Source organism: Populus trichocarpa, chromosome 2 (assembly GCF_000002775.5).
Source record: "Populus trichocarpa isolate Nisqually-1 chromosome 2, P.trichocarpa_v4.1, whole genome shotgun sequence".
In the NCBI taxonomy this organism is placed as follows: domain Eukaryota; kingdom Viridiplantae; phylum Streptophyta; class Magnoliopsida; order Malpighiales; family Salicaceae; genus Populus; species Populus trichocarpa.
This window is the reverse complement of record NC_037286.2, coordinates 14,336,735-14,408,823: the sequence shown is the minus strand read 5'-3', so window position 1 is coordinate 14,408,823 and position 72,089 is coordinate 14,336,735. Positions and strand designations below refer to the sequence as shown.

The 72,089-nt window shown below is 32.8% G+C and overlaps 3 protein-coding genes and 2 long non-coding RNA genes across 7 annotated transcripts; 2 read left to right on the top strand and 3 right to left on the bottom strand.

Annotated features, from left to right (window-relative positions):
- Positions 1 to 21,666: 21,666 nt before the first annotated feature.
- LOC112326468 (uncharacterized) lies at positions 21,667 to 23,150 on the bottom strand. Its single transcript, XR_002980037.2, has 3 exons — positions 22,997 to 23,150; positions 22,324 to 22,873; positions 21,667 to 22,140 (listed from the first exon to the last, which is right to left on the bottom strand). It is a non-coding gene; the product is annotated as an uncharacterized LOC112326468 (long non-coding RNA).
- Positions 23,151 to 27,772: 4,622 nt separating this feature from the next.
- LOC18096402 (endoribonuclease Dicer homolog 1) lies at positions 27,773 to 39,456 on the top strand. 2 transcript variants are annotated; one of them, XM_006386606.3, is made up of 20 exons: positions 27,773 to 29,805; positions 29,911 to 30,021; positions 31,321 to 31,531; positions 31,658 to 32,052; positions 32,297 to 32,528; positions 33,100 to 33,272; positions 33,355 to 33,477; positions 33,569 to 33,729; positions 33,813 to 34,046; positions 34,139 to 34,289; positions 34,370 to 34,552; positions 35,360 to 35,521; positions 35,597 to 35,692; positions 35,810 to 36,441; positions 36,721 to 36,821; positions 36,930 to 37,129; positions 37,205 to 38,122; positions 38,228 to 38,392; positions 38,527 to 38,900; positions 38,990 to 39,456. In XM_006386606.3, the coding sequence occupies exons 1-20, from the start codon at positions 28,696 to 28,698 to the stop codon at positions 39,165 to 39,167; spliced, it is 5,910 nt and encodes a 1,969-aa protein (XP_006386668.2). In that variant the 5' UTR covers positions 27,773 to 28,695; the 3' UTR covers positions 39,168 to 39,456. The 2 variants fall into 2 exon arrangements, with proteins under 2 accessions (XP_006386668.2, XP_024451581.2); XM_024595813.2 differs by having other exon boundaries at positions 35,360 to 35,692.
- A 6,378-nt stretch (positions 39,457 to 45,834) lies between these two features.
- LOC18096401 (soluble inorganic pyrophosphatase 1) lies at positions 45,835 to 48,847 on the bottom strand. Of its 2 annotated transcripts, none has more exons than XM_006386605.3 (9): positions 48,590 to 48,847; positions 47,595 to 47,727; positions 47,461 to 47,489; positions 47,133 to 47,198; positions 46,873 to 46,980; positions 46,685 to 46,750; positions 46,446 to 46,566; positions 46,264 to 46,345; positions 45,835 to 46,152 (listed from the first exon to the last, which is right to left on the bottom strand). In XM_006386605.3, the coding sequence occupies exons 2-9, from the start codon at positions 47,725 to 47,727 to the stop codon at positions 46,110 to 46,112; spliced, it is 648 nt and encodes a 215-aa protein (XP_006386667.2). In that variant the 5' UTR covers positions 48,590 to 48,847; the 3' UTR covers positions 45,835 to 46,109. The 2 variants fall into 2 exon arrangements, with proteins under 2 accessions (XP_006386667.2, XP_024450451.2); XM_024594683.2 differs by lacking the exon at positions 48,590 to 48,847 and adding an exon at positions 48,245 to 48,307.
- A 7,636-nt stretch (positions 48,848 to 56,483) lies between these two features.
- On the bottom strand, positions 56,484 to 59,648 carry LOC7487748 (probably inactive receptor-like protein kinase At2g46850). Its single transcript, XM_002301414.4, has 3 exons — positions 58,536 to 59,648; positions 58,029 to 58,112; positions 56,484 to 57,745 (listed from the first exon to the last, which is right to left on the bottom strand). Exons 1-3 carry the CDS (start codon positions 59,302 to 59,304, stop codon positions 56,673 to 56,675), a joined length of 1,926 nt encoding a protein of 641 aa, XP_002301450.1. The 5' UTR covers positions 59,305 to 59,648; the 3' UTR covers positions 56,484 to 56,672.
- Positions 59,649 to 67,911: 8,263 nt separating this feature from the next.
- LOC112326684 (uncharacterized) lies at positions 67,912 to 68,792 on the top strand. The gene is made up of 2 exons (XR_002980611.2): positions 67,912 to 68,102; positions 68,420 to 68,792. It is a non-coding gene; the product is annotated as an uncharacterized LOC112326684 (long non-coding RNA).
- Positions 68,793 to 72,089: the final 3,297 nt, after the last annotated feature.

The following is a 72,089-nucleotide window of genomic DNA, read 5'->3' as shown; positions in this document are numbered from 1 at the left end:
CTTTAAACCAATTATCCACCGAGTGCTCATGATGAAGAAAACGTTCTCATTTCTAAAGTATTTCCAAAACATTAATTTGACACGTTTAAAGGTGCACAAAACACTCCTTTAAAAGTAAATGCTCATTTACGTCCCTCACAATCGTCTCCTAAAATTGGCCACTAGAATAAATAAAATATAAGAGGACACTGTGTCACCAAAAAAAAAACTAAAGGGGTGGTGAATTTCACTATTCCCCTAGAAACATTGCACTATGAATCGAGAACAGTGAATTCATCATCTCTTCCTTGAAAAAAGAAAAAGAAAGAACAAGAGTGTAGGCTAATGATGGAGAGAAATTGTTTTTGTAATGAGACTATTTTCATATTTTAAAATTGATCGGGAATAAAACGAGTTTTTTAATTTTTTTTACATGGTAAAATTGCATTGATATCTTTAAAAGAAAAAAGTTGTTTGGCTGCAATAGAGAATATTTTTATCTTTTCATTTGATTGTGAGCAATAAATTTATCATGTTACCCTTGGAATTAGAAAAAAATGGCATTGACAATAGAGGCTTTTTTTTCCTTTTCATTTTTACAAGAACAGTTAAAAGATCAACTTGCCCTTGGATCTATTTTCTTAAGCCTAGGGTTATAGGGTATTTTAGTCCTTGTGGAACTAGTTTTTTAGTTGTCATTGTCTTGGGCGAGGTGAAGTTTAATCTTTTAAAAATTGAAAATAAAAAAAAATCATTGATGCGGGCTAAACACGTGTTTGCCGCCCCCGCTGTCTTCGGTTGATTTCGGTGGCTGAAAAGGCCATTCTAGAGTGTCGTCACCTTCATCTTGGAGTCTTCTTCATGGATATAAGGCATGTGCACCGAGAAAATTTTATTTTTTTAATTGTTATTTTTTTAATACTCTAAGATAATTCTTAGTGTTGTATTTTTTTTATTCCACCCTCCGTAAATCTTTTTTCTTATTAGATTTCATTCTTATTGTTTTGATTGTTGTTCTTTTTTTTTTTTTGCTTTGCAAAATTTTCAACATTGGTTTTTTTTTTACTCAATTGCATTCTTCAACATTTAATTCGTTAGAATTTGAGTTTCTTGGTTAAGCCCGTGTCTAAGATTTCACAGGTTGCAAATTTTGAAAAAACAGCTTCATAAGGTTTTTCAAGGATTGCTTTGGTTCTTATATCATTTTTTATGAGACTGTTTTTTTGATTTGATCCTTCAATCTTTATTTAATTGGAAATTGAGCTCTATTTTTTTTCATTCTTTCTATAACCTTAGTTTTATCATTCTTTTTTTCTTTAATTAGGTTACCTTTGGTCTTTTTATTTGTTGCTTTTTTATTACATTTATTTTTAAAAAATAAATTTTATTCTTAAATTAAATAGAATTGATTGATTAAATATAGGTTGATGCTCACTTTATTTTGTTTTGTTCAGTTTGCTTTTCCAGGGCATTGCTCTAGCAATCCATGCGGCTTCTTCTATTGTAGTCATCCAAATTTTTGCAGTTAGATTTGAACCATCTCAACAAATACTTTTTTATAATAGATGATGTCTATAATGAAGTGACTATAGATAGTAAAAAAACACTTGAGTTTGTAATTTGAGCATGCATCGATAATGTGATGATTTGGATAAGAAGATAAATCTCAAATTAATAATTGTTTTTATGTGATTAACATAAAAATTAATTATTGATTCATTTTTTATAACATAAAGAAGTTTATTATTATAATGTGTTACATTTAATTTGTCACGTTGTATATGTTATGGTTAATATTTAATGATTTTGGGTATAATGTCAACCATGTAAATTTTGAAAAGAAAAAAAAAAAGGCCAAACGGAATATCCCATCACTAAAAACATTGGTTAGCAATGAAAAATGAAGAATGAGGGATGAAAACTCTAATGCTAACCAAATTAACAATGACCTTTTAGTGACATTAGTTAGCGACGATGCTCCAGCGATGACCTTTTTGGTTTACAATCACTAATTTTCTTGGATGATGCTCTTGGAATTTTTTTAATATAAAAATCAATTATTTTAATGGTTGTAATCTTCCCAAACTAAAAGAAACTAAAAAAAAATTAGGTATTAAATTTATTTTTTTTAATTCAAGACACTGAACATTTAATATTAAAAAGAATAAGAGATTAAAATGAATATGTTAAGGAAAGGTTCAACTTGCTTCCTATATTATCCGAGATTTTCATTTCAGTTCTCTATCTTTCAATTTAACTCTCGCTCCTAAAAAAATATATAATTGTGGACTAATTTGGGCTAAAAAAATCAAATCACACAAAATAAAAATTTAATAATTAAAATAAAAATTACAAAAAAATACACCGCTTCACGCTGCAGTGTATTGCAAGAAAGTACACACTAATTCCAAAAACCTTGCCTTGTAGTACAAAGTAATGATTTACTTGAAATCATTGGAGAGAAACTTAATTTCATCAAAGCAAAAATTAGATCCTAAAATACTCCTATCACTAAAAAAACAATTAAGAACATGATGTTGCTTTTATAGGTTAGAAGTTGTTTAGCCAGGTGCTGAAAGTGTGATTTATACGCTAGGGCACTGACTGGACGGCCCCGACCGCCGGCTACCTGATAATTAAACTTTACGTTTGCGATCAAAGCATGATCCACATGTACTTTGAAAAATGGCTAAGGCAGAGCATACTGGATGATGACAGTTCTGAGGGTTTTTTTTTTTAATCTTGTGATCAATAATGCTTGTCGTTTCGTTCACATTCAGAACTATTTGCCTGGCAAAGTCCGCATGTAACCCAATGGAATTCTATGTCAAGTGCCCTCTCTTTGACTATAAGACTTCAAATTCCTTTTGGATTCTCGGAGCTTGAAAAGGAATTTGGAAAATACAACTTTAATGATGCATGTACATGTCACCTCCCGCACTGCTATTCCTTCGTCGGCACTAAAAATATAATATTTTTTCTTCCTCCCAGTACGGGTAGAGGAAGTAGATTGAGATCGTTCGTTTTATTTTGATTCAATTGATTTTTGTTTTTTTAACGATTTTGGAGTGTTTTGGTTTGGTAAGTGGTTTATGGAGGTTTTGAAAGCATTTATTAGGTATTTTGTTTCTAAAATGAGTTGTAAAAATAGATTTTTAGGCAACTTTTCTTTTTTAATTTTCCGACCATTACAATGATGGTGAGATTTTAACAACACAGTCTATTCGGTGATAAGACATTTGTCGTCCACTTAAAAGATACTAGGTGCGTTGACTTTTTTTTTAATTTTGTTATTCAATATTTAATTGATTTTGAATTAGTCTTTATAATTTGTTTTGATTTGTTTTCTATAAGATTATTGTAATTTTCAAAAAACATCTTGATATTTAGTTAGTGCTTAATTTTATGACCTTCTATTTTTTTATCATATAATAAAATAAAAAAGTCTTAAAAAATGTTATTAATCCAGTGGAGTCTATGATCCAGATCACGTGTTTAACAAGTTAACTTGGGTTAATTGGAATTTGGGCTTCATAATTTGTTTCGACCTTATTTTTATAGGTTACTGTGGTCTCAAATAAATATTCCAACATTTGTTTGGTACTCAATTTTGCAAATGTCTACTTTTTGTCATACAATTAAGTAAAAAAATAGTTTAAAACATAAATTTATTAAATCCAATGGAGTTCATAACTCGTGTTGTGGATTTTAGTGGGTGAAGCCTTGAAGCCATGGTCAATCCAATATGTCATCATTGCAATATTAAAATAAAATATATCACCTTAAAATTTATTCTTTAAGTGAAATTACTTTTTTTTTATCATTTAAATTGTCTTCAGACTCGTCAAGTTAACTAAAATTTATTAAGCAACTCATATAAGATTTAATTTAAAATTTAAGTTAAATAAAAAATTAAATTAAAAGATTTTTTATTTATTTAGCCGAGTTTAATTATAATACCTAAAACTTCCCCTTGACATGAAATTTTTTTGTTACATTCAAACAAATCTTGGTTTAATGATAATACCTGGTATGCCATTCTATATATATATATGTGCAAAAGCTATTTCTAGAAGGACGTATGTGTGGGAACTAGGAAGCCAGAGTTGTTGTATTGGCCTCATCTGCCAATTAGTGAGGGCGTCGATAGGACAACTTAGGATCTTAGGCCACGCTGTAATTGGATTCTTAAAGGAGTTTAAATTATTTATTCGTTATTCGTTATGTGTAGATTAATTTTTTATAATATAAAAAATATTCAATCATTATTAATATATTTTCTCATAAAAAAATAAATTATAAACTTAAAACACATTATTACCATGTTTTCTAATAAAAAAAATAATCATGAATATAAGATTTGATATATATTAGATAATATCTTTTTTAAATATTGATATTGTGATATATTTTTTAAAATGTTAAGAAAATAACATATTGGGTCGATCCGGGTTAACCTATTAAATCTGTGATCCGGGTTATAAGACCATGATAACCCTTTATAAAGCAAATCAAAATAAATTATGAAAGTCAATTCCTAATCAACCAAATGTTGAAGAATGAAATTAAAAATATAATATTTGATTCAACTCGTGTTAACCTGTAACCCATATCATGAGATCGGGATATTTCCATAGAAAAAAAAATACAAAACCCAATTTTCAACCAACCAAATATTGAAGGATAAAATTAAAAAAAATAAAAAAGAGATAAAAAAACAACCTAAGTCAACACAGGCTAATCCGTTAAACCTGTGACCTGGGTTATAAGACCAAGATAACTTCATAAAAGGTAAATTAAAAAATTGTGAAGCTACATTTCCAACAGATCCAATGTTGAAGGTTAAAATCGAGAGAAAAAAAACTAAATCCATGAGATCATGATAATTTCATAAAAAACAAGTTAAAAATAATTAATTAAGAAGCCTAATTCCTAAACAACCTAATATTAAAGGATGAAAAAACTAAATAAAAAAAAGAAGAAGATTGAGTTGTTAGAGGGTGAAATAAAACAATCAATTAAAAAAGAACCTAGAAAAATGAACCGGGTCAACCTGTTAAACTTTTAACTCAGATCATGTAATCATGTTAAAGTAAAAAAAATATTATGAAGCCCAATTAAAAAAAAATATTCAATTAAAAAATCTTTAAAAAAATGACTCAAGTTAACTCTGATAACTTATTAAACCCACAATCTAGTTCATGAGACCGGGATAAATTCAAAAAAAAATTGTGAAGCTCAATTTCCAACAAATCTAATGTTGAAGATTAAAATCAAGAGAAAAAAATTAAGTCAAAAAACAATTACGATGCACAATTCTCAAAACCATCTAATATTGAAGGATTGAAAAAAAAAAAAAAAAGGGTTGCTGAGAGTAAAATTGAAAAAAAAAATATTATTCCAATTAATAGTACTTTGTGAGTGTGACTATAGTTATTTAGCCACTCTTGAGTGTTTTGTTAATGATTAATTAATATTTAGTAGCAAAAACAAGATTTCCAAATTATAGCTTGGCCCCCAAATTATATTTGTGCTCACAATTAAGTCCTTTAGTGGTAGGAACTGACACATCACACACATGAAAAAGTTTGACCCAAAAAGAAAACGCAAAGGGCGACTAATTATAGATATCCTCACAAATGGATACTTTTATAATAATAATAATAATAATAATAATAATAATAATAATAATATTAATAAAAACAATGAGATTCTAAGACTTTCTTGCTAATTTCATCATATCATTTTGTTTAATTAGTACTTGATATGAAAATGATAAAACTCAAGTGTCTCTCTCATGAACTTCTAGCAAGAAATTATAAAAAGTTTTTTCAATTTACTGTATATTTCAATTTTTTATTTTCATGAAATAAAGGATTTATTGTATATTTCGATTTTTCTTTCAAATCAAAATCAATTATATTCAGGAAATATATTTTGATTAAATAAGTGTTATTATACATTCAGGTAATATCTTTTAGAGTTCACCATAAATTCTATATAATTAAAAAAAGGTTAATATATACATGCTTGCATATATGAATATTTTATTTATTTATTTGTTCTTACAATCTTATTCCCTATAATAGTAATTAAGTACTGATGGATTTGATTAAAGAAATAATTAGGGCTGAGCTTTATACTTCTTTATCCCTTCGAAAACAGGACTTGTCTTTCTCTTGCTTTTGTACGCATACGAATTCGGATCTTCCCACGAAAACATGTTGGTATAGCGGACATCGGCCCATTGGTTCTTGAAAATAAACGTGGGCCAAGCTCCGGTACCATCATGAAAATTATAGGGCTGCTAAAATTGGAAAAATGACGCCATAAGAATCGATGAAAATAACTTTTAATTTTTTTTCAAGTTTATTAGAAGAATAAAAATTAAATTTAATAGATAAAAAAATTAAAGGGGAATGAAATTAAAAAAAAATAATTTTATAAATTATTTCAAATAAAATAAATAGCAATCAAAAGAGTGGAGATCAAATCTAACAAATAAAAAAAGTTGAAAAGGGATGAAAATGAAAAACAAATCCAATTTTATAAATAATTTCAAATAAAATAAATAACAATAAAAAGAATAGGGACCAAATCTGATAGATAAAAAATTAATTAAAAAAATATAAGATATAAAAATAACAATCAAAAGAATGAGGACCAAATTGATATAAAAAATCAGGTTAAATCAAGTTCTAAGGGATGAAATTGAAGAAAAAAAATTCAAAACAAAATATATATCAATAAAAAGATTGAAGACCAAATTTGATATAATCAACAAATAACAAGATATTTTTGGATTTCTCGCAACTTCTGTAAAATATTTTCCGCCCAAAATAAAAGGAAAACATTTTTCTGGAAATCAAGTTAAATTTTTCTTTGACTCGAAAGTGTTTTCCATTGGCTAACTTTCCTAATGATAAATAAACATAAGAAAGTTTGGAAAGTGGTTTCCTAAAAATCAATTTCCATGAAATAAACGGGCCCTCGTTTGCATGTCTATGTATAAATCTGAATGATAAGTGGATTTTGATTTTAAAAAAATAAGGCGTTGGATTTTGAGTAAAAAAAAAATAGCGTCTTATTATTTGGTCGAAATTGCACTTATTTATTGAGTTTTGAAAAAATACAGTTTGTATCATATGTAGAAAAAAATTCAAATATTAAAAAATGATCAAAGTACACTCATATATATTATAAACAACATTAATTGATTGAAATCGATTTCTCATCTCTCTTTCTCTTTGACAATAACAAACAATCCATATTCTAAGCCTTATTATCATCATCATTATTGTTATGACGTGCACGATGTTGAATGACAGAGTTACCTCTTGGAATTGAAGAGGTTTTGGATTAATCACAAAGTTATGATTCGAGGGAGTTACCACCTAGTAGCATGATCACTGGGAATCTTATAATCTGCGAGAATTTGGATAAAGGAACTAGTTGTGCAAGGAGAAGATGTATTTGTTAGCCTTATGGCTACAATATTGATTTAATTATATGTTTTGATGATAAAATAAACATTTGATATAATAAAAATATTGTTTTGATATAGTTCTGATATATGCATATCACATTATTAATATCATAAATAAGGATATGTTAATATGTTATATATATATATATATATATATATATATATATATATATATATATATATATATATATATGTTGTACACACCCTTACAATGTTATAGACATCTTTAAAACATTCAAGAAATCATTAAACAAGCACGGAAAGAATTCGCAAAGGTTAAGAACGAATTTTTTTAGAAATTACAATATTGACATCGCTAATTAAGAATTTGTAATAGAATTTTGCCAAATAACACTAGACTTGTATAAGACACCTTACAATACCCACACAACCTAAATAAACAAAAAACAAAAACAAAAAAGTAAGAAAATATCAAAACACAAAAATGGGATAAAATCTGGACAATAGATAAAACAGTATCATCGTTTTGGAAATGATAAAGCAGTTGCCAAAACGGTCTGATTGTTTCTCAAACTGGTCTAGTCATTTCTCAAAATGGCTAGTTCGTTTCTGGAAAATTTCCAGAAACTTTTGGGGTTCTTCAAAAATGGTATGACTGAATCTAAAAGAGTCTGACTGATTCTCAAAACAGTTTAGCCAATTATAAAGGTCTAATCAATTTTGCCAATAGGCAGAAAACTGCATCTAATGTCTAATTTCTTTTTTAAGCCTATAAATAGCCTTTTACTTGCCCAAAACAAGAGTGGAACTCCTAAGGCAAACATCTACGTGTACTCCCTCAAAAAAAAAATTCAATAACACCCTTATTTCACTTGTAATCATCCAAAAACAAGGTTAGGTGTGAATTGGCAAAATCCTCCTAAAGAGTTGTTATTCCAATCAACTCTACTAAAAGAGTATATTGGGAAAAGTGTAAGTGACACTCTAAACACTTGGAAAAGTCTCCTAAAAATAAAATTATGAGAGGTTTAATACTTGTCTTTCAACAAGTATTGGTGAAAGGTTTTCTAGTCTTTAACCTATAAAATGATTAGGGATAATGGTTTGATCCTAAACCCGCAAAAGGATTGGGTTTGATCTTGAACCTATAAAAAGATCGTGTAACGGTTTGGTCTTACTTGCTAAAAAGACCGGTGTGATAGTGAAACTCTTGAACGAAACTAGTGATTCATTCTCTCTCTTATGTGTTTATGAGAGTTGATGAACTTAGAGCTTAGATATGTAACTAGTGATTCATGTGTCTTTACATATTCAAGAATTACATGGATTTACATGGTGTGAGTAGTAAGGATGCATAAAGACTGTGTTGTTTATTTCAAGGAATAATCATGCAAAATAATTATCTCCAATATGGTGACCATACTATCAGCTTGTAAAACAAGATGTTTAGTTAGGTGATTGCACTATTGTCTTGTAAAGCAAGACCTTCAAATAGGTAAACACTATCAACTTGTTAAGCAAGATGTTTAAATGGGCGACTGCACTAGCATACGTGTTCCTTATCTCCATTTTATATGTTTGATGATGGTGAGGGGACATGTTAGCATTAAATGCATAGCATCCAACATTTAAGAGTTAATAGGTAAAGCAAACCTAAATGACCAAGTCCAAGTAAATCTAGTTGGGTTCGAGCCCACCTAAAAGGAGACCAACTTTGGTTTTTCTTAAACATTATATCATACCTCATAAAATACACATAAAGATCGTGAACATGAATTGACTCATAGTTGAATTCTAAAAATTTATTACAGAAAATTAGGTTCTCCAAAGGGCTTAGCCTGAACCCAAACCACTTGAATGATGAGCTTGGGCAAGCTAAAATCTAAGCTACAAATTATTGTGGGTTTGGGTTACAGGACCTAGTCGACTCTTGAGTCCTTATAGGCTCAAGTTGATGAGTCTTTAAGTGTCCCTAGTGGTGCCAACACCAGTAATAGGTGGGTTAGAGGCTCATTTTCAAATTCATCACTCTAGATTTGGTTATTTAAGTTGTGCACATCACATACACGCATATATTATTACCGACCTTTAAAAAATAAAAATAAAAACTTCAGTAAGAATTCAACTTTAAATCTCTCACTGGTTCTTAATCAAGTTTGGACCATAACTTATGACATAGAAGAAAAGTTTTAGGGCGATGTGGAGAAGGTCATAACTTGCTGGTCTACATGAATTCTTAAGAACAACAACCAAGTCGGGAGTTGTTATTTCTTGAGAATATGACCTAAATTAAATAAAAAATCGGCTCAAACTGAACCGGTTTTGTTTGATCAAAGTCAATTTCTCGGCATTAAAATCAGGAAACCTAATACCTAATAAATGGGCTTGTTTTTTGTTTTTTTAAATAGGCTTATATCAAATTGGATTTTAACAATTTCTTGTTGAGTTTAGTGTTTTTGTAGGCTTTTAATCAAACATATTTTATTAGACTTTTTAACAAAACCAACCCAACTCCATTACTAAACTAGAAATTAAATTTAATAGGAACCTAATTAAACATTTGCATTCTTCCCGGCCTAGCTAGTTGCCTTAAGTATGCATGATCAAATTTACTTTACTATGACTTTATTAAGTCTTCTATTTTTTTCTCCATAGATGTACATAAAAATAAATTTTTGGTCCAATAAAAAAGACCATACCATGAAAACTAGGGAAATATAGGCATCTCAAATTAATAGAGGTGTTCACGTTTCTTAATAAGCAGATACATTAGCAACAAATTAGCAAATCTAATATGAACAAATCTAGATTAAATGAAATTGAAGAAAAACATTTAGCATAGTTTGAAGAAAAGAAATCAAGCAACAGTAGCATCTATAAAATCTAGCAACACAAAAAGATAAAAAAAAAAACCTAAAAATTAGCAACAAGTTAGATTTCAATTAGTAAAAGATTTAGCAATGCAAAATTACAGTAAGTATTAAGTATTGAAAGTATGTTAATCTCAAAATTCCTAAAAATTACAACCACCTAAATAAATCTAGCATTAATATTTATTAGCATTAGATTAGTCACTGAAATCCTTCATCAAAATCCAAAAAATTATATTAATAGTAAATTTAATCAAAGAAAAAAGAATAATCAAACAATCTAGCATTAATATTTATTAACATTAGATTAGTCACATAAATCCTTCATCAAAACCCGAAAAATTATATTAACATTAAATTTAATCAAAGAAAAAAGAATAATAAAAAATCTAGCATTTATATCTATTAACATTAGATTAGTTCATTGTTATGGATCCTAAAAACCTAAAATCTTATATTAATAGTAAGTTTAATCAAAGAAAAAAATGAAGAGTTTGATAAGTTCAGTCTTGTAAAAGAATTAAAAACATTAGATTAATTCTCTTACTGCTTCTATCAAAAAGAAAAAGAAGAAAGCTTGCAATCGATGGTAATCTAATAGATGCATCAAAGGGAAAGGGGAGAACAAAAGAGTGATGCTAAAGTGTTTCAAGTTTTAATAGGTAATCTTTCAAGTTTCAGCAAGGAAGAACGAGAGAGAGATGGCAAGGGGAGGGGTGGTTGCTGTCAAAGGGAAAAATGAAAAATTATTTTGGGGTTAGGTTAAGTTTTTGTTTATACCCTTTTTTTTCGGTTCAAATCTCGCTCACGTGGTTTCAGCTTTCTAAAATCAAAATCAATGGTGATTTTTTCTAGTTTTTAAATTGGTTTCTTTGATTACTTTTTACAGTTTTCTTAGTTGAATGGTTTTTTTAAACATTCCTAGTTATAACACATATAAAAAAATAATTTGCAGTGTATCTATTTTGGGACTAAAGAATTGAGAATTGTGTGACCTTTTTGTACTCTCCACATACCCCTTTCTCATTTCCTTTCTTAGGTCTTACCAAAATCCTTGCAACAACCCATACAAGCAAGACCATGTGCTATCATAATAGGGCTCCATTTCCTTATTCTTCTTTCGGCAAGTTAAATATTGATTGATGAATACGATGCTTATTTTCCACTTTTTTCATGGCATGGATATTTAAGAATTGCTTTATTAGGGTCCCAGGGGATCGAGCACTTTAATAGGGATAATTACAAAAAAAAAATCATATAGTTTGATCTAGATTTAACTCTCTCTATACTTTTATAAATTACACTTTGCTTTATGAGGTTTACATATTCAATAATAGTTTCCATTCTCCATAAAAAAAATTCAAAAAAAAAAAGATCGGAGTATTTACAAGTTTGCTATTATATTTAAATTGATGACTAAAAAGCCCTTGAGCCCAAAAAAAACAAAAATGCCCTCGATTTCAAAATTACAAAAATTCCTCCAGCTGTCAAAATTACAAAAATGCCTTCAGTTGCCATTAGAACATGTTTTTAACAAGAAATCATCATCATCTTCTCATCCAAATTCAAGCAAAAACACTTCTTTTTATTCAACCAAACACATCCAAAATTCGACTAAACATAACAAGAAATCATCATCAACTTCTCATCCAAATTCAAGCAAAAACACTCTTTTTTATTCAACTAAACACATCCAAAATTCAACTAAACATACATGCAAAATCCAAGTAAAAAGACATTCAAAATTTAAACATGCCATCACATCTATAACTAAACACATGTATTCACTTCTTAACAAAATAATCCACAATATCCAAGTTCTTGTTGCTTCAAGAAGTTCAAGCAAACACATATGATTTCACATCTCTACCATTGATCCACAACATTAAATGCATGGTAGTTTGGGTAGATTGTTGAAAAGAGAAAATGTCAACACCACTCTGTAATCTTAAAAACTATTGTTTAGTAATTGCACAATTTATAAATTAATTGGACTTGCTTGAACATTTTAAAGACCAACTTGTGTTTGTGAGGAGGATAGACCAACACTATTTTTGGGATCTTTAGAACCTCTTCCATCTCTGGCAACAACTATTCCACCTCTAGCAGCAGCTCGCCTCCCTTTTTTAGCAGCAACTCTTACACCTCTATTTTGTTCACTATTATCTCTCTGACATGTCTTGGAATTGTTGCCATACTAACAAATGGTGCACCTAATTCTGGCTACCCTTTTTTTTTTCTAACATTAGAAGGTTGGTCTTCTCTTGGTTCTTTTCGTCTATTTTTTCTCGGTCTCCTCATTATTTTTTTTAAGATTTAAAGGTAGAATAATGACATTATCACCTTTTTTAGGATTTAAATATGCTTGTGGTAATGGGTGAATGGCCTTTAAGAAAGTTTTTCTAAAAGTTTAAACACTATAATATTAATGACATTGTAATCACTTTATTATGTTTTGAAATAAATATTCTATTGATGTATAAGACTTGGAAACCCAAAAAAAATAATTCATGAACATGAAAATATATAAATGCAATACATTACAAGATTTCACAGTTTTACTGATGGACATATTCTGACGGTGTGTGATTAGCAGTTCGTCGGTGATTTATTTACCGACGTCCTTACCGACGGATTACGTCCTTCGGCTTTCCTTTCGTCGGTGATTCCCCATTTCGTCGCTATATCGGTCGGCAAAACAAAAAAACCATTTGCCGATGGTTTTACAGACGGAATTTGCGTGCAAAAAAAAAAAGATTCCCGCTTGAAATATACCGACGGATTTTTATTCCGTCGATGATATCGTGATTTACCGATGGCTACTTACCGTTGGTAAATCTGTCGGTGAGTGTATGAAATACCGACCAAATATATCCGTCTGTAAATTCGTCGGTAAATGTGGCATCTACTGTCAAATGCCGGCGGATTAAGTCCGTCGGTAAGGCTGTTGGTCAGTGTTTAAAATACTGATCGAATATATCCGTCTGTAAATGCGTCGGTGAATGCTACTGTCAGATGCCGACGGATTAATTTCGTCGGTAAAACCCTTGGTAATAGTTTTTTCTAAATTTGTTTTTAAAAATTATTTAGAATATATAATATAAAACTATATAAATTAATGGTAATAAAAACCAATTATGCAAATAAAATTTATATTAAACATAAAAAAAAATCAAAGTTAAATAATATTCATTACAAACTAAATATGTTTCAAAAAAAATATTAAATGAAGTTTTAAAGGTAAATAATGTTTATTACAAATTACTATAAAGGTGGAGCTAGAGGAGGAGGAGGCTGGTGGTTATACAGCTAAAAAGGATTAGGCGCACATGTTCCACTATGTGTTGCCATGTTCATGATCATTTCGCGAAGCTGTTCATAAGCCGCTTTTTGTTGTTCATAAGCCGCTTTTTATTGTGCTTGAGACGCTTTGATTTACGCTTTGATTTGCTCAGACTTCACTCTTTGTTGTGCATGAGACGCTTTGAGTTGTGCGTACTCCACTGATAGGTGGTCGTATTTGTCGGTGAGCTGAGCCGTGTGTTGCTGCAAGGCCACGAACTCCTTAGATTAGGAGCTCGATATTGATTGGGAGCTCCCAACGGTTGAAACACTACGGGTCGACCACAAGTTGTCGGTTGTAGTGTTGGAGAGCCCGTAAACCCGATTTTTATCGGGTCCACCTGACGATCCAACCTCCATCCACAAATCTGGATCGAATTCCGGATGGGTCAAAATATCGTCCCCGTATCTCTCCCTCAACCAATTATTATAGGTCTCCTGAAAACAAAAAAAAGTAATCATCATATTTAATTCAATAAAACATAATAACTTACAAAATAAAATGGTTGAACAAACATACCACGAAATGTTGAGCATGGTTATCAATGAACTGTTGCGCCCCCTTTTGGCGGTCTTGACTCCGCACGTGCGTCTCCACAAACAGCTCCATCGGGCTCGGCTCACGTCCAAGAGACGCAGCCTATAATGAAAAAAGATATATTAACAACAACTTAATTTAACGATATATTTCATTTAAATTAATCTTACCATCCGTTTAGCATGTGCAGCAAACGGAACGGAGCCGCCAGTGTGCGTTGTCACCGAGCCATGAATTGGTCCGATTCTGGTTGCCAGCACCGGACTGTGAGCGTCGTGTGAACCGCTCAGACAGTCACGTGCTCAAGATAGTGCGGCCATATATCTTCCGGGATGTATATCGGTTTGAAATCCCTCCAAACCGCAACATCGTTCCAGCCTTAGGAAACCCCTATCCCTCGCGGTTTTTTTTGCCCTTTTTTGTGCTTCATAACAAAAATCACGCAACCTACTTCACGCAACCAAAAATTACATTTCGAAACATAAATTTTTGTCTAAAAAAAATCTTGTATTGTTTTCGATCTTACCTAGTTGCCGCGTGATTTTCCCACACCCTCCTCACAACAGTGTTATGCTCACTGTCCCAGCAGAATTTGTGCTGTGTATAAATAAACAAGTTTAAATAAAAATGATAATTTATTTACAATTATATTAATAATTTATTAGAAATAAGCTGAAAATTATAAATTAACACCAACCTGAAATCTATCAAACCATGCATAGATTTGAGGCATCCATTCAGGATGCTTGGATATCTGACTCCATTGAAACAATGGAATCTCCATCGACGATTTAAACGCCGATGATATTACTCGGGCGGCTTCAATGTTTGTGAACCTTCATAAATTACTTTGTAATTATGTTGTAAATTATGTTGTAAAATAAATGAAATAAATTAAATAGTGATTACTTCATAAATTATGTTGTAATTTGTTTTTTTTTAAATAAAACCTTAACAAACTTACATTGAAAGGTTGTCCTTCCACTGTGCCTCGTGCTTGCGGGTAAATTGATTCCGCTACGAAGGCACCCCGCCTCTGCGCTGTGAAGTAGCGCTGGAAGAGGCAGCATCGGTTGACGGCGCAGGTGGTATAGGTGCCTCATCTTGAGAGGCACCTAAGGAAATATCATCATTGCTGCTAGACAAACTAGCTGCAACCGTACATGAGCGACCAGCTCTGGTTTTCATTCTGCGCATCTCCACAATTTTATACAAATAATTATATAATTAAATTCAAATGTTAAAAAAAAAATTCGACAGCACCTCCCCTATACTGAATACTACCCAAATCCACAAACCTGCACATATTAACAAAAGCCACAACCAATTGATCCAATCTATACTAATTATTCCAACATATTCAATTACTAATCTTAAGGTAAATTCAACATTAAGAATTACAATTCAACAAATTATTCAATAATTATGCCAATACAACAATAAAATATATTCAATAAATAAAAAAACAAACTGTAGACTAACAATTAAAATTAATAGAAAAATTAAATATAAATCATGCAATAGTAAAGTAAAATTAACAATTATTCCAAAATATTCAATTACTAATACTAAGGTAAATTCAACATTAACAATAAATATTCAACAAATTAACTAATAATAATTATGCCAATACAACAATAAAAAATATTCAATAAATTCTTAAAAAAAACTATAGACTTTAGCAATGAATTATGCAAAAAAAAAAAAAAGACTTTATCTACATTATAAAAAATACACCAAAACAAAAAACATAACAAAAAAAATAGCAAAAAAAACCCCTTAAAGTAAAATGAAATAGAAGAAACACATACCTTTTAAACTGATGGAGATTCACGAGAAAAGTTGCTAGAGATTGCTGGTGAAACCTTTGAAGAATAGAGAGGAAAAGAATCGGTGAAAAACTGAGGAGAAGAAAAAATGAACTGAAGCGGCGGTCGGGGGAACTTATATGGTAGTTTTACCGATGGATTCACCAACGGATATAAAATTAATTATTATTTTAATTTAGTCCGTCGGTGAAGTGTTAAAAATCCGTCGATAAATTTTGAATTTCGCACCAAAATTTTTAATGACCCTCCATATTTTTCGTGGTCTGTCGGTAATTCTGTCGGCAAGATGACGCGGTCAGAGATGCATTTAATGCACAACCCTTTGGAATTCGCGCGGTCCATCGGTGATTTTGTCGGTAAACTTGACCCGCCGACAACTTACCGACGAACTTATATTCGTCGGTAATGACGTCGGTGACTGTGGCATTTCAAGTAATTATTTTTGAACTCTCTGTGAAATGTCGACGGACTTACATCCGTCGGTATGGACGCCGGTGATTGTGGCATTTCAAGTAATTATTTTCGAACTCTCTGTGAAATGTCGACGGACTTACATCCGTCGGTATGGACGCCGGTGATTGTGGCATTTCAAGTAATTATTTTCGAACTCTCTGTGAAATGTCGACGGACTTATATCCGTCAGTATGGACGTTGGTGATTGTGGCATTTCAAGTAATAAATATTTCGTGTTAAAAAATATATCATCCATAATCTAAATTACATGAAAAAAAGGGTTTTACACAGGGCTTTATTTTGGTAGTTAGTCAGAATTTTCTTCTTCTTCGTCATCAATTCAATTGTCATCACCTTCATCGCAATCTTTAAAATGGATATCATCTTCTTCATCGACATTTGCTTGTCCGCTAGAGCTCAAAACAAAATTCAACTCCCCTGCGTCAACATCAACAAAACTATCATCGAAAACACTGAAAATTTGAATTTTCTTCCAATTCAATCGAAGGAGCAACTCGATATGGTTCAACCAACTCACTAACTTGAAAGACTTCATCTCGCACACTTATGTCTTCATTCTTATCCTGAACAACCTCGACACGACCCCGGGGTTTCGTTTTTAAAACGGACAACCAATCCACTCTTGATCGATCCTTTCTCAATGAAGGGGTGTATGTGTAATAAACTTGTTGACATTGCTTTACGAAAACAAAGACATTGTTTATGTTGTGGAGTCTAGCTTTTGAGTTGATTTCGATCAGACCATAGTGCAGGATCAACTCTGATTCCTCTGTCAGTCGTGTCATACCAATAACATTTGAATAAAAACACTATATTCTACTCGTTATGATATTGCAGTTCGACGACCTCTTCTAATCTACCATAGTAGTCAACTTCTAACTCACTACTAGTGGATCCCTTAACACAAACACCTGTTGTTGTATGTCTTTCTTCCTTGCTCCGTATTCTTCAGTATGGAAAACATATTCCATTGATAAAATACCCGTTGTAGCACTTACATTTTCTTTCAGGCCCCAGGCTTAGTGAAGACAATGACTTAGGCGCACTCCTTCCCATTTGATAAACCTTGTATGTAATGTACATCAATAAACAGTAAATGAACGAGAATCTCGTAATGACATGCATACATACAGTAATTTTGCAAGTTAGAATGAGTTTGTGATAGTGCTTACATGTGTTTTGAACCACGTGGCAAACTGTTCATCTTGTAATTGAAAGATCTGGGATTCGGTCAGCTGTGAGTTATTGGAGAGCAAATATTATCAATGTTGCCTACAAGTGATAATGAGTGTATGATATTACAATATATAATTAGCAGTATATTACTAACAAAGTTTAATTAGTATAAACTTACTGAATAAAAGGTCTCAGCTCATCACAGTTAAATAGAACATAGTTGTGTGCTTGCTTTGAACTCTATTTCCGACAAATATCTTCCTCTTACGGCATTTTTAGGTGTGGGTCGTCCAGTATTGGAGAATATTGACAAGTTCTCACTGGAAGGACACTTCATCGCCATCATCATGCCGTGGAACGCGATTGATTCTCGTTCTCAGATGAGGTTCGAAATAGTACGAGATAAATGTTGAGATCTCCTCAACAATATAGGCCACACATATCGAAGCCTCAATATGCGCCTTGTTCTTAACCTTTTTCTTGAGATTAAACAAGTACATGCATTGAAATATTAATCAAGTATTTTCAATTAAGAAAAACATATAAAATACTTTTATATATGAATTACATTGCAACTGTAATATCTAACCGTTCGAATAGGGTACATCCATCTATATTGGACCGGTCCTCCAGCTTTTGCCTCAAACGGTAGATGTATAGGGAGATGCTCCATTGAGTCAAAAAATAATGGAGGGAATATCATCTCAAGTTTGCATAGTGTCTCGACGATATTCGTTTGAAGCCTCTCAATGTGATCAACATTCAACTTGCTGGAGCATATATCTCTGAAGAAATGACTGATCTCCGTGAGTGCATCCCATATTCCCTTTGGCAACAAATCACGAAAAGCTAATGGGATGAGTGTTTGCATAAACATGTGGCAGTCATGACTCTTCATTCCATACAATCTACAGTCCTCTATATTAACCAGCCTTGATATGTTCGATACATGTCCATCCGGAAAACAGCAGACTCTTAAGCCATTTGTAGATTAGCAGTTGTGCGTTTTTCTCTAACACGAAGCTTGCTCTTGGTTTTGTGACCCGTGACTCATCATAAACCAACTCCATATTTTTACGGTTACAGTATAAAGCTATATCCAATCTAGCCTTGATGTTGTCCTTTGTCTTCCCCTTCACATCCATGACGGTGTTGAAAATGTTCTCAAACATGTTCTTTTCGATGTGCATGACGTCAAGGTTATGGCAGAGCAGATTGGTCTTCCAATAAGGAAGCTCCCAAAAGATACTTCACTTTACCCAATTATGGGTCAAACCAAAACCAGGAAACTTTTGCTTACCTGATTGAAGGCCAAACACAATGTCACTGTACTCTGAGACAACATCATGCAATTCTTCACCAGAAAGACGCGGGGATGCAACATCTTTTTCAACTCTGCCAACAAAGAAATCTTTTCTGTTCTTTCTGTATCTGTGATTAAGTGGCAAGAAGCGACAGGTGATAGTCAAAAAAAGAAGTCTTTACCTCTGTTTGCTAGCGTGAATGCCTTGTTGTTTTCCATGCAGTATAGACATGCGAGTTTCTCATGCGTGCTCCAACCAGAAAGCATTCCATAAGCTGGAAAATCATTGATAGTCCACATCAAAGCCGCCCTTATAAGGAAATTTTGTTTCCTCGATATATTATAAGTCAGAGCTCCGGAGGACCACAACTGCGCCAACTCATCAATCAACGGTCGAAGACAAACATCTATATTCCGCCCCGGGCTGCTTAGACCAGGTATGACAGTAGATAAAAACATGAACTCCGGCCTCATACACATTCTCGGTGGCAAGTTATAAACTGTGAGTATGACCGGCCAACAAGAATAAGGAGCAGCAAATGACCCAAATGGGTTGAATCCGTCTGTACACAACCCAAGACGCACATTCCTTGATTCAGCTGAAAAGTGAGGATGCACACTGTTAAAGAGTTTCCACGCTTTGCCGTCAGAAGGATGCACCATCACTCAATCAACCGTATCATATGCTCGGTGCCATGTCATGTGCTCAGCAGTCCTTGGTGACATGAATTAACCTCTGCAGTCTAGGTGTGATCGGGAAGTATCTAAGTTTTTTATATGCCACTAGAGTCTTTCCCCTGCCAGTTCTAGGTTTGTAACGGGAATGCCCGCATGTCATGCACTCGGTCATCTCAGCATTTTCAAGGTAGTATAACATGCAGAAGTTAGGGCACATGTCAATTTTCTGGTATCCTAAACCGAGGGGTTTCATCATGGACTTCGCAGTATATAAGTTCTCTTTCAGTCCTGTTCCCTTCAGGTAAAATGCTTCTTACCCATTCAATAATCTTGTCATACCCGGCCTCACTCAACCCGTGATCTAACTTGATGGTGAACACCTGTGCTACGGCCGATAATTTACTGTGGTTCGTGCAGCCATCCCATAATGGTTCGTCAGAATCTTTCAACAAATCAAAAAACCTAGCTGCATCTGCATTAGGTTCTTCTTCTACGATTGGACATTGACTGACATTACCTTGATTCATTCTCATTGCATCCATAACCATATTTCTGTAAGGATTAGTGTTATCATTTGCCGCTTCATGCACGTTGCTAGCACTAGAAGTAGACCCAACCACCGTTTCTTCCATTCTCCTCTTACTAACAAATACTTCTCCATGTGCATACCAACACTGGTAATTCTCCATAAACCCTTTGTGTAGAAGATGCATCATTACAACATCTGGATGCAGATACTTTTTATTTTGACACTTCCTGCATGGACACCTAATACTGCCTCCAGTAAAATTTCTGGGAATAGATGTTGTGAAATTAATAAAACCCTGAACTCCTGTTACAATAATCCATCCTCCGCAATCCTTGGGGTGAATCTCGATACATCCATGAACGATCATCCATGACTTATATCGAACCTCTATAAAATTATGATGACATCATGTATTAATTAACTAAGTTAGGTAAATAAACTTGCAAAAATATTACTTTACCTCGAGATTATCCAACAAACCAATCACAACTTCTCATAAATATTAAATATTCATTAGTCATTTATCAACGTCCATACAAATTAAAATATATAAATTTACGAAATTACCACTCCGCAATACCATTGATAAAACTTTAAACGGACCCATTAAGCAAGCTATTAATTATTTCAAAATAGCACATGTACTTCGGATAGTTCCATAAAGTTTTAACAATTTACAAACAAATACAATCTTACAAAATCTAAAACAAACCATAACAGGTATAGAATTATACATTCATATACTACAAGTTTGTTTGAGAAATAACAATAAAACATGTACATCTACTAACAAAATACATATACTAAAAAAACAATAAAATTGACATTTAATTAAACGTTAAAATTTAAAAAGATATAATTACTTACAAAAATTGATAAAATTCATCGGTAAATCAGAACACGGATTCTGTGACCACAAAACTTCAAGAAATATAACTTGTTGTGCTGATATGAGGGAGATTTTTGTTTGGGGGGGAGGGGGGGCTGGTTGTTTGCAGATGGGGAGAGTTGGGATTAGGAAGAAGAAGGAGAAATAGGGAAGGAGAGGGTCGGCAGAGCTGACATATATTAACTTTTTCCGACGGTTTCACCGACGGAATTCCGTCGATGATGCCGTCGGTGATTCTGACGAAAAAATTGACACGTCATCGTACGGATCTGCCATTTCAAATCCCTCGGTGATTCCGTCGGCAATGTAAACGGTGAATCGGTCACGTCACTGTACGGGCTGTCGTTTTGAATCCGTCAGTGATTCCGTCAGAAAAAATAACCCGCCAAAACCTCCACGTCAGCGACCCGCCTTTTTTTTTAATTCGAAAACTTTTTCGTTTGTAATTCAGTCGGTAACTACCGACGAAAACTTTCTGTCGGTAGTTACCGACTGAAGTACGGATGAAAAATATTCCGTCGGTAGTTACCGACTGCAGTACGGACGGAAAAGTGGCCGTCGGTAATTTCGACCTCAAATTACCGACAGACATATTCCGTCGGTAAATCCGTTGCTATTTAGCGAATTTCTGGTAGTGATATCACTATTTAATACTACCAATTAAAAAAAATTAATTAGAAGTATTTCGGTTAATTAGCCACTTAAAATATTGGAGGTCCTCGTTTAGACCTTGAAAAGATGGGTGAGCATATTGAGAAAAGGTTGAACTATCCATTTTGTAACCCTGAACCTAATGGGCCCTTCCATTGAAAAATAAACTCTCAGACTTCCATCAATTATTTGCAAGTCTTAACAAAGTCTCCATTGAAAACAACCATTTCACATTTCAAAGCTATGGTTTATTCGTCTTTATTCTCTTCTTTGTATTATCTATAACAAAAGGTTCAAAACCCAACTTGAGTAGATGAAGACAATAGAGCTTACCTTACTGTTAAAATGGCGAAACTAGCTCCACTTTTCTTCCATCCAGTCAACAAAATTGTCTAGGTCTCCAGTACCGTAGCTTTCAAGGTCTGGAAAACTAATCTGCAAAAAAGATAAAGAGGCAGGTGTAAACATACTAGAACTATGAAGAAATGACAGCAAAAACTTACTTCCTTACACTAACGAAGAAAATTGAGTATTTTTTCTGGTTTTTATTAAATTTGTTTTTGGTTTTACAGTTTTTTTCAAGTGGCACCACTAGGCATAAACGTATAAAATACTTACTGCCAGCATAATCTATTCTGGGACCAAAGAATTGAGGACCCTTCTGTACTCTCCACATACCCCAGACTCATTGCATGTCTTAGGCCTTACCAGAATCCCTGTAACAAGCCATACAAGCAAGACCATGTGCTATCATGGTAGGGCTCCACTTCCTTATTCTTACTGATTGATGAATGCGATGCTCATTTTCCACTTTTTTCAGGGCAAAGATATGCAAGATCGCTTTATCAGGGTCCAGGGGATCGAGCACTTTAACATCAACTTGTTAGAAGAAGAGACCAAATCGTTGCGCCGAGACCTTTTCCTTTCATGTTCCCAGAGGTCAACAAGCTCGAAAGATGAAAATTACATGTTGTCCCTCAGCTCAACCCTCTTTATCAAAGGATTAGAGCATCTCTGTGGTCAACCACACATGTGTACCTTTGCTTCAAAAGCTTGGAAACTTCTCCATGGTGTCTTTCAATGACTGATCTGTTGCAGCTTGTGACGACCAACCATTCCCTTGTGATTATCTCCAGCCCGAACAGCTTTTTCCAAAATATTTCTGATGCTGGGATGATAAGATAAAATCCACAGTTAAGGATCAGTCAACCACGATATGTCTCAGGAGATCAAGAACAACGAATCAAGGATCTACTTTTCTTTTTTTAAAAAAAAATATCAATGATCTTACCTCTTTTTTGTTTCGGTTTTGTGTTTAATTTACAAGTTAATCCGAAGCACCTGGTCCAAGAGCAGTACCGGTAATTCGGTATAACATCCACTTAAACCGGAACATACTTATAAAAAAAAACAAAAACATGTTGAATTATTGCTAACCCCTAAATTAAAACTCTTTCTAATATATATATAAATTGATCAAACATTCTTTTAGATTAAAAAAAAAAACATGTGTTTTAAAAACACATCAATACTAAATAAGTACTTAGGTATGTTTGGCTTAGATATTGGATTATGGCTGTGGTTATAATTGTGATAAGAAAGAAAATGAATCTCGTTAAAAGAACCACTGTAATGATGTAAGAAAAAATAATTTCAAAAGCTCCAAGCTGAAGTCTCTTAAAACAATTGGCCTAGCTACCAGTTTTGTTTTCTCTAATAGAATTGGACTAGCTGTGGACCCCGCCTGCTCTCTTTTTTTTCAGTAAAAAATAATGTTTAGTGTCGTGTAAGCATTCTAAAGTAGGAAGAAAAATGGGTAACTTGGTCGTAGATTTGATTAGATTAAATAAGTTAATTTTATTTTAATTAAATAAAAAAAATAACAATAGTAAATTAATCAAATTAAATTGGAAAAAAAAATATTTTGTTTAAAAACACAATGTAGCTCAGCTCTAAATTCATCAAATACGAAAAGATAAAATTGGATAAAAAAGATCTTAGAAAATCGGCCCGAGTCAACCCAAGTTATCTTGCTAAACCAGCGACTCAGGTCATGAAATCAAGATAAAATACCAAATAAATTTTATTTTTGATTGAGGGGTGGAATTGAGAAAAAAATTAATTTAACAAAAGAACCTATAAAAATTAAAACAATTAAAAGAATGAGGATCAAAATTGAAATATAAAATAAATTTTATTCTTTGATTGAAGGGTAATATTGAAAAGAAAAATCAATTTAACAAGAGGACCCTAAAAAAATTAAAATATTCAAATGATTAAGGATCAACATTGAAATAAAAAATAAAAATAAATTTTTGATTGAAGAGTGAAATTGAAAAGAAAAATTAATTAATAAACCAAAAAAATCAAAAGAATAAGGACTAAATTTTTTAAAAAATAACATATTACAAATTGAAATTGAAAGATGCAATTGAAAACAAATCAAAATTTTATTAAAAGATAAAGAAAAAAAATTACAAATAAAAAAATATGGAGCAAAGTGGAAATCCCTATAAATTACAAGACAACTCTAAAACTTTGCATAATCAACATGAATTTCAAGAGGAGAAGAGAAAAAAGAGAAGTGAAAGAAAGTGTTGTCGACGACAAATCGTGTCACGAACGACCTTATGTGCCACCAAAAGAGAAAGAGGATGTCATTTCCCTTTTAATGACATGGCAGAAGGGGGATTTTGGCCGGTAGGAGGCCTGCACGAGCTAACAACTTTTTCTATTAAATAACATTTAATGTATACTAAAAGACTAAGTTGCTCGTACTCTATTTGGTAATAACAAAAGAACCAAAGTGAAAAGACTAATAAAAAGCTCCTCAACACAACTTTAAAACTTTTTTTTTCAAAAGTAAACTTGTTATTTTACTATATTTTAAAAAGTAAACAGACAAAAAGGCCTATATAAGCCAGCTTTAAAATCTTTATCTTCAATAGCAATGTAGTCATTTTATTATGCTTAAAAATTCAGAAAAGAAACATTCACCCCTAATTAATTTTTTAATAACTAACAGGACATGTGAAAAGATTTCAATACCTCCAATAATCAATTCAAAGTTTTTTTTTGATGTGTAGAGAAAATCATCATTATGCTCTTCAATGAACAATGCACATGAATTTATATAAACAGTATTTTCCTAAGCACAATTAGCTTTGATTAATTAATAATATTTTTTAAAAAATAAAAAAATCCTAATACTTGCACCTCATCCCTGTAATCAATTGATCACTTAGCACTTAGCTTCATTGGTATCTAAAGACGTTTTAAATATAGAAAATAGTAGCCTTCATAGTCGCCCTTCTTCGGGGTTGAAACAATTTTTTAAACAAAAAAAAAAGTTCAAGTATTGAAAATTAGTGAAAAAAAAAGATATATAAAAACATTTATGACAAATATGTAAAAATGCTAATTAAAACTAAGCCTACATGGGATATCCCATTAAACTCGTAGTCTAAATTATATGATTGATGTTATTACAAATTTTTTGGGTCTCCCCAAAAAAAAACTAAATGAGAAAATAAAAATAAAAACAAAAAAACAATTACAGTGGCGAATAAGAAAATATGAGGGGGCTACACTTTTTAAATAACAAATGAACCTATAAAAAACTATTTTACCCATGAAGATTATCAGTTCATTATTGTAATCCATGTTAAATTAAGGTTAATGCATAGTGATTTCTCAACACGGTTCAGGTTCTGTAGTGATGTGATCAGTAGCGTCCAGTCCACGACCCAAAGATATCTTTAGCCTGAAAACCAAATCTTGTTTATTACCAGGAAACTACTTGGAAAAGAAAAGGAAAAGGAACGAAAACAGTGACAGTACAAGGAATCTAACTCCGGAAGACGCGTTACAAAATTGAAGACGTGATTTGGTGTGTATAACAAGTTAAGCCTGAAACGAACGCTGCAATATCGAGCAGAGACACAGAGAGGTCTGCAACATTTACGATTCATCAGAGTGCACAGATGCCTGAAACCTTTCCATTTCCCCATTCCCATGGCATATTAAAGGCTTACTTTAATGCTCGAGGCTGCACCCACCAACCCCCCAACACAAATAACTCACAGAAATTTTCATTAGAAAGATTTTCATTAGAAAGCTAAGAGAATGTTTGGTATGAGAGTAAACGAGGTGAAATTTAACTTCTTTTCATCCCAGGATGATTCTCGAGGAAGGAAGTTCTTTTATAAGGGGTTAGTTAACATTCAGCTCACAAAATAGGGTTGAGCGTTAATCTCACAAAGGGAGGGGTGAGAGAATTTTAATGGGGGAAACTCTTGGTTTTGTGCTCTTTTCTTTCTTTCTTTTAGTATTATTTTTTTCTTTCATTTATATTTTGAAATCACAAATTAACATTATTTGAATTTTTTATGCTTATATTTAATATAAAATTAATTTTATTTATATCGAAGGCCATCAATGTCTATGATTTTTTCTTAAAACCTTTTTCTCTAATATTGGTGAGTTGGGCTCGACTCACCAAAAAAGATTTCAATGTGTTTTTTTCAAGCCTTTAACTCATTGCCACAAAAAACAAATAACTCAAAATTTAACAATTTATTTTCCCAACACAATTAAAAAATCAACACACTTTATAATTCATTAAAATTATCAAGTCATAATTAAACACAATGAAAATTTACATAACATCTTATTAAATTTAAACTAAATTTATAATTCTTAAAAGAAAATATAAGGAAAAAAGTATAAATAGTCCATGCGTATTAACAAAAAAAATTAAAAGAGGTAATACTTTAACTATGCAACAGTTTACAAAATATTATTCATTATAATAATGTTTTTTTTTCTTTTTTTAAAATCTATATTTTTTTTATTTCATTCTTCAACATTTAATTTATTAGAGATTGAGTTTCATGATATTTTGCAGTTTGCTTTCTATGTGGTTATCATAGTCATATGATGCGTGTTGTGAATTTAACAAGTTAACTCGATTTACTTGAGGTTTTTTTCCTTTTTCTTTAATTGATATTTTTTTTTTCAATTTCATCTTTCAATATTAGGTTGATTGTGAATTAGGCTTAATGACTTGTTTCGATTTACTTTCTATTAGGTTATCCCGATTTCATGATTTGGATCATTTTTTTTGTTTGTTTTTCATGAGGTTATCTCGGTCCCATAACCCAGATCATAGTTTTGACAGGTTAACTTGAGATAATAATGGTCATGTTTTTTTTTCTTTTTCTAAATTGATTTTTTTCAATTTCATCCTTCAACATTGAGTTGATTGAAAAATTAGACTTCATAATTTATTTCAATTTACTTTTTGTGGGGTTATCTTAGTCTCATGACTCAAGTTATGGGTTTAGCAAGTTGACTTGGGTTGTTTTTTTCTTTTTCTTATTTGATTTTTTTTAAAAATTTTATCCTTCAATATTGAGTTGGTTGAGAATCAAAGTATATAATTTATTTTGATTTGTTAACATAATGTCATGCTCCAAGTTGTAAATTTAACAAGTTAATCCAAATTAATACGAATCGATTCAATATATTACTATTTTATTATTTTTAAAAAATAATCACGAATTAAAAACTTTTTTAAATCATACAAGAATTGAATTAATATAATGAAATTAACTTTACAATCCTAAAAGTAACGTGCCAACAATATAGAATAATGAATGAGGAAAATAAGAACTTAATCATGACACTTACGGTGATTTATCTGAAACCAAAAAATCCCAATCACGGCCACACACACAGTTGTTAGGTCCCCCAATGGAAGATCTCATAGGATAAAATATATTCAGTTCTGAGATATAGGGAATAATTCCCTTTTTTTTTTTTCATACGGGTTAAAAAATAGTAAAAAAAGAATATATCAAACGGACCAGAATGTCCCATCAGACGGACCTATCATTTCGGCAAATATTTTGTAGCTTACTGGCGATCTTTTTTCCATCGAATGATACCAAAATTCCACCCGTGTGGGTCCTACTGTCATCAAATTGACACGTGTCAAGGCTCTTTTTTCCTAACATAAATTCAAGGCTCCCATCTCTCTAACCCTAAACCCTCTCCCCCTCCTTTTGCTCCGAAAACATCAGGAAACAAGCAAACGCGTGAGGCAACAACTATTGAATTTCCTTAAAAAAAAAAAAAACAAAAACAAAAACCCCGGCAGCCTTGACCATTCAGAAGAGCCCACGGTGCGGAGAAAACACGCGTCGAGAGATCATTTGCTACATTAAAAGATATCGTACACCGCCAGAAGTTTCGAAAAAATCACGCAGAAGTAACTTCGAGGCCAACACTACTTTTTTACGGTCTTGCTCTACTTTGCTTACAGAACTGCCTTAAGCCCTTAACTTCCTTTCCTTTTGTCTTCTGTTCCTTCTTCTTCTTCTTCTTCTTCTTCTTATTTTTGTGTTTTTGTTTTTGTGGAAAAAAGAAGAGAAAAGGAATCCTTCTCGTCTAGCCCCTTCTTTGCTTCGTATCTTCCTTAAACCAGCAAGAGAATATAAGAAGAAAGCCAAAGCCACTGCAGAGAACATAAAGAGAGAGAAGAAGAAGAAGAGAAAGCACGCTGGAATTGGAGGTCTGGCTTGATTTCAATCAGAAGATAAGACTAAAGGAGAAACAAAAGGGAGGAGCAAGGAAGCAGAATTAAGGGTTGATAGACCGTGTGAATCTAAAAGAATCGCACAACCAACCAGCAATTAAAAAAGAAATTCTTTTTGTTTATTACCCTTCTTAAATATTCGCGTGCTTCGTACGGTCTATCCACCCTAATCTGCATTTCAGAAAGAAAAAAAGAAAAAAGAAAAAGAAAAGAAACAATCAAACCCCCTCTTCACCAACTCTCTCTTTCATTCGCTTTATCGAGATCTTATTCATTTGTTTTTGCTTGGATTTTGATTCTGTTTTTGTTTTCTTGATTTTCTTATATTTTACTTTACTTTTTTTCTTCTCCTTTTAGAGTATTGATCACTACTAGTTAAATTATCTGAGGTAATGGAGAGCGAGAGTAATGGTAGGGTTTCGGGGATTGGAGGTGGAGGTGGTCCGTCTTACTGGCTTGATGCATGTGAGGATATTTCTTGTGATATTATAGATGATTTTGTTGATTTTGATACTTCAATTGTTCCAGAATTATCTGTTGATAATAATTCCAATGTTAATAATGATTTCTTTGGAGGGATTGATCACATTCTTGATAGTATCAAGAATGGTAGTGGTCTTCCTCCTCTTCATAATGCTAGTACGACAGCTAATGTTTCCAATGGAAATCGGGATTGCATTGTTGGTGATGGTTGGTTTATTAATGTTGAAAATGGAGTTTGCCATGGGAGCTCGGTTTCACAATCAAATGGTGGTGATAAGGACAATATTGACAGAAAAGGGCAGGTGGAGAATGGTGGTAATGGGTTGAATTTGTCCAATGGGAAGAGAGAAGAGAGGTTCTCAAACAATTTTGTTAAAGAAAATGGGAAGAAGGATGAGCAGTCGACGGAGCAAGGTATTGATGGTGATGAAAGGTGCGGTAAAAGGGCTAGACTTTGTTGTTATAGAAATGAGAGAGTGTATTCTAGTAGAGGGCAGCATGAGCATAGGGATAGGGAGAGATGTTCTAGCAGGAAGAGGTCACGGGATTGGGATGAAAGCGATAGAAGGGATAGGGATATTAGTCGAAGAAGAGATAGATATAGTGGTAGTAATAGGAGGGATGGTAGAGATAGGGATTGGAGGGAAAGAGAACTTAGGGGTTATTGGGAGAGGGATCGTTCAGGGTCCAAAGACATGGTTTTCCGATTGGGCACTTGGGAAGCTGATCATAACAAAGAAGGAAGGGAGGCAAATGACAAAATTCAGGAGTGCAAAGGAGAGCTAGAGAAGAAATCAGAGGAGAGTAAAGAGAAAGTCCCTGAAGAACAGGCCCGCCAGTATCAATTGGATGTTCTTGACCAGGCTAAGAAGAAAAATACAATAGCTTTTCTTGAAACAGGGGCAGGGAAGACACTCATTGCTGTACTCCTCATCAGAAGCATTTGCAATGACTTGCAAAGGCAGAATAAAAAAATTCTAGCTGTATTTTTAGTTCCGAAGGTTCCACTTGTTTATCAGGTAGTTTATTCTGAAGACTATGCTGCTTTAGGAATGTAAAACTTTGATAATCTTCATTGACTGCAAGTATTGCTTGATTATATTGTCTTGCTCTTCTGACTTCAGCAAGCAGAAGTTATTCGTGAGCGCGGTTACCAAGTGGGCCATTATTGTGGTGAGATGGGTCAAGATTTCTGGGATACTCGAAGATGGCAGCGTGAGTTTGAAACAAAACAGGTAGCTCTTGAAGTTTTTCTTTATGTTAGATTTTGATTCCACAGCTATATTTTGGTGATATTCAATTGTTATATCTTTCTGTTCTCTATTTCACATGTTCACTGTAGTCATCACCAGTGATTATGACAATGGCTATTAATTTGACATGATTTTTTAAAACATTAGCAGCACAAAGAAACTTGGGGCTTGTTGCAGTTAACAGTAGTTTCTTCTTGTGGTTGCTGTATCTTTAATTATATGTGGGAAACCGTTTGTTTTCTAGCATCTGATAGTTTGAACCATTTATCTTAGAAGTTTTATTTTAACAACACCAAAGGTCTGGGGAAGGTACAGTAGTAAGAGAATCGGGTCACCACCTTTGCAGTTCATTCTAGTCTCTTATCCAAACTTTGAGTATTTTTATTGTGTGATTTGTATAAATATTAGTTTTATTTGCTGGCTTCTCTCTTACCTCAGTGCTTCTTGTGACTTTTCTCAAATTGGTGTTTGTATGTCCAAAGTTTTCTTGAAAATTAGACTTGAGCGCAGTCACTAATTCACAAGAGGCTGAGCTCAAAATAATATGCGAGCCACAAGGTTTTAAGGAGCTCTTAGCCCTAATAATGTGCAGAATGAAAAGAAGTTAAAATCCAATCGATCATTTGGTTGTGCATTGCCCTGCATCTTTTCTTTTGTGTTGAAATTTATTTTTTAGGGGAGGGATACCTGTGACAATACCTCCAGAAATTTTTGCATCTGATGCAGATGGTTTTTTTGGGTTTTGATGAAGGGAAGATAGGTATGTTTGAGGGTGTTTTGCTATTATTTCCATATCTGGGTAATATTATTACAAAGGAATGCCAGAAATTTTAATGATGAATGTGTTTTTTTGAGCTATCTAATCTGCTTGTCGTTTTGTTCTCAATATATTTTATGACGTAGCTAATGTATCGAGCTGGGAGTTTATCAAAACCATTAATGGGGTTACATTTAGTAAGAATGAAGGGGAAACACCCTGGAAATCTCTTTCCATCACAGCTGCACAGTTTTAGATGTATTGTTTTAGAAAAGTGGATAACAACATCCATTCATAACACTTATGTTGTCTGTTGCCCAAGTGTTTCAACAATATGTGTCATTTTAAACCGATGGAGTTGCTGCTTATGGCTATCCCTGTCTAATTTGAGGTCCATTGAATTATTTGTTTTTTGGTTATGCAAAATTTCCATTAGTAACAGGAAATAGATACATATTTTGCTTGCTTCCACTCTGGTGGTAGCTTGTTCCTTGATCTATTTAGTTGCTTTTCTCTCTCTGCAGGTTTTAGTAATGACAGCCCAAATTCTTTTGAACATTCTGAGGCACAGCATAATCAAAATGGAAGCCATAAATCTCCTCATTCTGGATGAGTGTCATCATGCTGTGAAGAAACATCCATATTCTCTTGTGATGTCTGAGTTTTACCATACGACTCCCAAGGAGAAGAGACCGTCTGTTTTTGGAATGACAGCTTCTCCTGTTAACTTAAAGGGTATTCATTAATTTGTGACTGTTGAATTTGAAGCTGTTCACTTTCCTAGAAGAGTTTTTCTTTAATCAGGATTTTTTAGTTCGTATTCAAGCTGTAAAACCTTGTACTTATAGTGTTGTGTTTCAGGTGTTTCAAGTCAGGTGGATTGTGCAATAAAGATCCGCAATCTTGAAAGTAAACTGGACTCAATTGTTTGTACGATAAAAGACCGCAAGGAACTGGAAAAGCATGTACCAATGCCGGCAGAGGTTGTGGTGGAGTACGACAAAGCAGCTAGCTTGTGGTCCCTTCATGAACAAATAAAGCAAATCGAAGCAGCTGTTGAGGAAGCTGCACAGTCTAGCTCGAGAAGAAGTAAATGGCAATTTATGGGAGCTAGGGATGCTGGGGCCAAGGAAGAGCTGCGCCAGGTTTATGGTGTCTCTGAAAGAACAGAAAGTGATGGGGCTGCTAACTTAATTCAAAAGTTGAGGGCAATTAATTATGCACTTGGTGATCTGGGTCAGTGGTGTGCTTACAAGGTACTTACAAAGTGGTTTACTTTGTCCTTTGTTATTGAAAACACAATTGTTTAGGGTTCCATTGCTTAGTACAATGGTAAATGTCTTGGGCCTGCCACCATGAATCTTGAGAGTGATGACTTTATTGAAATTGCTAATGGATAGGACTCTTTCTACATTTTTTTTCTGAGGATCTTGTGTTGTGGGACTGTAACTTTGTATGGATATAACAATATACTTGGTTTTGCATCCATGTTTATTGCAGGTTGCACAATCCTTTCTGACTGCCTTACAAAATGACGAGAGAGCAAACTATCAGCTTGATGTTAAGTTTCAAGAATCCTACCTCGAAAGAGTCGTGTTGCTCTTACAATGCCAATTAACAGAGGGAGCTGTTACAGACAAGGATACAAAAGTTTCAGACAATGGGAATGACAATATTCAGGATGGGCCTGGTTTTGATGAGATTGAGGAGGGAGAGCTCCCTGACAGTCATGGTGGGTGTTGTTAATTCTTGCCAACATAACATTCAGTAAGTTTGTAATAGTGAAACAAAGTGGTTCATATAGCTGGCCCAATTACCTGTTTGAGATCAAGGCTTGGTGCAGATGAGATTGTAAATCTGTACCAATCTGAATTTCTTAGAATTAGTCTTCACTTTGACAATTAGAAAATTATTGAATTGAAATTTCTGGAGAAAGTTGAATCCATTATTTATTGTATGAGTACAATTAGGAGTTGCATCAGTAAAAGTATAATTAGTAGTGTAGAACCGTTAAGTTGGGAAATTTAGATTAATTCCTTGGTATAGTGATCTATGCTTGAAACTGCTTGAAACAAATGATCTCAGTGTGTCAAAAATACCTTACCATTGGCATAGAGGGAAACTTAGGGAAGTGTACCTCTCATATGCAATATTCATTATGTGACCGGGGACATGACCCACCAGTGTGAACCGCTGTGCAGACCTCAGTTCTGCTCTTGATTTTACAACTTCAGCAGTTTTAAGTAGTTTTGAAGGGAAATGATGTTGATACACTTCTCTCCTTGTTCAATTCTGTGGTGTAGTTGTCTCTGGTGGAGAACATGTTGATGTGATAATAGGAGCTGCTGTAGCTGATGGAAAAGTGACCCCTAAAGTGCAGTCACTGATTAAAGTACTTCTCAGATATCAGCACACGGAGGATTTTCGTGCGATCATCTTTGTTGAGCGCGTAGTAGCTGCTTTGGTTCTTCCTAAGGTCACATATGTTAATACTTCTGTCTTTGTGTTGCTCCCTGTAACGTGGTTCTCATTGAACCTTGTTATGTTATGTCTCACAGGTCTTTGCAGAGCTTCCATCTCTAAGTTTTGTTAGGTGTGCAAGTTTGATAGGGCACAATAATAGTCAGGAAATGAGAACAAGCCAAATGCAAGACACAATTGCCAAATTTCGAGATGGTCGTGTATGTATCAATGCCATACTTGCTGGTTTGGTTTCTTCAAAAGTTGAAGTTTTATGCTAATGCCCACTAAATGCTTCCATATATTGTATAGGTGACATTGTTAGTTGCTACCAGTGTTGCTGAGGAAGGACTTGATATTAGGCAATGCAATGTTGTTATTCGCTTTGATCTTGCAAAAACTGTTCTTGCATATATTCAGTCTCGAGGTCGTGCAAGAAAGCCAGGCTCTGATTACATCTTGATGGTGGAGAGGTAATTGTGTTGGATCTAATCTCAGTCTCATCTTCTAACTGGTGGTAGATATCAAATAACTTCAAACTTTTACCATATCTCAGGGGAAACCTGTCTCATGGAGCATTCTTAAGGAATGCTAGGAATAGTGAGGAGACCCTGAGGAAAGAAGCGATTGAGAGAACTGACCTCAGTCATCTTAAGGATACTTCAAGGTTAATTGCAGTAGATTCAATACCAGGAACTGTGTATCAGGTGGAGTCTACTGGTGCTGTTGTGAGCTTAAATTCTGCTGTTGGACTTGTTCATTTCTATTGCTCTCAGTTACCCAGTGACAGGTGCCTCATCAATCTATTGTTGATAACTTCAGCTATAATCTTATTGGTTGTTAAGGAGTACTTATTTCTTTTCCAATATTTGTACTATCTAGGTATTCAATACTTCGTCCTGGGTTTATTATGGAGAAGCATGAGAAGCCAGGAGGTCCCACGGAATATTCATGCAAGCTTCAGCTTCCTTGTAATGCACCATTTGAGGAGCTTGAGGGTCCTGTATGCAGTTCAATGCGCCTTGCACATCAGGCATGCTACTTTGTCATCACAATCATGCTAGCTTTGCTGCTTTTAATTTAGGAATGTGTTAATTATCTGATCAATTGCAGGCTGTTTGTTTGGCTGCTTGCAAGAAGCTTCATGAGATGGGAGCATTTACTGACATGCTCTTGCCAGACAAGGGAAGTGAGGAAGAAAAGGACAAGGTTGACCAGAATGATGAAGGTGAACCACTTCCTGGTACTGCTAGGCATCGGGAGTTCTATCCTGAAGGTGTAGCTAAGACACTCCAGGTAAGTTTGTACTGTTTGTTTCATGGTTATGACTGCCTGTGGGTTGATGATTGGTAATGGTTAAGTTCAGTGAAAGAAATTTTTGTCAATGATGGATTAGAAAAAATAGGAGCCTGCACAAATTTGCTCGTGTTGTTTGAAGACACGGACAGATATCAAACTTTAGAATACTATCCTGATGGTCTGGGTCGGTGAATATCTCTGTCCCAATTTTTTCATTGCTACACCATTTTCTTTGCTTTGCCAGTGCAAACTCTTTTCTATACCTAATCAGAATAGGAGCATGTTCTTGTCCTTTGTCATTTGCCTGCACTTTACTGTACCTAGTAGGTGTAAGAAAAACATTGAAAACTGGGAGTTTATAAGACATTGGCTACTATACCTAGTAGGTGCAAGAATTTCAGGGGTAAAGAATAGCCTGAGACTTAGTTGAGTGGAGTGGGGTTTCTCTATTTCTTCCTCTCCTTATCTTCTTTTAAACAGGAAAAGGTGTTGGGACTTGGGGGGTCAGGGAGTTCGTAGATGACAAGATTTTGAACTTTCATCTCAATGAACTGCAAAAATACCCAGAACATGAACATGTATTGCAAGTGTCACTTCTCTCTCATCACACCAATTCAAATGCCAATCTTTAGAAGATGCCTTCTATTCCTTCTATTTTCCTATCTTTTTTCTCCCTTTCCATAGTGTTTTTATATCATTGCAGGTTATCTGTTTTGTGCAGTGTAAAATAAGTGCTGCTATAGGTTTGTTTTTAATTATGGTCTTCTCGTAGAGCATAGATACTTATTCTCTTTGGCCTTCCAGGGAGAATGGATCTTATGCGGAAGGGATGGTTGCAACAACTCCAAAGTGCTTCATCTCTACTTGTATGGAGTCAGATGCTTAAACATTGGCACTTCAAATGATCCATTCTTGACTCAAGTTTCAAATTTTGCAGTGCTTTTTGGCAATGAGCTGGATGCAGAGGTATATCAATTTATTTTCAGTTTCAGCATAGATAGATATTTTAAGCATTTTTCTTTAACACCTCAATTTCTTCAGGTCTTATCGATGTCGATGGATCTATTTATCGCTCGAACCATGATAACGAAGGCATCTCTTGTCTTTAGGGGTCGCATACCTATTACAGAAAGTCAGGTCTGGTTTTAGTTAACTATTGGAATAATGGTCCAAACTCCAACCACTCCTATTCACTTTTCTCAATGTACATCTCAGCATTTGGTTCCTGATATGTTTGACCCTGATTGTGTGCAGCTGGCATCCCTTAAAAATTTTCATGTAAGGTTGATGAGCATTGTACTGGATGTGGATGTTGAACCTTCCACCACTCCATGGGATCCTGCAAAAGCTTATTTATTCGTCCCTATGGTTAGCGATAAGTCTGTAGATCCTATAAAAGAAATTGACTGGGATCTGGTTGAAAATATAATTGGAACAGATGCTTGGAGCAATCGTCTTCAGAGAGCTCGACCAGATGTTTACCTTGGTACAAATGAGAGGACACTTGGTGGAGACAGGAGGGAGTATGGTTTTGGGAAATTGCGACATGGAATTGCTTTTGGACAGAAACCTCATCCCACTTATGGCATCAGGGGAGCTGTAGCACAGTTTGATGTTGTGAAAGCTTCTGGATTGATTCCTAAGAGGGGATGGGATGCAACTGAGACGCAAAAACTGGAGCTGACCAAAGGCAAATTGATGATGGCTGATACTTGTGTCAATGCTGATGCTTTGATGGGGAGAATTGTAACAGCTGCTCACTCTGGGAAGAGGTTTTATGTGGATTCCATATGCTATGATATGACTGCAGAGATCTCATTTCCAAGAAAAGAGGGTTATCTTGGTCCTCTGGAGTACAGCTCATATGCTGATTACTACAAGCAAAAGTGCGATGCTCATAGCTTTCCCTAATAATTTTTTATTAGCTCTCGCCCCTTTCTCCTCTCTGAAGATAATTGAATACCTTATTAATTGCTATGGGCTGATGCCATTACTGGTAACTTTGATGCATTTCAAATGTTGTGCCCGAAGAGGGGAAAACTTATCTGAATTTGTGATGGAAATATTCATGTCCCCTAATTGATTGGAGAAGCTCTTTTTTTCTTTTTTGCACTACTGAGTTTGTTTTCATCAAGATGTTGATTATGTTTATGTATTATTATCAGGTATGGAGTTGAATTGAAATTTAAGCAGCAGCCTTTACTAAGAGGACGTGGTGTTTCATACTGCAAGAATCTCTTATCTCCTCGGTTTGAACACTCAGATTGTATGTATCTTCCCCTATCCTTCAGGAGCAGAACCATCTCTGCCCATAAACCATGCTTCAAAGTTTTTTAGTTTATTGAGCTAAATGGACAAATTTTTGTTTTTGTAGCAAATGAAGGCGATGCTGAAGAGAATCTTGACAAGACTTACTATGTGTTTCTTCCTCCTGAGCTGTGTCTGGTGCACCCTCTTCCTGGATCACTTGTTCGAGGTGCCCAGAGATTACCATCGATAATGAGGAGGGTTGAAAGCATGCTGCTCGCTGTTGAACTTAAGGATATAATAAATTATCCAGTCCCTGCTTCAAAGGTATTTTATTTATTACTTGAAAGTCTGAAGGCTGTGGACTACCTTGTAACTGATGTGTTCCTCCTTTGTCTACAGATCTTGGAAGCCTTGACTGCTGCTTCATGCCAAGAGACATTCTGCTATGAAAGAGCAGAGCTTCTAGGAGATGCTTACCTGAAATGGGTGGTTAGTCGATTTCTTTTTCTGAAGTATCCCCAGAAACATGAGGGTCAACTTACTAGAATGAGGCAACAAATGGTAAGTAATATGGTTTTGTATCAATATGCACTTAACAAAGGACTTCAGTCATATATCCAAGCAGATCGCTTTGCTCCATCTCGATGGGCTGCTCCTGGAGTGTTGCCTGTCTTTGATGAGGAAACAAAAGATGGAGACTCGTACATATTTGATCAGGAGAAGTCACTTGCTGAGGATAGAACCGGAATGAATCATCTTGATGATGGGTATGAAAATGAAATTGAAGATGGTGAACTTGAGAGTGATGCTAGTTCTTACAGAGTCCTCTCTAGCAAGACATTGGCAGATGTTGTTGAAGCATTAATTGGTGTTTATTATGTTGAAGGTGGGAAAAATGCTGTTAACCACCTTATGAAATGGATTGGAATTCAGGTAGAGTTTGATCATGAAGAGATAGATGGTGCATCTAGGCCATTCAATGTTCCAGAAAGTGTTCTTAGGAGTGTTGACTTTGATACTTTAGAAGGTGCCTTGGATATTAAGTTCAATGATCGTGGCTTGTTGATAGAAGCCATAACGCATGCTTCACGACCATCTTCTGGAGTATCCTGCTATCAACGATTAGAATTTGTTGGTGACGCAGTCTTAGATCATCTTATTACTAGGCACTTGTTTTTTACATATACAAATCTGCCCCCAGGTCGCCTGACAGACTTGCGAGCCGCTGCTGTAAACAATGAAAATTTTGCACGTGTTGCAGTTAAACATAAGCTTCATGTGCACCTTAGACATGGGTCAAGTGCCCTTGAAAAGCAGGTTTGCTATCTTATTCCTTTGTTAGTGTGGTGGGGTGGCCATGGTTTTTTTAATTTACTTGGTCTCTTTTTATGAAGTCTTTACACTTTGTGAACAATGTTACAGATTCGGGACTTTGTTAGGGAAGTTCAAGATGAACTATTGAAGCCAGTGTTCAACTCCTTTGGTTTGGGAGATTGCAAAGCTCCAAAGGTTCTTGGTGACATCGTTGAATCCATTGCTGGTGCTATTTTTCTTGACAGCGGACGAGATACAGCGGTTGTGTGGAAGGTTAGTTTTTAATCTTGGAACTCACTAGCGCGGCTGTCATACCTCTCGCCAACCCTTTCAGCTTTTCAGTTCCTACTGTTCATAAATGAGGATATTGGATGACGATTTCTTTGTCTCGCGTCCCCTTGTTACAGGTTTTTCAACCTCTGTTGCATCCAATGGTCACTCCAGAAACCCTGCCAATGCATCCTGTAAGGGAGCTGCAGGAACGGTGCCAGCAACAGGCTGAAGGATTGGAATACAAAGCCACTCGAAGTGGCAATTTGGCTACTGTTGAAGTTTTCATTGATGGTGTTCAGGTAGGAGTTGCCCAAAATCCACAAAAGAAAATGGCACAGAAACTCGCAGCTAGGAATGCACTTGTTGTTTTGAAAGAGAAGGAAACAGCTGAAGCCAAGGAAAAGAGTGATGAAAATGGGAAGAAGAAAAGGAACGGCAACCAAACCTTTACTAGACAAACATTAAATGATATCTGCTTGCGTAGAAATTGGCCTATGCCATCATATCGGTAAGAATATTATCCAATGTCTGTCCTCGTATCAAAATAATAGATAAAAAACAGCATCATTTTACTAATTTTATATTTCGGCTTTTAAGGTGTGTCAATGAGGGTGGTCCTGCACATGCAAAGAGGTTTACTTTTGCAGTTCGTGTGAATACTACCGATAGAGGATGGACAGACGAATGTGTGGGAGAGCCGATGCCGAGTGTTAAGAAGGCCAAAGACTCTGCTGCAGTTCTTCTCTTGGAACTATTAAATAAACGGTACTCATGATAGCAATAATGGAGCATCATTTGCTGAGTTCAAGTATCTACCTTTCCTTGGATAATCCCGCCTAAAAATTGTGCTGTTCTTGAATCATTTACCTTCTACCGTATATTTTTAACATCAATATAACTGTTTCTTTCGACGCAGTCGAGTAAAAGTGCTCAAATTTGCGAGACCAATAACACAGTTGGCACTTTTTTTTTTTTGGCCCGCCAATAATAGTGAGTTGGTGTCAAGTAGTGTATAACGATTGATTACAGTTTATACTCATTTGCTTTTGGAGTAGCTCCATCAAGTTCATTGTCCCTAAAGACTGCCATAAATGCTTGAGCAATGGCTGCTTTTTGAATGGATTGGTTGCTGAAATGGCAATTTAAAAACATGTCCATAAAGAAACCTGAAAATGCTTCCAAGGAATCCAAATGTAATCATCCCATTTTGAACTTGCTGTTGGCAATTGACTATTTTCTGTCAATATACTTCAACGTTGTTCCCTTAAATAAACAGAATCAGATTCAAACTTTCAATTTTTGTTTTCATGGACAAACATTAATGTGCAAGATGGAAATGTTGTGGTTCTCAAAACAATGATAACTCTATATTTGTTTGAGATCCATGGCCGAATCTGCATAGTTTCAAGACAAATAATAATAATAATAGTCAGGACCCAATAACAGAGTATATAAATTCTGGAATCAGCTAAAAAAAGAGCTGCTGGATCAGTTCCGGCTGAGAAGAACAAATGTTTGCCTAGTAGCTTAGAATATCAGCATGCACAGGACACCCTCGTGAGCAAACTCAGCCACGACGGAGAAACTCCGACCCTGCAACACAGTGTGATCATGTTAGCATTGATCACCAAGGTATAAAAAAACGAAGATTGTATTGTCAAAGACAGACTGCAGCGTGCAGGATGGAAACCAAAACCGATGGATGTAGGGCTAACTGAAAAAGATCATTTGTGCAAAAGATTTCAGATGCAACAGACCACTGGCTCAAATGGGAATACCTTTAACACTGCAAGAAAAGAACTCGAACACCACTGGCTCCAAAAAAAAATAAAAAAAATGAATTCAGACAATGTCACCCTCCTGATCAATAAAAGATTCTTCATTTCTATAATATCCACAGGCAAGCAGTTTAGGAAAAGCGGTAAAGGTGGTACGTACCAGCCAGATAAGCGAATCACTGAAAAACTGTTCCAACTCATGGAAAAAGAATCTGCAACAACAAATGGAACTCGTCCTGCAAATCTACCAAAGAAATTAATGAAAAGTCTGTGTTTTCATCCACGCAGAATAATCCTAAAGTTTTAGAATAGATTAGAAAAATATGTATTCTTAACAACATAAAAATTCCTGAATAGTTGTGCATTAATAATCATGGCAGAGAGATATGGATCCCAAAAATTGTTTTTTTAATTATCAAGTCTCTGTGTCAACGTCTATTCAGGAAATCAATCCTGGAAAATTATGATTCCTCTTATGAAATTTAATTATATGCTAATATAATGTATTGCAAGGGATTTTCGCAATTCTTTTACTGGGTCATCTGCCTACGAAGCTTATAATTTTTTTTCTGGATCTATTAGTATATTTATTTATTGAGAATTACTACAAAAAAAATCATGATATGGTTTACATGATTATTAAAAGTGTATCAACTTAAAGTTTTTATTTAATAATTAAGCATGATGAGATTGTGATGTTAATTAGTTTGGGACTAGCCACAGCATCTTAAGTTATTTTGATGATCTAATTAAGATTTATTAAATTATTATGCTCATAAGGTACATAGTTTAATTACAATTATTTTGTAAAAGTAATGGCTTGGTCATACAGAGGGGTTGCTATTTTTATGATTTAATTGGAATAAAATAATAAATGAACATTAAAGGCCCTCGGGTGTGAATACATTTTAGTCTTGGTATTTTATTTATTAGTGTTATTATTAAAGAATTAGCAAATTATATCCATGATGCAACCTCTGCCATATAAATGTTAAAGTTTACTACTAAAAGTCGACATTGGTTGATTTAGATAAAGTATATATTTAGTTGCATTAAAATATTTTCTTGGTTATTGTAGCCTTTTCTATTGTTTTTATCCATACATTTAGTATTTCTATGGTACGTGGTGATAATTTTGTTGATTGGAAGGAAAGTATCCACTTTGAATTGAGGTGTGTGGATTTAGATTTGACCTTACATAAGGATGAACCACACATCTCCACGAAATCAAGTAATGCTTGGGAAAAGATTGATTATGAGCGGTGGGAGCGATTTAATCACTTATGTTTAATGTTTATAAAGTCTTGCATAAGTAAGAATATTAGGGGTTTTATCCCTCAATGCTCCAAGGCAAAAGATTTTCTTAAGGTTATAAATGAACAATTTGTTCATTCTGACAAGGCATTTACCAACACCTTAATGAAGAGGCTTTCAGATATGTTATTTGACTATTCTAAGGATGTGCGCTAGCACATTATAGAAATGAGGGACACTTTTGCTCAACTGAAGTCCTTGGAGGTTGAGATTTTCAGTCATTCTTGGTTTATTTCATTTTGAATTCTCTCCCCATGGAATACGGTCCATTTAAGATTTCTTGTAATTTCTTGTAAGACATATGAGAAAAAATGGCCAGTTAATGAATTATTGACCATGTGTTCAAGAAGAAAAAAAAATCAAACTTGAGAAACCTGAAAGTGCTCATTTGATTTCTCAAGTTAAAGGAAATGCCAAGAAAGGTAAAATAACCCTTAAAGTCAAGAAATATAGAAATATGTTAATAAAGCAACTTGACAAAAATAACCAATGTTTCTTTTGCAAGAAATGAGGACATGTTAAGAAAGATTGCTATAACTATTGGAAATGGCCCATAAAAAAAGGTAAACTCATCTCTTTAGTATGTCATGAATCTTTTTTTTATTAAGGCTCCTAGTAATACATGGTGGACTAATTCTGATTCTACAATCTATATTTTTAATACCATGCAAGACTTTCTAAATCTAAGGAAATCGAAGGGAAATGAAGAAGGCATCTATTCAGGAAATCAGATGCGCTCTAAAATTAAAGCTGTAGAGACTTTTAGATTAGTTTTAAAATTTAGATTTATTTTGAATTTGGAAAATATCTTTTATATTCCATCATTTTCTAGAAATCTGATTTCAGTTTCCAGACTCTATAATGTTGGTTATGGATTTTTTTTTATAAATTGTTTTTAGTATTTTGAAAAATAAAGTTTCTCTTGGTGGTGAAATATTAATTGATGGTTTATATAGAATTAATTTAGACCTCATTTTTTATCTCAACTATTTATCAATGCATGTTGACTCTTGTATTAAAAAGAAGCAAAATTTATGAGAATTCTTCTATGTTATGACATAGGAGATTAGGTCACATCTCCATTGAAAGAATTAATTAGTGAATGATGGAGTTTTAAACACTCTTGATTTTACTAATTTTGATACTTGTATAGATTGCATAAAGAAAAAACAAACTAACAAGACTTCTAAAGATGCCACAAAAAGTTCAAGAATTTTAAAAATCATATAGACTAATATATGTGGATCATTTAATACTTATTTGTTGATGACTTCTAGATTTATGTATCTCTATCTCTTATTTAATAAGGTTGAAGCACTTGATACTTTTAAGACTTATAAGGTTGAGATAGTGAAACAAAAGGAAAAAAAAACTATAAAGATTGAAGGAGATGACATTATCACACAATATATAATGCTTGACACATTACAACAAAAAGGTGTAGCTGAAAGAAGAAACTGTACATTTATGGACATGATAAGGAGCATGATTGGTAATTCTAATCTATCATTACCCTTATGGAGTGAAGCACTAAAGACTATTGTATGTATTTTAAATAGGATTTCATTCAAAGCTATGTCTAAGATATCTTTTAAATTAAAAAATGGATGGATGCCCAGTTTAAATCATACACTTGTATGAGGTTGTGTGTTGTTGAGGTAAGAATTTATAATCCTCAACAAAAAAATTGAACTCGAGAAGAACTAGTGGATATTTCATTGGTTATGCAGTGAATTCTAAAGGATATAGATTTTATTATCCTTCTCGTTGTACAAGAATAGTAACAGTAAAAAATGTTAAATTCATTGAGAATTTTAGTTTTAGTGGGAGTTATATTCCTAGAATGATAGAACTTGAGGAAACATGGGATTCAATTGAGTTGCATAAAGATAAAAGATAATTGATTATTATTTAAGAAAATCATTTAGATAATTTTAAACAACAATCAATTCAAGCGCATCTAAGACAATTGATTATTATTCAAGATAATTTTGAATAACAAGGGCAACTAGTTCTGGATAAAGTAAATTCACATAAGAAAATTGAATTAAAATCTTCAAAAACAAGGAGATTAATATCAGCACATGATTTTTCGTTTCTAAAGATATACTAGTTATTTTACTGTGGATAAAACAACAAAAAAAAACCACTTTATCCCCGCTTCCAAGGCCATTTGTATTCTGTTGTTAAGGGCAAAATCATAATTTTATTATTCCAATCCACAATAACTATGATCAACAGTGGCAAAAAAAACAAAAAAAACTAGGGTAAATGTTCTACCCCTTTTAGTTTCTTCTAATAATTATATTATAAATAGCTAAAAGGAATCAGTATTTTACTATGGACTGCACAGTGCAGTCCACAATAAAACACTGATTCCTTAGGCAGTTTTTTTTTTTTTTTTTGTAAGTTGTCTAAGTTTTTTTAGCTATTTTTTTTATGCTTTTTGGGATTTTTTTTTGCTTCTTTATTTTTTTTTAATTAATTTTTTTCGTTTAGTTTAGTTTGTTAATGTTAAATTTCTTTCTATTTAGTTATTACACTTTTATGACACATATCTCGAGTTTCACGGGTTAACCTGGTTTCACGGGTGAACCCAGTTAATTCCGGGTTGACCCGTCAATTATAAATAGCTAAAAGGAATCAGTGTTTTACTGTGGACTGCACAGTGCAGTCCACAGTAAAACACTGATTCCTTAGGCGTGTTTTTTTTTTAAAAGTTGTCTAAGTTTTTTTAGCTGTTTTTTTATGCTTTTTGGGATTTTTTTTGCTTCTTTCTTTGTTTTTTTTAATTAATTTTTTTCGTTTAGTTTAGTTTGTTAATGTTAAATTTCTTTCTATTTAGTTATTACACTTTCATAACACATATCTCGAGTTTCACGGGTTAACCTGGTTTCACAGGTGAACCCAGTTAATTTCGGGTTGACCCGTCAATTTTTTATTATTATTATTTTCATAAATATTTTTCTTTAATTTATTTTGTTAATGTTAAATTTTTATTTTATTTAGTTATCAGACTTTCATGACACAAATGCTGGGTTTAACAGGTTAACATGGTTTGACGAGTTAACTTGGATTTTTTTTCATTTTAATTAATTGTTTTTTGTTTAGTTCAGTTTGTTAATGTTCACTTTTTTTTATTTAGTTACCATACATTCATGACACGGATCTCGGGTTTAACAGGTTAACTTGGTTTGACGAGTTAACCTGGATTTTTTTTTTTGCTTTTTTTTTCTTTTTAATTATTTTTTTCGTTTAGTTTAGTTTGTTAATGTTAAATTTCTTTCTATTTAGTTTTTTTTCTTCTTAGAGGTTTTTTTTCTTTTATTTTTTCTTTTTAATTAATTTTATTTAATTAATTTAGTTTATTAATATTAAATTTTTTTCTAAGTAGTTCTCGGCTGATGCCTTTAGTTTTTTTTTTATGCCTTTGATTGTGGACTGCACAGTGCAGTCCACAGTGAAAAGGCTGATGCCTTTTGTGTTTTTTTTCTTTTTAATTAATTTTTTTCGTTTAATTTAAATTGTTAATGTTAATTGTTTTTCTATTTAGTTATCAAACTTTCATTACACGGATTCTGGGTTTGACAGGTTAACCTGGTTTGACGAGTTAGCCCAATTAATTCTGGGTTAACCCATTAATTTGTTTTTTTCTTTTTAATTATCAAACTTTCACGATGCGAATTCAAGGTATGACGAGTTAACCTGATTTGAAGGGTTAACCCAATTAATTCATTTTTTTTTTCCTTAGTTTTTTTCTTCATGTTGGTTTTTTTTCTTTTTAACTAATCTATTTAATTATCACACTTTTATGACACGACCTTGCAGCTAGACCCACATCCAATGCTATTGGGTCTGGTATTACAATCCAGATACTTTTATGCTAAGGGTTAACCCAAGTTTAATGTTATTATTAATATTATAAACATTACTCTTGGATCAGGCGTTGCAATCAAACCTAAAACTCTTAAGTATAACTTTGCAAAAAAACCTAACACTTTTAGATCTTGGTTATTTTTAAAATGTAAAAAATAATTGACCCGCGGCATCGCACGGGGCGTGTAACTAGTATATTATATTATCGATGAATCTAAAGTCACTTGGCCGAACCAACTTTGTGGCAATCCCACAAGCTTTGATTCATTATTCCAGTGAGATAGAACATCAGAGTCTCTTGAGAAAAACAAGTGGATGATATCTTACATCTGAGCATGAAAACTTCGAAACCTGAAATTTTGGAGGTCATCCCACAAGATAACGACCTTGCATTGCTCTTTTCAGGTAGAGAATGCTGCATAGTTTTTTTCTGTGCCAGAATTCTCTATAAATATTTGCAATGAGAGCGTCCGCTTTCAAAGGAAAAGAAAAGTTCTTTAGAGAGAGTACTTCATAGTTTCCATTATCCTTGATCACGAATCACCGATTTAGCACATTACATTATTACTCAAACATATCAATGATCTAGCAGCATTGTTTAAAACAAGCAAGTACCATAAACAATTCAAATTACGGAAAGTCAAAATATAAGTTTAAACATAATCTTAAATGACAGTTGATGATCCCCTTGTTAGAATCAAAGGAATTCCCTCGAAGGAAAAACATGGGAACACAGCCAAGTCAGCTGTCTACCGACGCAGGGTGTGCAAAACGTACTCAGCATAAAGGTCCCTGCACCAAGCAGTAAATGAGTTCAGAACCAATGTTTCTGCATCAAATTCAAGACCTGGTATTGGAAGGAGACGCAGGCACGTATCCTTTTTGTCATTTAGAGAAACTTACATTGAGTACTGGATAGCTTCAACAGCAGTATTTGAAGGTAAGAAGTCATTAACTGCAACCTCCTTGTTCTCATTTTTCTTGTCTGTGCAAGTGTGTTAAGAAACCAGTACGCCTCACATTGTAAACCAACATCAAACAATAGTCGCTAAAATTAACATTGGTCAAGGCAAGAGAGAGGATACAGTCTTCAAAGAAACGTCGGATCTCAGAAAGACGATGGGGGGCCAGCTCCTTGATGTCAGTGTAGTGCTTGTACTCAGGATCATCAGCACAAACTGCAATAATTTTGTCGTCTTTCTCTCCCTGCGTTAAAATGATGGGTAATTTAATTGCATTCTGAAGGAAAGAATTAACAATGGTATAAAACCTAAACCTTTTAAGTATCAGTGATTCAATTTGCTTCACAATTCCAGAAGATTACCTGGTCAATCATGGGCATAAGTCCAATGGCCCTGGCTCGTAGAAAACAACCGGGAAGGACAGGCTCCTACTCAGATCAGATATTCAGTTGGGTCACAATTTGGGAAATTCAACGCAATTAGGTTTGTAGGAAAAACATTGAGCAGAAGGTAGAATTTAAAATTAAATATCAAACAGAAATCAAGTCACCTGCATGAGTACTAAAACATCCAAGGGATCATTGTCTTCGCATAATGTGCGAGGGATGAAACCATAGTTGTGGGGATAGACCACTGAGGAGTATAAAATCCGATCAACCTAGCATTCATTTGAACAGAAAAAATAACAAAAGGCTGTGAGAGAAAGAATGAAGTGAAAAGGAATCAAATTCCATGGAAAGCATTTCCTCCAAAGTTCCAGAGACTAGGACTAATATTTTTCAATTTCGATGGATACGGATATAATTATACCTTGATTAGTCCTGTCTTCTTGTCCAGTTCATATTTGACCTTACTTCCTTTTGTTATCTCAACCACCTGTTTAATCCAAGATAAAGTAACAAAGAATCAAGAAAACACTTAAAAGATAAACTAGGAGCTTGGAAATTTCAAATGCACACTCTAGTTACAAGTCACAATTGATTCTTGGGAAGAGAAACATTGGTGAAAAATTGAGCAAAGAAACAAATGATTGATGCAATGTTTTGCTGAATCATAAATGCGTCCTTCCTTTCAGTTTTTATTCTGGGTCTATGATGTTTGAACTTATTTGATAGAAAAAGTTAGCAGAAATACTCACGACATTGAAAATGTGGGGAGCTCCAGGCCCTGCACAAAACATTTTTTTTTTTTTTGCAGCACAATTAATTTCATAATTATTCTTGAATGCAAATCAAATATAAATGAAAAATACGATCATCTTCTGCAAAATACCAATTTCAAGATCATGCCAAGGATGTGCAGCAACAGTTCTCCTTGACAAAGATGAAAGGATTCTCTCATTCAGACGGGGCGCTTGGTGCTTAGTTTCAACTTCATTTTCTTGTGTTTTTGTTACGTCACTCATCTGTAACCAGAAGAAGAAATTACTTCATTGTCTGATGATGTTTGTTTAACTTGCAAGAAATTATTCTCAAAGAAACAAAGCTCAATTCAAGGCAAGTCTCCATGTGATATAAAAAAATAATTCAATTCAAAGCAAGTCTCTCTATGGTATAAGCAAGCTGCCCAAGAGGGCCCGAGAAAATGCAGATCATGGATCAATTCATCCATGCACTTTAAGCTTACCTCACATTTTTTTGGGTGTAATATAGCTAAATGAATGAACACTGATCTAGTGTCATCAAAGACTTGGCGATAACACACAGCCAGACGATTGAGAATCTAAACCAGTTCTTGCAATGTAAGGTTACTAAGTAGTCTAATACAATGAATCAACACCATCAACATCAGGAGAAAAAGAGAAAGAACTTGAATGTTGCGAAGGTGATATATCATAGAGATTAGCATGCGTTTGCATTTAATTGGATCTCCTGCTAGTATATCATTCTCAGGAATCCAGGACTATAAATCTAAATAAACACCTTTTTCTTTAGTGAGGTTCGAGATGAATATCCCTCTGATCTTGACATTAGCCCACAGTTCTTTGTGTCTAAGCAAAAAACAGAACCAAAGTTCCCCCCATTAAATTCTTTTTTGGGATTTGTGCATATTGACAGGAACCCAGAAAAAAAGGCACAACATAAATCCCATTTAAGATTGGAAATGCATCACGATATAACATAAAGTCCCATTTAAGATTGGAAATGCGTCCCGATATCTACAAAATCGAAGAGTATCAAAGAGTTCGATTGGGGTGTACTTAGAAGGAATCAGGAAAAGAAAGAAAAGAAACTTTCTTTGAGCAAAAAGAAAGAAAAAGAACATACCTTGATCGATAAAGAAGGGACAGAGACAAGGGTTAGGGCAATGCGCGAAGGATGTGTAGTGTATAAGGGTGTTATGTATGGTATTTATAGAAGGGAGGGAGGGAGAGAAACATGGGCTGGTCAAAACGTCGTGTACGAAGTGGAGAGAAGGTAGCTTGAAACCTCCTTCCTCGAGCTATTTTTTAGGTCAACATCCTTCAAAAGCTTGTTTGTGGTGTTTTTGTGCGCAATGAATATGAACTTTAATGTACAAGGACTGATAAGGAAATGCAAGGATGCGAGTCTCGCTGCTTAAAATTGAACTTGTCCATGGCCATTTCTCAAAAAAAAAAAGCAAAACCTTGTTACTTGTACAATGTTAATTCAAAATTCCAACCACTTATCTCCAATTACATTCTTTTGGGATTTTAGCCCTATGAGCTCCCAGAAAAAGGAAAACATCACTCCTACTGCACGCAGTTCAGAGGCATGAACATTCAATCTCTTTTTTTTTTTTTAATAATCGTTGATGTCTGGATAGCTTACAACTGATCTTCTAAGATCTTGAAGTTAATATTTATTTAAATTTTTAAAAATTTTAAGGTTTGTATTAGTTGATCTGATAATTTCTAGAGAATAAACTCAGAACCTAATCAATTGAGCTATACCTCTCAGAATTTATTTCAATATTTTTTATTTTTAAATTAACGTGGATGTCCGGATCAGCTTGCGCGCACCTCGACTAATTCTACAGGCCCTGAACTTAATGACCATGTAAATTATAAGCCTCTAATAATCCTAAGGTTTGTAGAACTTGAACTAATAACTTAAAAAAAAACACAAGACCTGAATAGTTAAATTATACCCATTTAATTTTTTTTTTGCCCTCGCAGGTGGTGTAGATTTGTTCATCTTGTTCACCGAGATTTCGAACCAAAAATGTCATACATGTGATATGGCATCAAACAATGGAACTCCTTCGACATGAGATTTTTATTGAGGTTGAGATGGACATGGATGAACTGCAATTCACTTCATTGTTCACTTTGCTCGATAATTACATTTAGGATGGAAATATTAAGAAACCCTACAACTGTAGGTGTTCAACTTGTTTCATCGTAACTAGCCGCATTACATCGAGTTAGTTTCAAATGTAATAGAATAATATATTAATATTTTGAATGCTTTTTTAAAATATTATATTTTTTTATTTAGAAACAAAAACTTGTTATTTACCCAAATATGTTGTTTGTGTCGCGGATAGGGTTTCGAATAATTATGTTAAGGACATGCTTTTCGTGTATCACGAAAAAATATATAAACTAATAAATAAAAAAATTATTAATAATAATTAAATATTAAATCAGGAATCTAATCTTCATAATATAAAATAAATAATATAAAATAAAAAAATAGATGCGTATACTAATATTTTATATTAACTATCTTTTTTATTTTAAATGTTTTTATTTTTTTTATTCTATCAATTAGATTAAATGTTGTTGTTAATAACAAATAATTTTTATTTTTATATAAATTTTGTACAAACACAACTAATTCATATAAAATATAAGAGGGGAAAAACTTGTTCCAAATTAAAAGAATTTCTTTAAAATATCACACTACTAAAAAATATAAAAAGATTAATATTTAAATAAAAAATTGATGAAAATGATTAAAATAAAAAAGGCAAGGAGCTGAAGAGTCAAGCCCATGCATCTAGCTTTAATAATAAAAAAAAAAACTAGGGTCATGCTTATTTTTTTTTTTTTTTTGAGGTGGGCAATAATTGATCTATAGGATTCATGTTTTTAGATTTTAAAAACCTAATTTTCAAAAAACAATTTATTTGAAAATACCTCCAAATCAACATTTAACCTAAAAAAACAACTTAACAACCCCAAAATCACTTTAAAAAATAAAAATCAATCAAATCAAAATAAATCAAATGAACTAGATCTACTTCTTTCGGCATGTTTATAGGCTCCTCTCGAGAAAAGAAACCTATTAAAACAAATATTGTTTTTTTTTAGCCTGAATGAATGTGGTCAACTAATAATTTCGCTAATTTTTGATGAGTTTATCTACTTTTTCTCAAATTCAAAGATTGAAAAAATAAAAATAAAATAAAATTTTGGATCAAAATAAAAATTCTAAAAACTTTGAGATTAACCACATGTTTTTCTAAGTGTTTTACATCTCATTTAAAATTTTATCCTTTTACTATAATTTAAAATTTTATCTTATGAAATTAAGTCACAAAAAAATTAAATGAAAAATGAAAAATGAAAAAGAAAAAAGAAAAAAGAGGGAACGGGAGAAACCCAAATCTTTTACTGTTTGAGTTAATAGTATAATCACAAAATACTTTATGTGAAATTATTATTTAATATTGCCCCTTCATTACCTTTTGACAATTCTAACGTAAACAAAAACTAATGATCCAAAAAAAGTCTCACCCAACGCCAAATTGTCGTGCTCTATGGATAAAGCAAGCACATCAAATACCTCCACAATGATAGATTACATCTAGAAAAAATTATTTTTGGTGAAGATAATAACACTGATCAAGAGGTTTTTTAAGGAAAATTATTTTTTTATTTAGTTTAGAAAATTAAATAATATACTTAATAATTTTATTCTTTTTAGTTTGTTTAAAACTTCTTATTACCTTTTCTCTATTTTTCAGGTTTTTAAATTTATTTAGGCTAATTTTTTATTTATTTATTTAAGGAGTTGTAAACCTCTTAGAAAGGCAAACTACTTGAAAATAAATATTCAGCAATAATAAAATTATGAATAAGATTTGTGTGTGATCCATTCTTTAGAAAATTTTATATTCTTGTGCTTTTTTTTGTGTTGTTTTCATCTACACAGTTAGTATCAAAGCTCAACAATTTATGGCGGTTAGTTATTGTATGTCGTTTAATAACCATGGATGGAAGAGGTGGTCGCAGAATAAAACGTGCTTAAGTAGAAGAGAATGATGTGTTTCTCTCTTGGAAAAGAAATGTTCATGAATTGAAAATAGAAGATATACAAAAACAAACTCCAAAATTGACCAATCAGTTAGCGGTGATAAAGTTGCAAATATACTAATGAAGAAGATGAAGAAGAGAAAACTAGAGGAACGTGAGGGGTGTGATTACGAATCCATAACTAGTTTTAAGAGCCCTTTTTAGAGATATGAACATAATATGTAGCTTCTTGATTAGGATCAATATAGTGAAGATTTTGGTGGTCTTGTTTAAGGTGAAATAGATGTGGATTGATATTCTCCATAATTTATAATATTTATTTTGATGGTAATTATGTTGTAATGATATCATAAACAACAATAATAATGATAATAATTATATCATTAATGGTGTCCTTAATAATTTAGAGGTGAGTGCAAAGAAAATATAGAAGATGCTTATCAAGAGAAAGTTGTTAATATAAGTTATGTTAATCTATTTGATTACAAGTTTATTATTATCATAAAAGTAGATTTTTTTAGGAGTTATATGAATGCAACATATGTTGATGAAGAAAGCTTGAGATTTGTAATTCATTACTCTAAAAGAGAAATTACTTGTCAGTTGATGTTTCTTATGAAAAATTTAACATGAAGAGAATGGAATTGATATCTAAAATTATTATACACGTGGAGTGAAAAAAGAAAAGGGGTTGGAGAGCCTTGATTAGATGTCAACAAGATCGAGACAAGAATTTTAAACTTGAAAACGAATTTGTTTTTCAAATTAGAGAGACTAATGCAAAGGGTTTTATAAGTATTTTTTTTTCTATTTAGTTTAGGAAATTAAATTACATGCTTAATAATTTTATTTTTACTAGTTTGTTTAAGATTTTTATTGTTTTTCCTTTATTTTCAAGTTTTCTAGTTTGTTTAGTTTGATTTTTGAATTTATTTAACAAGTTTAAACCATTGTTATAAAATCTGACTTGACAGATTGGCCTGAGACCCGGGCGACCCGAGACCTTGGCCAAGTTTCAAATGGGCAAAACCCAAGCTTGCAATTAACTCGGTCAAACCCATGCAATCCTCTAGGTCAACCTCAAACTCAGGTGACCACGACATAACCTAGGTGAGACTCAATATTTTTTTAATAAACCTAAAAAATACATAATTTATTTAAGAATACTTGGCCTCCCATAAATTCATTTATAGCCTACATTAACAACGATACCTTATTAGTTTTTTTATGTGGTGTGTATATATATACAGTCTACTTTCATATGAATTGTTACTTAACTTTTTAATATGAGATATTAAAATCTCAAATATTTTTTTTTATTTTCTCAGGTTAAATGGTTAAATTGGATCAACCCATATGACCTGATTTTTTGGCTAGATCAACTTCCGAACCGGATTTGGTAACTATGATTTAATCCTCTAGAAAATGAAATATTCAACAATAAAACTAAGAATTAAGATTTCTATATAAAACCTTCTTTTAAATTTTTGTATTCATGAACTTACTATCTATCTTGTGCTGTTTCAAAGGCGTCAAAAACCTAAACTGTACGATTGCCATTATTTGAACTGGCAAAAAAGTAAGGCGACAACTATGTATCCATCATGTCTTGTAGCCACCAAGTCTAAGGGTTTGTGAAGAACATATTCCTCCTTTTGGTCTAAGGGTTTTTTTTAAAAAAAAAGAAAAAAAAAACAGCTAGGGAAGTCTTCACCTACCTTTCTATCTGCTGGTCCAATTTCTCCAACACGTCTCCAGCAAGCTGCACGTTTCACTGAGGGAAGATCCCCTGCTGTCCGTAGTTGGGTCTTCGTGGGCAGTGAATGGCACTCAGCAAGGCCTTGGTTTATTTTATTCCTCTCTTCTGTCTGGACAAAACTTTATTCCTCAATTTGATGCTGAGTTTTGTGCACTTTCCCGATTGGAAAAGTCTAAAAAGAAGGGACATTCGCATATGTATCTCATTCCCCCCCCCCCCCCCCCCCCCCCCCCCCCCCCTAAAAAATTAATTTCTAAGGGGGGAATAAGATTGCTCCCCTCCCGCTTTGATATGCTTGTTGTGCTATCATTTTATGCTTAATATTAAAAGAACATAGTTATTAAGGTCTCGTGTGATTGGCGGAAAATAGTTTTCTGAAAATTATTTTTTAAACTTTCCCGTGTTTTTTTGTTATTAAAAAATTAATTAACGAATTTTTTAGTCAAAGAAAAATTTGACTTGGTTCTAGAAAAGTGTTTTCTTTTATTTTGGGTGGAAAACACTTTTTAGAAATTATAAAAAAATTAGAAATATCATATTATTTGCTGATTATAACAAATTTTGGTCCTCAAACTTTTGATTGCTATGTATTTTATTTTGATTTTTTTTTCAATTTCACCCCTTAGAATTTGATTTAATTTGATTTTTATATTAACTTTGGTCTTCATTTTTATGATTGTTATTTGCTTTTCTCTTATTATTTTTTTCATTTAAATTTTTAATCTATCAAATTTGATCCTCATTCTTTTGATTGTTACTTATTTTATTTGAAATAATTTATGAAATTGTAATTATTATTATTTTAATTTCATCATCTTTTAATTTTTTTATCTTTTAGATTTGATCTCCATTATTTTGATTGTTATTTATTTTATTTGAGATAATTTATGAAATTAGATTTTTTTCAATTTCATTCTCATTCAACTTTTTAATTTGTAAGATTTGTTCCTCATTATTTTAATAAACTTAAAAAAATATTAATAAGTTATTTTCCAACTCATTTTCCATGACATAACCAAATACTGGAAAATATTTTTCAACTTATTTCTCATGACACTACCAAACATCGAAAAATAATTCACTTTCAGGAATCCACTTTCCAAGAAAACCACTTTTCGAAAGGAAACTACTTTCCAGCAAACAAACGGGGTCAAAACTTGGTTTGGGGTTGATTCGAGCAAGGGATCGGGTTCTAAATCACACGGATTGATTCAGGTCAACTCGGAAAAATTTTAAAAAATATTTGAGATTTTAATATCCCACATGAAAAAGTTATTTCCCAAATACTGGAAAGTATTTTTCAACTTATTTCCCATGACACTGCCAAACATCGAAAAATAATTCACTTTCCAGGAATCCACTTTCTAGGAAAACCACTTTTCAAAAGGAAACTACTTTCCAGCAAACAAACGGGGTCAAAACTTGGTTTGGGGTTGATTCGAGCAAGGGATCGGGTTCTAAATCACACGGATTGAATCGGGTCAACTCGGAAAAATTTTAAAAAATATTTGAGATTTTAATATCCCACATGAAAAAGTTATTTCCCAAATACTGGAAAGTATTTTTCAACTTATTTCTCAAGACACTACCAAACATCGAAAAATAATTCACTTTTCAGGAATTCACTTTTTAAGAAAACTACTTTTCAAAAGGAAACTACTTTCCAGCAAATAAACGGGGTTTAAACTTGGTTTGGGGTTGATTCGAGCAAGGGATTGGGTTCTAAATCACACGGATTGAATCGGGTCAACTCGGAAAAATTTAAAAAAATATTTGAGATTTTAATATCCCACATGAAAAAGTTATTTCTCAAATACTGGAAAGTATTTTTCAACTTATTTCCCATGACACTACCAAACATCGAAAAATAATTCACTTTTCAGGAATCCACTTTCCAAGAAAACTACTTTTCAAAAGGAAACTACTTTCCAGCAAACAAACGGGGTCTAAACTTGGTTTGGGGTTGATTCGAGCAAGGGATCGGGTTCTAAATCACACGGATTGAATCGGGTCAACTCGGAAAAATTTAAAAAAATATTTGAGATTTTAATATCCCACATGAAAAAGTTAAGAAACAATCCACATGAATATAAGTTATATATGTTATAAATAATGAAGTTTAAAAAATTATTTTAAAAGGTTTGTTATCCTATATTGGAAAGATATTATCTTATCTTTTTAAATTGAAGTATTTAAACAAAAAAGTTTCTTATTCCATATTGAAAAAATACAACTTTATTCTTGTAAACATAGAGTATATATATACTAATTGACTTTTAATCCTACATTAAATGAATAAAATTTTCTTTTAATATTTTTTTAAAAAACTTTGATATGAGTTAATTACGAATAATCCATCCATTAACTAAAACCAGTTACTTATCTAACCACATAAAAATGTTCTTTGGCATGCACTAAAAAAATACCTATAGATTTAATTTTTCAGATTTTACTGGGTGACTTGAATTTTAAATTGACCCAATAGGTCAAATAATTTTATTCAGCCCTGTTGCCTGTCTTGCCAAATTCAGACGTGGCTAAAATTCCAAGTTAATCTATCGGGTTGGATAACATGTAATATCTATGGTTAAGAGTTGATGTCATTCTCAAGAGATCAAAGCTATTTTACAGTCAGAGAGGATTTTTAAAAGTCTGGTTGCGTTGTTTTTTAAAATAATTTTTATTTAAAAATATATTAAAATACTTTTTAAAAAAAAAATTATTTTTAATATATTAAAATATCTGAAAACATAAAAAATTATTAATTTAAAATAAAAAAATAATTTGTTAATATATTTTTTTAAAAAACATTTTTAAGATAGAAAAACAGCCATAACCAAAGAACAAACAATCGAAATGAAAATGTGAGCCATCAGACCTCGGAACTCATTAGAAAGTCTCGTGTGAATTATTTTTCTTGAAAGGAGAGCGTCATTATCGAGTCCATCCCCAGTTAAGCTAGGTTCACAAGACTGTTCTGGTCGTTCACCAGATAGGAAAAATCAAAATCATTTATGCAAGGCTATAATAACTTTTTAGGCGCCCTACGCCAAGTAATCCTAAATGAAATCCCCCCAAAGAAATCGGCACTCACTACTTGGAAAATCTTGAGGGCCATTGCCAGCATTCTCTAGCTATATCTATGAGTTTTATTGCTGCTTGTTTGCTAGAAGTAAGATGCATTCAAATAAATATATATATTAACGGTAGACAATAGAGTGTTGTGCAGTGTTTGAATCCTCAAAATGAAAATGGAAGCATACACGACTGGGCTGGAAAGCAATGTTCTTGTTCACAAGTGAAATAGACGAGCTAAATCCTTTGCCAAATACTACTATTCACATCGAGAACAATTCTCCTATTGACATCAAGGAACATATATAGAGTCAGGAGACATGGATATCATTTGAAGGAGGCTGGAATTTGAAAAGGTCTCTTCAAGTCCACGTCCCCGTTTACTACATCCATCAATGCTCTCTTTTGCAATGTGTATCAGTTCCCTTGCAACCTCAACCATTCCAATCTTACCATCTCCACCAAACAACAGGCATCTTGTGGCAAGGTCGGCAATTACCTCTATCTGATCCCGGCGAAATGGCGGTTGCTCGTGATAATGGAGACCCGGATCCACGATTTCTTCTAGCTTCCCACTTCTAATTTTTTTCAATGCTACAGCTGGGAGCTCCTTGTTTTTGGAGCCTGTAATTAACTCTAGAAGCAATACGCCAAAGTTGTAAACATCACTCTGGTGAATACGTGATCCTTCATGATTGCTGTATGAATGAGTATCATTCCCAAGGCTAGCTGTAAATAGCTTGAACCCAGCGACTTTAACTGATAAATCTTCATCTAAAAAGATGTTGCCGGATTTGAGATCATGGTGGAAGATAGGAGGGATGATTTCATACTGCAAGAATGCAAGAACACTTGCTGTTTCTGCGGAAATTCTCAATCTCTTATACCAATCAAGGCCAACCTTTTGTTCTCCACTCTGGTGCAAATGTTCCTCCAAGGTACCATTAGCAGGATACTCATAGACTACTAGTGGAGAGTAGACAGAGTTAATGCAGCATCCAAGGACACGAGCCATATTCCTATGTAAAACTGCAGATAAAACCTCAACCCTAGACAGGACCTGAGTGAGTTCTCTTTCGTCACGGCATTCTACCTTGTGCACAGCTATATGTGTATCATCTCCAAGGACCCCTGCATAAATTGTACTGTTATTGCTGCTTGCAAGTTTTTGATCACCATCAAATCCTCTGGTAGCATTTTCTAGCTCATGGTAATTGAATAATCTAGTCCTACAAGCTTTCCTGAATGAGATGGTGCTGTGTAGATGAGCATGGTCAGGGTCGTACATGTCAGCCTTAACAGGTCGTTTCAGTAGGCAAAAGAGTGCAATCAGGGAGGCAATGATGAATATCGGACCAACAACTCCTGCAAAGTAAGAATGTGATGGTATTATTCTCACAGCAACCAGGAGCAAAGAAAAGTTATGGATAGCATCGCGTCAATTCAAAAATGGATGAGTAAGGAGAACTCCTAAGGCACGTTTGCTTCGCTTGTTTGCCTGTAAATTCTTGCTGGGAGAAAATGAGAAAAATACAGTTCAAGTCAATATTGCATTTTGTGATTCTGCACTGAAATCATGCAAGTGAATTTATTATGAGTCCGCATTGCAATGGCCTGAAGATCTAACTACTGAATTCTAAGTACACACCAGCTAAAATTGTAACCATTTTTCCCCTGTGCTTTTTTGTATCACGATCACTGCCGCGTGCTTCCTCTCCATCCTTGATGCTGGCTGTTAAGACACATTGAATGAAAGGAATTCTGTTTAATGCATGTTGGAAATAGGCTTATCAAACACATTCTGAGTCTGAAATTTACCGCTATGTTTATAGCGTATGGTAGCGAGACCAACAATGTGAGAAGTAGATTGAATGGTCAAACATCAAGACTTAAAACAGTATGCAGATATCTTTGAGAAAGTAGTGAAGGATTAACGATCAACACTTTGAACAATCAGTAGTGTGTATCCATGCCCCTTGCTTTGGTGTATTTGTGGAGTATTAATTAAAAAGGGAGAAAGACAAGATCAAATAACCCTTGGCTAACATGAGAAAGCCAATCCAATGTCTGCCTTCTTATTTTCTGATTGAAAGGAAGAGTTAAAATACTGAACCCAATTTATGAAGCAATTACTAGGGTATCGATAGCTACTCACATTTCATGCATCCTTCTCCACTAGCATATCCATCACCAACGAATCCATCCTGACATTTGCACCGTATCCCTCCATCAACTGCTGTAGCATTTACAATGTCTGCTTTGTCAGCACAGACTCCCTTGGATGAATTCTTTGGAACCGCCCATTCTAACTTAACCCCGCGCTTTCCAGTGTTGGTACCGCGAGAAACAACCCAAGAAGAGAACCCCCGGCATCCAAATTTGGAAAACACTGAGAAGCCATCTCCAAAATCCCATGAACTATGATCGGAAAGGGGATAACAGCAGGCAGGAGGGCCGCTGCCACTGCCATCACAACCAGGCAAGTCAATCGTTTCACAGTCTGCTTTACACAAAGAAGAGTCCTCACAATCATATAAACCAATAACATTATCAACCGATAGGCCAAAGCAGTCATTTCCTGCCAAACCAAAGGAATTCAAATCATTGTACTGTCGACAAGTGGAGCTACCCGAAAAGTCTACTAATATACCATCGGAGAAGAATTCAAGGACTTTATAGCTTAGAGAGTCTATGTTGAGGTAAAGGGTAGTGGAGTTTGAGCAAGAAAGATGAAAAGCGTTGGAAACTGAAGCACAAGAAGTGTTCAGGTGAAATGGAAATGGGATACGCAACTTCCCGCATTTCTCATCACACTGGCTAATTAATTTCTGAGGATGCTGCTGTGTTTCTTGAAGACAATGAGAAATGGGCGATTGATGGAGCAATGTGAAGAGAAACAAAGGTGCAAGGAGTAGAGCTAACATTGCCTTTGAAAGAGTTGACCGGAGAGAATATCAAGGAAGGAATTTAATAGAAGTACTGGAAGAGGGGAATGCAAGGGAGAGCTGAATATTCTTCACACTCCGTTCATGGACCAATATTGAAGTGAGAGTTAATTACAAGGCTCGCGTATACCAAATACATTGCCGTGTCAGAAGAGTGTCACGAAAATGGTACAAATCACACAGATGCTGGCAAGACAAGATCAGCTCAGAGAGGTCATGTGGGGGAGAGGGGAGGCATAGAAGTTGGAGAAAAGGAGAAGATTGGTCCGTGGAATGGGCTACATTTAGAATGGTGTGCTAAGAGTGAGCACTTCCGATGAGTTTAGTTTTAGCCTTTCAATTAAGTTCAATGGCTTGGATTATACAATACCTAATCTTTTCTCTAAAATTATTAGCATAGTAAAAACAATTTGCACAAGTTTCAAGCTTTTTTCTGGGAAATGTAGATATAGTTTGAGAATTACGGAATGTCAGATCTATATATAACGTTATTTTACCTTGAAAAAGCCACTTTTGCTAACTACACATTACCCCTTCTAACCCCCAATGCCAATGCCACGCCTGGGGTGTACGTTACCCGCTTTTCTGGTCACTGGGCTGCTGACATCTGTGCTTTTATGCACCCTTAGGTCAGTTCATTCCTGTATCCAAACAGAGACTGGAAAACAATTTGAGTTTTCTCTTCTCGGTTCTGCCGTCACTGATGTTGGGATATTAAATTAATTAGAGCTACGTGCTCAATCTTAGATGAAGAAATAAGCGACCTTTTGTCTTAAAGTATCTTTTTTTTAAAGGAAGAGAGGGTACTTTTATTTTTTTAATGTTTTGGTTCTAGTTTTCAAGCACCTATGCAATAATATCCTCCGGGTAGGATTATATTAACCATAGTTATTAAACCCGGCCCGGCCCGGCGGGTCGACCCGGGACCCGGTCGACCCGGTGGCTGGACCGGTCCGGGTTTAATAAAAGACCGGCTGTGGCAACAGCCCGGCCAAACCCGGGCGACCCGGAACCCGGGTGACCCGGGCGAACCCGGACGAGACCCGGTTTTTTTTTTTTTTCAAATGTGGGATTTGAAACCCATTAGTATATATACTCTATGTTTCCATGAAAAAAACCATGTTTTTTCAATGTGGGATAAAAATCTTTTGGTTTAAATATTTCAACTTAAAAGGATAACATAGTATCTTTTCAATGTGGGATTTGAAAGCCCTTTCATATATATACACTATGTTCCCATGAAAAAAATCATGTTTTTTCAATGTGGGATAAAAAACCTTTTGGTTTAAATACTTCAACTTAAAAGAATAACATAGTATCTTTCCAATGTGGGATTTGAAACCCTTTCATATATATACACTATGTTCCCATGAAAAAAACCATGTTTTTTCAATGTGGGATAAAAAACCTTTTGGTTTAAATACTTCAACTTAAAAGGATAACATGATATCTTTTCAATGTGGGATTTGAAACCCTTTCATATATATACACTATGTTCCCATGAAAAAAACCATGTTTTTTCAATGTGGGATTTAAAACCCATTAATATATATACTCTATGTTCCCAAGAAAAAAATCATGTTTTTTCAATGTGGGATAAAAAACCTTTTGGTTTAAATACTTCAACTTAAAAGGATAATATATTATCTTTTCAATGTGGGATTTGAAACTCATTAGTATATATACTCTATGTTTCCAAGAAAAAAGTTATGTTTTTTCAATGTGGGATAAAAAACTTTTTAAAATATTATTTTAAACTTTATAATATGTATAATCTATATTTACATAGATTTTTTCATATGAAATATTAAAACTTTAATTTTTTTTAATTTTTCCGGGTTAATCCGGGTTGACCCGAGTTGACCCGGGTTGACCCATGAAACCCGGGACCCGGCCCCTTGGCCGGGTCAACCCCCGGGCCGGGTTTAATAACTATGATATTAACACTACTTTACTGTACTAAAAAAAACTTTGAAAACTTATGAATATTGAAGTTGCTTCTTTTTTATATATATTTCATCTTGGATTTCTTTTAATGATAGTTCGAGTTGTTTTTAAATTGATTAAGTCGATTGAATTATATCAAGATTACTCTAAAAAAAATTAACTTTAAAACCAGGTTAGACAAGAAATCGACCTCCCTTTTTTCAATTTCAATATTTTTTTTAAATTTCATCCTTAAGTTCTTTTTAACAATCATTAAGGCTGTATTTGGACCGACCAAGTCATATGAATCATGTCAAGACAACTCTCATATGGTTTGATTTTAAACTCAGGCTATGTAAGAGTCGGATCAAGGGTTTTTTATGTCAATTTCATCATTTTTATCTCAATTTTGTTCTCAAACATTTTTTACTCGTTTGTCGGGATGCCTTTTGATCAACCAATCTACTAGGTTATGCCAGAATAACCCACACATTATTTGATTTTAAACTAGAGTCAAGCAAAAAGTTTAGTTGAGAGGTTTTTTGTTTTTGTCAATTTTATCCCCGCACTTTTTTTACCGAACATTCAAGTAGCCTTTGGAACAACCAAATCGATTGGGTTACATCGAGACAACTCCTATACAATTTAATTTTAAACTCGGGCTAGATAAAAAATTAGATTGAGAGGTTTCAAGGTTGACCCGCTAGGCAGGGTCTAATAACAATATCAAATAGTTCTTTGCGTCTTATATATCTTTTGTTACTTCAAAAAAATAGATGAGTGTGGACTTGTAAACTAGTATATGCTAAAAGGTTTGAGTTTTTTCCCAAGTGCTTCACTATTCATATGAACAGTAAAGTAACTAATTTTTTTTTTTCAAATTTTAAAAATTATTTTTATTTTATTTAAATCCTTTTATAGTCTAATTAGATGAAATTAGGCTTTAAGACTATGATTAAAATAAAAAAAAAAATTAAAAGAAAGAGGATTAAAATGTAAAAAATAAAGAAAATATAATTAAGGGTGGATGGCAAAAAAATAAATATGGCTCAGGTACATGGTCCTACCCAAGGGTCGCACAACTGGTCTTTTATAAAAGATCGAGATGCCCTAGGCTGCCCAGCCCCGTCCCGTGCGTCTGGGCTTTTTTTTTTTTGCCTTGTTTTTTTCAATTCCACCATTTAACATTGAATTGTTATTCATTTTTTTTATTTTTATTTTTATCCTTAAATATTTTTTTTATTTTTAATTTGTCTTAATAGTTCGTTTCAGTTTGCTTTTTATGGGGTTATTGTTGTCGCAAATAAATATCGTGATATTTGGCTAGTGCTTGATTTTTAGAGCGTCTATTTTTTATCATATAATTAAGTCAAAACTAATTTTAAAAAAGAAGTTATTAAACTTAGTAGAGCCCATGACCCGGGTCATAGATTTGACAAATTAAGCCACAAAAACCAAGTCAATCCAATATGTCGACGTCTCAATACTTAAAAAAAAAAAGATGTCATCTTGATTTTTTTTTAAGTTAAACCATGTTTTCACTAGTCTTCTAGGTTTTCTTTGGACTTGACAAGTCTACTAGATCATGTCGGAGCAACTCTCTCATAGTTTAATTTGAAACTCAAGCTAATTAAGAAGCCTTGTCAAAAGTTTTTAGGTGTGACCTACTAGACCAAGTTTAATACCAAATAGTTCTTAGCGACTTTGAAACTATTCTTTACATTAAAGATTTTTTTGGTACGACCCATAACATAACATGTGCAGTAATCTAATTATAGAAAACACTTAGTTGTATGGTGTTTTTCCTGTAACACCTTCATTATAGACACATATGCATGCACTAAGTATTTTTTTTTCACCCTTTTTCCTTTTTTTTTCTTTTCAATTTTGTCATTTTAAAGCCAGTTTAAGTTAAAATGTTAAGGAATAACAAAATTAAAAGACAGAGGACCAAAGTAAAAAAAAATAAAAAAATAGGTAAAATGGGCGCGGTTTCAAAGTTTGCAATCACCCTTTTACTTTCCCAATTATACCTTTTCAATTCCTAAATATTTTTGAAATTCAATTTTAGTACACAACTTTATTTCCCTTATTTTTCAACTCCTGGTTAGAGAGATGAGAAAGAAAAGTTGGCCGAATTGTGGTAATATGAAAAGAAAGTTCTTGTTAGCACTAATTTCAGCTATTAAAAAGGTTAATCTTTGTGTTTATAAGTTCTATTCAACATGAGAAGAATAACTTGAGTGTTATTTCACCTTGAAATGTTTTGAAAAGTAGATTTGATCTTGAAAACATTTTGGGTTCTGAGTTAATTTCTTTTTTTAGACAAATATTTTGGTTGTTTTAAGGTGCTAAGAGGTTTATATGGGTCTTTATGATGTTTTTAGGTAAAAAAAAAGAAAGATTGAAAGGAATTAGTCTATAGCCAAACTTTGGGCTCCTCTTGAATGGGCTTTACTTCAAATTTTTTTCTTTTTTAACTTCATCTAAATAGAAATCAAAGAGTTTATTTTTGTAAAGAATAATGCATCAATAATTTTTTTTAGATTATGACAAGATTTTTCAATGATATGAGTGTTGTCAAAAACTGGAAAGGTAAACAATGATCATTTGTGTTGTTTATATAAAAACAACATTGGCTAGGTAGGCAAAACATCTAAATGGGTGAGTGTGTTGACCTGCTTTTTTAGGTGTGGGTGCGCCTGCCTTTATTTCCATTAGGCCCAGACTTATGGGTTCCTCTTGGAAGGGCTTTCATTCATTTATTTTTAACTTCATCTAAATAAATATCAAAAAAAATTATTTTTGTAAAGAATAATGCATCAATGCTTTTTTTAGATTATGACAAGATAAATATTTTTTCACTTAAATTTGTTTTTTTAAAAGCATAATTTTTCCTATGAAGCTATTCCGATCTCATGATCTAAGTTGTGAATTTGACAAGTTAACCTGGTTGACTCAAGATTTTTAAAAAAAAGTTGATTTTTTTTCAATTTCATATTTCAACAATAAGTTGGTTATAAATTGGCCTTTGTATTGTTTTTTTTATGAGGGGATCCTATTTTCATAACTCGAGTCACAAGTTTGGCTTTTTTTTTTCTAATTGAATTTTGTTTTTTTATTTTTATCCTTCAATATTTGATTGATTGAAATTGGGCTTTCTAATTTGTGTCGATTTATGTTTTATAAGGTTATCACGATCTCATTACTCAATTCACAGGTTGGTCTGAATCAATCCAATATTTTATTTGTTTAATTTTTTTAAATGTCATATGATATGTCACAATCTCAATGTTTTAAAAGTGTATCATCCAATATGCATTTGATTTTAGGTTTCCTAACATATTTTATATTTTTTATGGTTAGAAAAAAAAATTGAGTCGACGTAGCATGGGTCAAAAAACTAGTATATACTAAATGATTTGAGTTATAACCTAAACTAGTGAAGTGGTTGAATTGTTTTCCATTTGCGAACTTTTTTTTTCCAACCGAATCCTTTGATGGGTCTAATTAGATAGAATTAGGCTTAAAATTATGGTAAATAGACCAAATTGGAAGAAACAAAATTGAAATGTTAAACACAAAGAAAAAGTATACATAATCCCACATTATCGATAATTTTCATGTAGGTCTAAAAGTTTATTTTGTTCATTTTTAGTTTCTGGCTTTGAGAGAGGAAAAAGAGACGTTTGAAAATAGTGAAAAGAGAAAAAATCATTGGTTAGGCCATTTTTTGGTGAACAAACTCATTATTTTTAGTGTTAATGAGTTTTATTCGACGAGAAGAGTTTGACGACAATGGTTTTTTCTCTAAACATCTATGAAAAAAGAGATCAATCTTAATTTAAAGATTTTTATTCGATTCATTTTTATTTTTAGGTGATTTTAGAGGTTATTAGTTGGTTTGGATGGTTTTTTTAGATGAAAATTTGTTGGAAAATGATTTTTCAACTCAAAAAAGCCTTATCTTGTTTTTTAAACCACTTTAGTAATGGTTGGAATTTGAGTCTGTAAGGCAACAGACAATGCATTCTTGTTATTTTTTTAATAAAAGAAAAGGAGAATGTCTTTTAGTCCATACCTTAAAAACAAAAAAAAAAAGTATGGCCTAGGTGCATGGACCTTTCTTAGGCCCAAGTGCATGGGCTTTTTTATTTTCCGGACATGCTAGGCCACCCAGGCCCGTGCATTTAACCTAGCTTTTTTTTTTTTTCTAATTTCATCATTCAAATTGGGTTTTTGTTGAGCTTTTTTTTTTTAATTTTATCATTCAATATTTGATTGATTTTGAATTAGTCTTCATATTTTGTTATCATATAATAAAATAAAAAATATTATTGAACTCAATGAAGTCCATAACCTGGGTCACAGGTTTGGTGGGTTATCGGGTTGATCCAAGTCAATCTTATATATCTCCATCTCAGTGTTTAAAAAAATTTCATTCTGGGATATTTTTAAAGCCAAACCATGATTTTACCGATTGTCCAAGTTATCTTTGGACCTGTACGCTTGGATTTTTTTTTGTCATTTGTTTTTTTTCCTTTGACTTTTTTTTGTCTCTTGACTTGTGAAGTCAACTGGGTCACATAAAAAAACTACCACTTGATTTAATTTAAAACACAGGCTAGATAAATAATCGAGTCGAGATTTTTCAAATTTGATCCATTAGACTAGATTTAGGCCCCGTTTGTTTGCTGGAAAGTAGTTTTCTTTTGGAAAGTGAATTCCGGGAAAATGAATTATTTTCTGATGTTTGGTAGTGTAATGGAAAATAAGTTGGAAAACACTTTCCAGTGTTTGATTATGTCATGGAAAATGAGCTGAAAAATAACTTATTAATGTTTTAATTTTCTCAAGTTTATTAAAATAATGATAAACAAATCTTACAAATTGAAAAGTTGAATGAAAATGAAATTGAAAAAAAATATAATTTCATAAATTATCTCAAATAAAATAAATAATAATCAAAATAATAGAGATCAAATCTAAAAAATAAAAAAAATGAAAGATGAAGAAATTAAAATAATAATAATTAACATTTCATAAATTATTTCAAAAAAAATAAGTAACAATCAAAAGAATGAGGACCAAATTTGATAGATAAAAAATTTCAATAAAAAAATGATAAGAGAAAAGCAAATAACAATTATAAAAATGAGGATCAAAGTTAATAAAAAAATTAATTTTTAAGAGATGAAATTAAAAAATAAATATTCAAAATAAAATATATATAGCAATCAAAAGTTTGAGGACCAAATTTGATATAATCAGCAAATAATATGATATTTCTAAATTTTTCACAACTTCCGGAAAGTGTTTTCCGCCCAAATTTTACAGGAAAACACTTTCCTGGAAACCAAGCCAAATTTTTCTTTGATTGGAAAGTATTTTCCGTTGAGTAACTTTTCTAATATCAAACAAACACAAGAAAACTTAAAAAATGGTTTCCCAAAAAATAAATTCCAAAAAACAAACATAGTCTTAATAACAATGACAAAAATTTCCTCACCACTTGTATATTTGTTTTATGTTAAGACAAAATTCACTCTGACCCAGCATGGCTAGTCATCTAGTCTTACATAAGCCATCTTACTTCTTATGATATTTAGTTGCATTTTGATATAGAAAGAATTTATTTATAATATGATAGAAAGTAATTTTTTTGAAAAAGCTCAAACGCATTAAACATACATTATAATAAAACAATCTTAATTTTAGATTTAACTAATGCATGTTTGGGAGTGCGGTTGCGGTTGCTTTTCAAAGTGTTTTTCATGCCGAAATGCATCAAGATGATGTTTTTTTATTTTTTAAAAATTATTTTTGAGATCAGCACATCAAAATAATCCAAAACATATAAAAAAATTAATTTTTCATAAAAAAAAATTTGAATTTTTTAGAAACGTGGGTTGGCCTGCGTTTCCAAACACTCTATAAAATTAAGCTCAAATTTAGTAAGAAGATTCTAATTGTCTAGTTCTTTAATAGATCATCTTGTTGTAATCATCCAAAATCGAGAAGCCCTTCAAATTAGACCATGAAATTGTTGTTTTTTATGTTTTAATTATTTTCATAGTTTATTTTGGATTCTTATTATTCTATTTAGTTTTAAGTTCTTTTGATTACGTTGGTTTTTAATTTTATATAATAAGTTTGTGTGTTATTTTTTTTAATCAAATTATTGAATTAAAAGATTTTTTAAAATATATAAGAGTTTTTAATTATTAATTTCTCTACAATTTAGTACTTTAAAATTTGAGAACCCTATTGTTTATTAACTAAGCATTACTTTATTTTATCAAGAAAAACAGAAAAAGAAATATTTAAAAAGAAATTTGTTTTTAAATGATGTGTTTTTACAAATAAAAAAAAGAAAAAGAAAAAGCAAAACAGAAAAAGAAAATATGAAAAAATAAATTTGTGTTTAAATGATGTGTTTTTACAAATTAAAGAAAAAAGAAAAGGAGTTTCTCTATTTTTTCAAGACAAACCTTTAAGTTGGAAAACATGGAAAAGTTGTTTTCCAAATTTCCTCATTCTTTTGCCTTGGCTGGAAAACACGTTTCACTAAGTTTTTTCATCTTAATAATTGTTTTGACAAAAATACCTCTCACTTTTCATCTTATTATAATTATACCATCTATATATTCTCATCTTTCTTTCATATGTAGTCGTTATTCTCCTCCTCCGTTCTCCATCCATCGACTAAAAGCACTCAGCAGCAATGCCTCCACCACCGCCATCAACATCGCTTTCAACAGCAGCAGCAGCAGAAACAACACCAGCAACATCGCTTTCAATTCCGTTGTAGAGTTGGCAGGTCACTGCTGTGTACGAGAACCATATCAAAGGTCAGACATGGGTCACGTTGTGGATGTTCTTTATTCTCTGGTAAAAGAGATCTACTTCACCGCATTTATTTTCGAAAGGGTGGATAATTGCTAATTTTCAGTCACGGTCTAGAGCGAGAATTGAATTGTCGAAAAATTATGAGTTTTTTTTCCCCGGGAATATCTGATAGGATAATTCTAATATCTAGAGGAATTGATGATGGGTTGAAGATTGTGGAGCTTGTAATTGCTAAATTGCTCAGGGAGGTAGTTATTGTGACATAAGTTTGGAATGTATAAGATGTTTTCTAACGTTAATAATTTTTCTTGTCGGCTAGATTCCTATTGAAGATGGAGATGATACTAAACCAAGAATGGAAGTGAGATTAGTTAATAGTTGCCAGCATGATTAAAATCATACATGAATGTTGGTGTGTGAGGGGATGTATTTGCTCTGTATTTAATTCCATGAAAAATCATAGCTTCCCTACTTGGTGTTTAGAGTTTTATCCCCAGAATTGTGTTTTGGGAAGCACCAGAGTTCTTAAGACATGCATGGTTTTGATCTAGAAATGTCCTTGCCACAGCCACTTAAGAAGAAGTTCCATCACATGAATACCTTCATGTCAGCAAATCCAAGCTCCGACAACTCCCTCACTCTATCAATGTATCCTGGATAATAATAATAAAGAAATTAATTTTGGTTTAATCTATGCCCTGACCAACACCTATTCTTCTGTGTGATTTTGCAGAGCAAAAATGTCTCCTACTTCTTGATTTCTTTGTTTTCAACCCATTATCACTATAAAATTGCATAATTCTTATGAAATTAGCAAGAGAATTCTTACAGAATTGGCAAACTTTGTACGGGGAAAAACATCAATTCTTACTCTTTCGTTGTATGCTGGATAATAATAATAATAATAATAATAAAGAGAAGTTATAGGGTTTTTTAGAGAAAAAAAAGGGGTATTTGGTTCTTGAGATTAAAAAAAAAGGGTATTTTAAAATAATATTTTTGATTTAGAATTATTTTAGCAGAGACTCTCTGATTTGAAATAGTATATTTCTACATTTTTCATTTAAATTATACCTCCAAAACAGTTCTAAACACAAAAATTAATTTAACAATCGTTATTGAATTCAATTCCAACAAAATTACTAATTAGGTTAAACCATGGTTGAAAAAAAGTTAATATAAGTTTCAAAACATAAATAAAACATGTCCTAGGAAAATATTTAAAAATTAGCTAATTTTTCATTTGAGGATTTTTTAGGGTTTTCAAGTAAACATTAGTGATTGTTTTTCCACTGGCCAAAACCCATTTGGGAATTTGAATACCGAAGCTTGAACAAAAATAATAATAATGAATTTTTAGGGTTTTAAGCTCCAATATCTATGAGTTACAATTTTAGGCATTCTTTAATATAATATAAGCAATTATTTTTCCATATAAGTTGACCCAAGAATCTGGAAAAGCCATTTAAATAACATGCTCTGTTCCATTGATTTATGTATTTATTTGGGTATATTTATTTCAGGAGATTTATGCATTTACCAATTTGACTCATTTTTTTTATGGATTAGTTTCATTGCAGGATGTAAAGCATGGATTTGTAGGAAGTCCCATGAATCACTAAATGAAACAAAAATTAAAGTTTAACAATAATACATATTAAAATAATAGATTTTTTATGTTTTATTTTGTTTTATTCATTATAAATTAAACTATATATATATATATATATATATATATATATATAATTATCTTATGCACCATTATTAAATACAATTTATTTTCATCTTCTGTTCTATCTTTTCTCTTTCTCTATTTTTCAATTTATTTTATCTCGAGACAATAACTAATAACTAAGATAATTGGATTCATTATCCAAATTAGTTCAGCCCTATTTTTTTTTGGCTAAGAGAACACCAAGCATCATAGTTTTAAAACCCAGTTTGACTTGGCGAGTCAATCCTCGTCAGGTTTAATGAAAAAAAGAAAAAAAAATTTGAGTGATCTGGTAAAAAACTCGGGTTGACCCAGTTAAAACCCGATTGCAATTCATTGACTATTTATTTATTTATTTATTTTTATAAAAAAAATAATATCATTTGGATATATATATATATATATATATATATATATATATATATATATATATATATATATATATAAAAGGTTAATGGTGACCTGGTTAAAATTTATGATATAGTTTAAGAACTCTAGTGTATATGTGCACGAGAAATAATAAGATTTCAATTGAGAGTGGAAACCAAATTTGCTTGTATAATTTTGGAATTCATTTCAAGTTCTAAATAGTCGTGAATCATATTATTGGATTTACAATTTTTACGTAAAGAATGTTATATAAGCAAATATAAACTTTTTAATTAAAAAACAAAAATGATGTTATTAAAAAATATATATATTGATAAACCATGAAAGAATTGTTAAAGATAATTAAATACTATTTCTTTTAAAAATAAAAAATTAAGAGCTTATCATGCAAATATTCAACCTAAATTTTCTTTAATTTATGTATTCTTGTTTTTATTTTTTTATCTTAGAGGTTATTTCTTCTTACCAAGAAAAAATAATTTATAAATAAAAAAGATCTAATATACCATCGTCTCTATATTAAAAAAAAAGATATCATCTTGAAACTTTTTTATTAAAGTCAAACACGGTTTTTACTGGTTTTTCGTGTTATTTTTTAACTCGTCAAATTGACTGAGGCATGTTAAGACAACTCTCACGTGAGTTAATTTTAAATTTAGAATAAGTAAAGAGTCTGGTTGAGAGGTTTCAAGATTAACCTGCTAGGTTGAGCTCCTTTTTTTTTTTTTTTTAATTATATCTTGCAATTTTGTTTTTCAATTGAATCCTTTCTTACTTTTTTTTTATTATCAAATTTCATCTTTTAATATTTGATTGACTTTGAATTGGTCTTTATAATTTGTTTTGGTTTAGTTTTTATAAGGTATTATAGTTTCAAACAAACATCCTCATATTTTGTTGGTGCTCAATTTTACAAGCGCTAATTTTTGCTATCATATGATTATGTAAACAATAGTTAAAAAAAAAAACAAAGATGGAGTCTATCACGGGTTTAACGGGTTAGACTTTGAAATCTAGATCGATTTAATATTTCATTATGATAACAATAGTTACAGGTTTTTCGTGTTGTCTTTGAACCCCCGCTAAGTCAACTGAGTCACGTTAAAGGTAACTTCCACGCGGGTTAATTTTAAACTCAAGATAGATAAGGAGTTGAGTCAAGAGGTTTCAAGGTTGACCTAATGGCTTAGGCCTCTTTTTTATTTCCTGTTTTTTTTTTAATTCCATCTTCCATTTTTGTTTTTCAATTAAATCCTTTCTGTCCTTTTTTTTTTCTTTCCAATTTCATCTTGTAACATTTTGCATATTTTGAATCGGTCTTTATAATTTGTTTTGGTATACTTTCTATGAGGTCTAAAAAAACATCTTGATATTTTGTTGGTTCTTAATTTTACAAGCGCCTATTTTTTTATATCATATTATTAAGTAAAACGTAGTTAAAAAAATATTTAAACTGAGTGGAGTCTACTATCTAGATCACGAGTTTTGGTGGGCTAAACTGCAAAGTTTGGGTCGATCTAATATGTTGTAGTTTCAATATTAAAAAAAAAGATGTCATCTTGAATTTTTTTATAAAGCCAAACCATGTTTTTTACTGGTTGTCCGTATTGTCTTTAAACCCGCCAAGCCAATCGGGTCACGTCTAGGCAAATTTTATGAGGGTTAATCTTACACCCAAGCTAGACATTAAATCGAATTTAGAGGTTTTAAGGTTGACCCGTTGTGTTGGGCTCTCTTTTTTCCTGTTTTTTTTTAATTCAATCTTCCAATTTCTTTTTTCTTTTAATTGAATTCTTTTTGTCTTTCTTTTCAATTTCATCTTTCAATATTGGTTGATTTTGAATTAATCTTCATAATTTGTATTTGTTTACTCTTTAGTAGGTAT

Excerpts from the sequence above, each read along its gene's own strand:
- LOC18096401 (XM_024594683.2), bottom strand. The coding sequence starts at position 48,292 with ATGTCAAGATCAGAGGGATATTCATCTCGAACCTCACTAAAGAAAAAG. Across the intron at positions 46,346-46,445 it reads CCGACGTTTCTTTGAAGACT|ACAAGAAAAATGAGAACAAG; the intron begins GTATCCTCTCTC and ends ACACTTGCACAG. Across the intron at positions 46,153-46,263 it reads GAAGCTATCCAGTACTCAAT|GGACCTTTATGCTGAGTACG; the intron begins GTAAGTTTCTCT and ends TGCTTGGTGCAG.
- LOC18096402 (XM_024595813.2), top strand. The coding sequence starts at position 28,696 with ATGGAGAGCGAGAGTAATGGTAGGGTTTCGGGGATTGGAGGTGGAGGT. Across the intron at positions 32,529-33,099 it reads AGAGCTCCCTGACAGTCATG|TTGTCTCTGGTGGAGAACAT; the intron begins GTGGGTGTTGTT and ends TCTGTGGTGTAG. Across the intron at positions 34,047-34,138 it reads TCTCAGTTACCCAGTGACAG|GTATTCAATACTTCGTCCTG; the intron begins GTGCCTCATCAA and ends TGTACTATCTAG.
- LOC7487748 (XM_002301414.4), bottom strand. The coding sequence starts at position 59,304 with ATGTTAGCTCTACTCCTTGCACCTTTGTTTCTCTTCACATTGCTCCAT. Across the intron at positions 58,113-58,535 it reads TGGAGAAGGATGCATGAAAT|CCAGCATCAAGGATGGAGAG; the intron begins GTGAGTAGCTAT and ends GTGTCTTAACAG. Across the intron at positions 57,746-58,028 it reads AATGGTTACAATTTTAGCTG|GAGTTGTTGGTCCGATATTC; the intron begins GTGTGTACTTAG and ends CTTACTTTGCAG.